The following is a 72,089-nucleotide window of genomic DNA, read 5'->3' as shown; positions in this document are numbered from 1 at the left end:
TGTGAGTGAGGGACATTTGGGGAGACTTATCCTCGCCTGTTGACACCACTAGGCTCTGCCTTTATCTCCCGGGCATTTTTCCCGCGTGTGAATCCCGCTTGAAGAATGCTTCGAGTAGGATCCCAAACGTTGTGTTTTTACATTTTAAAATAAAAAAAAGTTTTACAGGTGAAGCTCTTTAATGTCGAGGCGTGCCCATTAGTGTTGGCATTGTGTCTCCTGAGAGGGAAAGTTCAGGATTTCAGAGTGCCGCTGCAGAACAGGTACTCGGCTCTTAGTGAGGAAACCAACCTTAGCGTAGATACAATGAATGATAATCTGACGAGTATCATAACGGAATGTGCAGTGAAAGTTGGAGGCAGGGTAGTTAGAGAGGAAACTGGCAAGCTTTCCCAGGAAACGAAGAACCTAACTAAGAAGCGTCAAATCATGAAAGTGTCAAGTACAACAGACAAAATAGAACTGGCAGAGCTTTCGAAGTTGATTAATAGACGTAAGGTATGTGATATAAGACGGTATAACATGGAGAGAATTGAACACGCTCTGAAAAACGGAGGAAGCGTCAAAGCAGTGAAGAGGAAACTTGGGATAGGCAAAAGTCGGATGTATGCACTAAGGGACAAAGAAGGCAAAATAACTACCAATATGGATAGGATAGTTAAAATAGCGGAGGAGTTTTACAGAGACCTGTACAGTAGCCGGGACAACCACGACTTTACTACTATAAGAAATAGCAGTAACGCAGATGACACCCCACCAGTAATGATAGAATAAGTCAGAAAAGCTTTGGAGAGCATGCAAAGAGGCAAAGCTGCTGGTGAGGACCAGGTAACATCAGATCTGCTGAAAGATGGAGGACAGATTGTGTTAGAAAAACTAGCCACGCTTTTTACGAGGTGTCTCCTGACGGGAAGAGTACCAGAGTCTTGGAAAAACTCTAACATCATCTTAATACATAAGGAAGGAGATGACAAGGACTTGAAGAATTACAGGCCGATCAGCTTGCTCTCTGTAGTATACAAGCTATTTACAAAGGTAATTGCTAACAGAGTAAAGAAAACATTAGAATTCAATCAACCAAAGGAACAATCAGGATTTCGAACAGGCTAATCAACAATTGACCACATTCATACTATCAATCAGGTAATAGAGAAATGCTCAGAGTATAACCAACCACTATACATAGCCTTCATAGATTACGAGAAGGCATTTAATTCGGTAGAAATATCAGCCGTCATGCAGACACTGCGGAATCAGGGCGTAGATGAAGTATATATAAACATTCTGGAAGAAATATACAGGGGATCAACTGCTACCATAGTGCTCCATAAATTAAGCAACAGAATACCAATCAAGAAGGGTGTAAGACAGGGGGACACAATCTCCCTAATGGTATTTACCGCTTGCTTACAGGAGGTTTTCAGAAGCCTGGAATGGGAACAGTTAGGTATAAGAGTTAATGGAGAATACCTTAGTAACCTGCGCTTCGCCGATGACATTGCATTGCTGAGTAACTCAGGGGATGAATTGCAACTCATGATTACGGAGTTAGACAAGGAGAGCAGAAAGGTGGGTCTTAAAATTAATCTGCAGAAAACGAAAGTAATGTACAACAACCTCGGAAAGGAGCAGCGCTTCGAGATAGGTAATAGTGCACCTGAAGTTGTAAAAGACTATGTCTACTTAGGGCAGGTAATAACCGCAGAGCCGAACCACGAGATTGAAGTAACTAGAAGAATAAGAATGGGGTGGAGCGCATTCGGCAAGCACTCTCAAATTATGACAGGTAGATTGCCACTATCCCTCAAGAGGAAGGTATATAACAGCTGTATCTTGCCGGTACTTAGCTACGGAGCAGAAACCTGGAGACTTAAAAAGAAGGTTCAGCTTTAATTGAGGACGACGAAGCGAGAAATGGAAAGAAAAATGGTAGGTGTAACCTTAAGAGCCAAGAAGAGAGCAGAGTGGATTAGGGGACAAACGGGGGTTAAGGATATCATAGTTGAAATAAAGAAGAAAAAATGGACATGGGCCGGGCATGTAGCGCGTAGACAGGATAACCGCTGGTCATTACGGGTAACTAACTAGATCCCCAGAGAAGGGAAGCGGGCTAGGGGGAGACAGAAGGTCAGGTGGGCAGATGAGATTAAGAAGTTTGCGGGTATAAATATGCAGCAGCAAGCACAGGACCGGGTTAACTGGCGGAACATGGGAGAGACCTTTGTCCTGCAGTGGACGTAGTCAGGCTGATGATGATGATGATGTGTGCCGTAGCCACCGCTGACGATGAGGATGAGGCTGGTCTCAATGAAGGACAAGCGCGTTCCAGACCATGCAGTCTTTTTCTGCCATAACGGACTCCGTCTCTGGCTCGGAAAGCACGTGGGCTGCGCAGCGCGCGTGTCGTGACGATCCGAAACTAATAGAACGGGGCTCAAAACTAATGGAAACTAATGGAACGGGGCACGGCACTTTTTTCGGCCCATGCTCACCCTTCTACATGTACCAGGTGCTGCTCGGATTCTTCACTGTCACGGCGAACATCGCCGGGGTGTGGAACATGGCATCACCGAATCTTGGCCGGGACATATCGCAACCTATCTACAGTCAACGAATCGTGCTTTCCGTGAGACACGTGATGATTTGCTGCAGCCTAGGTATGATCTCCGGCACATCGAGACCCATTCTGCGCATCGTGTAACGTTTCCGTTTCCGCTGCGTAGTGGCTATAAAAAGGGTCAACCTGGCCTGCAACAACTGGGGCACGACACTTTTTTTCGGCCCATGCTCACCGTTCTACATGTACCAGGTTAGTTACCCAAGGTGGAACTAAATGTTATGGCTCCATGTATCCCATGCTTTTAAGAGCGTCGTGCCCCATTAGCAAGCGACAACTTCTATGGTGTCTTAATGATTTGTGCGTGTGTTTTATTGATGCTGTGCTCTTTTTTGCTTTATGATGGATGCTTGATACTTTCTCAATTTTTGATACTTTTATATGGAGACATAGAGTTAAATGCAGGACCCATGAGTGTGGTGGAGCTTGAGCTAATAACGAACATCGAGAGGATTCTTCCAGAAATGTAATCAGGCCAGGAAACTGTGCTTGCAAAATTAACAGAAATTACAACTAAACAAAAAGAACTGAAATCTAAAATGACGAACTTAATACAGAAACAAACCTTCGGAAAGTCGCATCACTCGTGTGGAAAAAATTCAAGACAAATTATTGGGTAAAGTGGACGAATTAGCGAATAGAGCCCGTGGACAAAACTTGGTACTTTTTGGTGCGCCTGATACGGAAAAAAATGAGACTTGAGAAATGCCAGAAAACCTAATCAAAGGAAATGTAAGGATACGATGAAACTTGATGACATATCAATTGAACGAGCTCACCGCATAGGGGCTTTTAAAGAAACCAAGAACCGACCCATTGTAGCGTGCTTTTCGTAGTGAAAGGCTAGAGAACGGGTCAAACTTTGTTTATATAAAAATTGAATTATGCTTTCAAATAGAACTTTAAAAAACACGCACAGGTCCGAGCTCGAGCGATTGCATTGTTCTATAAAGTTGCTTTTTTTCCCTTTTTTGCAATTTCCACAGTTTAAACAGCTGAGGGGCATTCTACACAGGTGCGCAGTAACAGATAAAGAGTCTTTTGAATTGTTGATAGCGCTATATTTAATTCTTAGCTCAAATATATCATGTGCTCAAGTTAAATTCCAGGAGGGACACTTGCAAGAGCTGTCCTCCCCAACCCGAACAAAAGAAAATTTTGGAATCCTTTGACTCTCCCTTGCCCCATGGTTTACACCAATGATGCTACTATACGTCTTGTATACAAGCTGCATACTAGAATATGGCATTTCGAATGATAAATATAAATATTTCTTAGATGCCTAAGTGATGTTTTAGACTTCAATAGTCGTTAAGAACATCCGTTCTCTTCAAAAACACTAATAGCAACCTTAATAGAATTTTTTGCTGCCCTGAAGACATTTAGGCTTTTTCCAAAGCACAATTTTTACTGCTTCGGAACTTTTCTTCAAAAATTAAAATGTCGCTTCCATCTCTGGTATGCCTTAGATGAAATTGGCTTGATATTGTTTGGTTACTGAGGTCAGAGTTGAACTTTGCGTGATGTTATTACTGAAAAAGTCACCGCGACACTTCTTTAGCATAGTCAGAAACAGCTGGAAATTGATAGGCAAAGCTCCTGAGAACATGAGATTCAGAAATTATAGCGTAGCATCTGGCATGGAAGTCCCGCTTCTCAAAGTCATCCAGAAATTGCTCCATTGTCTCTTGGCAAATGATGCCGTAAACTGGAGTAAACAAAAATTCAAGAAAAATTTTTGGCTTTGACTGATTTAAGCGCCGTGAGCGGCATATTTACGGAGGTCACCACAGAATGGCACAATGTGCTCGCATTTGCCTGGAATAGCACCGAAACTAAATCATGACTTTGAAGGAAAAAAATTGGCCCAAATTTACTTGTTACACTGTAAATGTCATCGAAAGACGATAGTCTTGCTTCTGGAGAGAGTGAACAAAACGTTTATTTGGTGTTCTGCGTAAGAAAATCGGTGAACGGTATTGTGAAGGCACTGCGTTAGAGTGCCTCGAGCGTGTAACGGAGGCGAACAAGCGCATCTAGGCACGTTAGGCACGAGCACCATCTAGCATTTATCTTCGAAAACGAAGGCGTGCGCGACCGCGGAGAAAGATGTGCGCCAGTCACGGAGGTGACAAGGTGTAGAATGGAAAGCGACGTGTAGGTGCCACCACTTTGCCGTCGTACCAAAGCGTTGGAAACACCTTCTTGAGCATGGCGTTGCACTGTCAGCGCATCGCGTTAAACGCTGCAGTCTTTGGAGTGTTTTATGTGTGTCCTCTTCTAGTATAAAGGAAGACATGCAAAACATAGACATGTTGTTATAGCACCTCAGGTATGCGCAATATTTGCATTTTAGTTGACAATCGCACAACTATGAACGCTAAACCTTGAACAATATTGGTGGGCGCTGCGGAAGTTAGCTGTTTAATGCCATTTGAGGTATCGTTAGGGCGGACAAACTAATATACAGACAGACAGACAGACAGACAGACAGACAGACAGGCAGACAGACAGACAGACAGACAGACAGACAGACAGACAGACAGACAGACAGACAGACAGACAGACAGACAGACAGACAGACAGACAGACAGACAGACAGACAGACAGACAGACCATTTTTTCGTCGAAGGTCCCCAAGAAAGACTATCGTCTTTCAAAACACATAGTGCACAAGATCGTGATGGGCACTCATGGAGGCACTTCCCCTCTTTTCATACCCTTCTGAATAACTTTCAAGCTCACTCACTCGTACTAAATGCAAGGCGAAGTGCTTAAAGCAGTCGGAAGTTATCTGCAACCATTCTCTTGCTCAACGTATTCTCAAAATTTTGTGACAGTCATTTCGTGAAGCAATAAAATGCTTGAAATAACGTATTTGTATATGACTTGTAAAAGTGTTGCAGCACCGCTTTGATGTATGGGCTGACAGTCTAGAATTAAGGAGTTATTGATTGTGAAGTCATCCTTGATTGCTTCTTATCTAGTATTATACAAAACCTGGTAAGCTTTAATCTGTGTTACGTTTGCTACATTTTGATTATTTGCCATGACATACTTCTGCATTCAACTAATTTTATTGGTTGTTGAGCTCTGCTTTCTGCCTGAAAAGTGCCCTCAAGACCTATTGAGTGACGAAGCGGTTTATTATTATTATTAGCTATTTAATAATTTCCTGAGAACTTTAACATTACGCACATTGCAGCCATATGGTCATAAGGGTGAATAAGAAAATGCTTGTGTACTTAGGCTTTTATGTGTGCTTTGAAAAGATTTCGAGTAGTAAAAAGGTGCCTCCTAACCAAGACGTTCTTGTTTGTAATAATTAGTGAAGTAATTTTATCTTCGTTAGGTTTCTTTATTAGACTAAAGAAATTAAAACGATTTCCACGCCTGTGCAATTTGAGTAAACAGTGGAGATGGCAAAAGGTAAACACAGATTGAGGTATTTCCTCTTCTCCTTTCTTGTTTTTTTCTTCCTTTCTTGTTTCTTTCTATCTTTTTCTTCAGCTCCATTTTTCTTCTTTGCCTCTTTCCGTATCTCCTTCTATGTCGCCCTCTTTTTCCTCCTCTTAACCCTCACATCACTTTGTGTGCTGCTCAGTTCCCTTTCCCATTTCTCGCTATGCTGCGCTGTACACGGTTATGCCACTATCATTCCCTCTCCCTTCCTGTTGTTAAACCTCAATATGTGTGGTTGTGCTATGCTCGAGGATGCTTGACACATACTTTATTTCTGTGGAGCTGGTCACATAAACTGGCACAGAGAAACACCTAAAGAGCTCTGCTGTTGAAAGCGATTCCAAATTTAGCTGCCTTAATTTTTTTTTTTTTGCAGCACAGGTGTGCGACATTACTTTCCAGCACTGTTGGAGACAGTGACTGCAGTGCCACGGTGAGTCATGCCGTGAACTAATACGAGTGGCCGCGCCCTAGGTGCTTTTCTGGTGACCGTGCGTTGCCTAGGACACAACCTTCTATATATATAGAAGGCCGTGGCCTAGGCAGCCAAATCGCGCGAACATTCATAGGCGCTTTAGTCCCCTGCGGTGCGCCGACGTCGACTGTCAGCGCGTCCTCTAGTTTAGTCGAGGTTGATTTTGGTGCTGTGCGGCGGTGTGTATGGATTGCGGTATTATTCCTTGCGAATTTGGTGATGTGGCAGTGATTCTGGGCCGACCGATCCTTCAGAGGGTGGAGATCGAGCGCCGTGGGTATTTCGTGCAAGCGGTAGCGTTGAATGAACAACATCCCGCGTTGATGTGATATGCTCAAGTGCTGGCTGTCTTGGGTGTGCTGTGTGGTAGTTTGTTTGACAAATTTAGTTCCCTGCACATTTGATGATACTTTAGTGTTGGCTGGTTCATGCGAGCCGTAGCGCTGAACTACACCCCCGTAAGCGTGATCATGTTTGTGCAGACATACTTCCAAATGAGGTTTAGGGTCTGACACTCTGTACTGACAACACCACTGTCACACGGGTTCTTGTTTGCTAATTCGTACCCTTTTATATCGCAGTTAAATGACGACTGCACCGTATTTGATCCGATTATTTTGGACAGTTAGCGGTGACTAATACTGGTGTCACTAGAACACTTTTGATCGAGATCGACAGGTCTGTCGCTGCTGTGCCGGATCGAGTTTGGCGCAGGCGCTATAGCTGATTGCAATCAAAAGTGCCCGTGTGACACCGGTACGATCGCACGGGCGAATGCTCAAACCCTTTCTGTGCGCTCTTGTGGTCTCTAGCTTCTTGGCTGCTGGTTGCGCCAGTAGACGAACATGCAAAAAAAAAAACAGTTTACTACATATACAAAGTTATTCTATAAAAATTATGCAGAAAAGGTGCATCATACTGGGTAGCTATGTCTGTAATAATGCGACGTCCACAAATAAGCACATGTACACAGAAGGACTGAAAGCTGGACCAGTTGGTGACAGTATTTTAACATATTTACACACAGCGCACGACTATGCGGGCACATCGATTTGTCCCTTCTCTGGTGTCCATGTAGTCCAGCCCTGTGTTACAATGCATAGTGTGCACGTGCGTCACGCAGCGCCGATTCATCACTTCCGAAATGCGCCACCGACATGCCTGGGTACCTACAGAATCCGTGGCCGACCGCTGCCGTGTTGTTTCCTCGTGCATGCGCCCGTTCAGTTTTGCCTAACGATGCCAGTTGGAGCAATTATTAGCTGCTGGTGAGGCAAGTTGGTATAACAGTCCACGAATAGCGAGCAGAGCATCAGGGTGTTCTCTTTGCGTAAAGTTATAACCTAAAAAGGAGAACGCGCATTGCGATTTTCCTAAAAGCACCGGCATGTTTGGCTGGCACAGATTAACGAAAACGACTTGAAGAACCGGTGATATTTGCGTCTTCAGGTGTAACTTTATTACAGGTAAGTGCTATATTCAAGCACGTACCTGCAAACAGAAATAAGTACTGTATATACAAACTTGTCCGCGACCGCTGCGTGCCTAATCTGCGTGTCAGGGATGCGATTAAAATTGGGAACGCGATCGCGGGAATTCGGGTATCGCATACAAACAAACAGTGAAAATGGATGTGAAACGCTATTCGTTCACTCGCAATTTGAAGTATAGTTGATCGGTTTGAGTTGGGGGGTCAGGTTTTTTTAATATTGGTTGATCGATTCCCTATAACGGTCTGCATATTTTCAGGGACAATACTGAATATTAGCTCACAACAACAAAAGTTGTATGCAAGGTAAAAATTAAACATAACATACTCGAAAAAAAAGTGACTCGCATCAGCGCAGCACGCACCACGCGAAGTCTCTACCTTGCATAATATATTCCTTGGTTGTTTCCACAAATTCAATCAAAGACGGTCAACAGCAGCAATGTTTAAAACACTCGGGGAGCCGTACTGCCACTTTGGTGGTGTGGGCTGCAGCAATATATTAAAATTGCTATTAATAATATATCTCCTGTAAACTTGCCTAGCTCTGCACGATGTATCGTTTTCGATGGGAGCTGTGCGCTTCGCTCATCCACTTTTCAAATTGCGGCTCGAGAGACTTTGAGCTTTCACTTGTTCTTAGACCACGCAATTGGTAGTGAAAGCAAGATAATGGGCCCTAGTAGATGGTGGCGGGCAGGTGGTGTACGCGGTGGCTTCTATACGTGTCACACGTTTTGATTTTCCGGTCTTGTATCGAGTGAAGAAGCGAAGCATTCCTGACCCGATGAGCTCGTTAAAGCATGACAAAGAAAAACCGCACGGCTTCTCTTCAAACATCGCGCACAGCAACAGATGACGAGCCCTCAGCAAACCGCGCTGCAGCACGCTGACTTCTGTATGTACCCAGCGAGGTACCTGGGCATGGCGGGAGATGGCGACATCGGCGGAAGTGACATCACATGAATACTATGTATACGTTCAAGCACATGTATGCGTTCGGTCTTGCTAAATCAAGTATCACATGAAAAATTGAAGGACATTTCATTCTTTAGGAAGTACAATGTCATTTTGGGTCTTATTACTAGTTTTCCTGCGTGTTATTTTTTAATCAAAAGAATGTAATGTTTACTTCGCTATCAGATTAGCAAATTTGTCCCCGCTTAGTTGTCAGTGCACCATACAAGCTTTTGGTCTTCGTTGGTGTGTGTGCGCAATATTAAATAGCATGAAGTTACATTTCTCGGCTCCTCTATATTATTAATAACTTCATTTCTTGGGATAGGCACAATGATAAAGTAATATGGTTCTTGTATTGAACGAAATTTCTCAAAATTTTGTTGAGCCTTGTAAAAGACAAGTCCACTTTTCAAAACTTCGTCTCCAGCACCCACCCACCGTTTACTAAATTTTCATTGCTCCCCAATGTGTAATTTTTACTAATAAACACTAATAAACCTCTATCTAGCTAAACCATCTTACGAAGTTTCTAATCTAACGAAGAATTTCCATTCACCAGCAAATATCTGTAAAATGTAACGTCTTCAGACCAATTCAAAGTTTTTTTAAAACGGCTATGTAACAAAGCAGTGATCTTTTTTCATAATTTTGCTGCAACAGATTTGAGTATGCGCTCTTACACTACCAAATTGAAGCATTTATGTTCCCTCGCTTTACTTTTAGGGAGCTGCATGCCGTAAGCCTGTGCAGGAGAACAATGAATGCAGCCTTTGGCAGTGCTCTTACGTTCAGATGGTGACAGAGTTAATGGTGGTTGCTTTTGTTATTTCATGGCTTATGTGACAGAAGGCAGTGGTCACTCCTAGCCTTTTTCTAGCTTGGAATGCTCGTACAATCACTACATTCATTCTCCTTATCATTGCATATCGGTAACTTGTCATAGCCACATGTCTCCCTGGTCTGCATCACCCAGACATGGTGTCCTTCTTCTTTGTCAAATTTGCCCCTACGTATTTTCAAGACACAAACGTCAGGCTAGAAGTACTCTTTGCTTTTCTAGTCGGTACATGTTCTTGTAGAAGCCACAAAGATATGGCCGGTTTAATGACAAAGTAATGAGAAAAGGGGTCTAGGGAAGCTCAAAGTTTCGACAGTTTATTCATCATATTCTGCATCGAAAATTATAGGCACAGATGTGTGGAGTAAGCTAGGCTCACATTGAGAGCATACTAACTAATCACAACCTGTGAACTTGTTCTCTACCTGCCAGAAAGACAACGTATCACTGGTGCCTAATGAACCTCATGATTTTATACAGAATGCATCCATGCATTCTCGAGTAGTTGTGTCTCTGCTTCTGCCAATAATTCAAACCTTATCCAGGTACGGCTCAGACTTACGAGAATCGCAATGCATCAGCAAATGTGCCACATCTTTATCTTTTAACGAAAGCTCACGTTTCTGTGCATGCTCATTCACGCATATGCTTGCCCGGCCAACGTTCATCTTTTGCCGTAGGATAGTGGAAATTCATAAACGACCACGTTGACACATTGTGTGTATGATTGGTCTGCCTCTTACCGTACCCACCTTTGTTGCTTCTGAAAAAGGGTTTATTGGCGACTGTTGCGACGGTGGTCCTACGATGGAACACGATCGGGCAAGAGCAACGGTCAAGCAGATGCCGGCGATGATCAGCACGAGCCGAGCGAGAGAAGCCCAGCACCCAGTACCCAAGCGGTGGCGATGTTGCTTGCCAACGACGCGTTTTCTTCTTCACAGTTTGCCCCCGCCAAAAAGAGCCATTTTGACGACCTAAGAGTCTGGAGGCAGAGGGATATGATATGGCTTAAGGCGGGTGACGTGGACGATGTCACGTCCACGCCGGCGCATCTCGTCAGATGGGGAAAGTGGCTCGATGAGAAAATTCACCGGCGAGGTTTGCTCCAAAACGCGGTATGGGCCCTCGTAATTTGGAACGAGTTTTGAGGAAATGCCGGGGGTTTGGTAAGGAACAGCCAGCCATACAAGTGATCCCGGGGAATAGCTGGGGCTTTGTGAAGAGTCGGCGTTGTTTTCTTTCTGGCGCTGTTGTTCTTGTGACGTAAAGGTGCGTGCGAGTTCACGGCACTCTTCCGCATTTCGGGCAGCTTCGGAAACAGATGGGCATTCGGATGGGTCAGGACGGTATTGAAGGAGAGTGTCGATGGTGGGGGATGGTTCGCGTCCATAAAGAAGAAAGGTGAAAATCCAGTGGTAGATTGTGCCGCGGTGTTATATGCGAACGTGATGAATGGAAGAATGCGATTCCAGTTAGTATGATCGGATGTCACATACATGGCGAGCATATCGCCAAGGGTGCGGTTAAATCTTTCCGTGAGCCCGTTAGTCTGCGGGTGGTATGCCGTGGTCTTGCGATAAACAACATGGCATTCAGAAAGCAGAGACGTGACGACTTCTGATAGGAAGGCTCGACCTCAGTCGCTTAGTAGTTCTCGAGGTGCACCATGTCGTAGTATGAAGCGATGAAGGATGAAGGATGCTACGTCCCGCGCAGTGGCACTTGGAAGGGCGGCAGTCTCAGCGTAGCGTGTTAAATGGTCCACAGCGACTATTATCCACCGATTTTCATCTGATGTTGTCGGTAGAAGGCCATAGAGATCAATTCCGAACCGATCGAAAGGTTTGGCAGGGCACGGAAGCAGTTGAAGCGCACCGGACGAGTGGAAAGACGGTGATTTGCGGCGTTGACAGTCAGGGCAGCCCATAATGAATTTTCGAACGAAATTATACATTACGCGCCAGTAGAAGTGATGGCGAATGCGTTCGTAAGTTTGGAAAACTCCGGCATGACCACATTGGGGATCATCGTGAAAGGAGGCGCGGATTTGTAATCGCAAGCTGCGCGGGACAACCAAGAGCCACTTACGACCTTCGGGGGCGTAGTTGCGTCGGTGTAGCAGCCGATCACGAATGGCGAAATGAGCAGCTTGACGTCGGAGAGATCGTAGTACCGTAGTGGTTGACGATCCAGAGAGACAGTTGAAAAGGGAAGCGATCCACGGGTCCTTGTGTTGTTCACTGGTAAAGGAGTCGAGCTCGAGAGATGCGATGGAGTTGGTACCAGTGGTTCCACAGGCCGAGTCGGGAGGTAAAGGTGAACGCGACAGGGCGTCGCCGTCAGAATGCTTGCGTCCGCTGTGATAGATGACACGAATGTCATACTCCTGGATTTGCAGTGCCCACCGAGCTAGGCGGCCAGAAGGGTCTTTCAATGTGGTGAGCCAACAAAGTGCATTGTGGTCCGTTACCAGGTCGAATGGGCGACCGTAGAAATAAGGGCGGAACTTGCGAAGCGTCCACACTAGCGCCAAGCACTCTTTTTCAGTGATGCTGTAATGGGCCTCAGCTTTAGTAAGTGTGCGACTCGCATAAGCGACGACGTATTCAGAGTAGCCCGGCTTGCGTTGGGCGAGGACGGCGCCTAGGCCAACCCCACTAGCGTCTGTGTGAACTTCCGTTGCAGCTGTTGGGTCAAAATGCCGAAGAATTGGAGGAGATGTTAGCAGACTACGGAGCGTGGTAAACGCGACGTCGCAGTCAGAAGACCAGGATGAAAGGTCTGCGTCACCGCGTAGGAGGTTGGTCAGTGGTGACATGATCGACGCAAAATTTCGCACGAAGCGCCGGAAGTACGAGCATAGTCCGACAAAACTGCGTAATTCTTTCAGTGTAGTAGGTTTCGGGAACTCAGCGATTGCTCGCAGTTTTGCAGGGTCGGGTCGAACACCATGCTTGGACACGATGTGCCCTAAGATAGACAGCTTTCGCGCGGCGAAGCGGCACTTTTTAAGGTTCAGTTGGAGCCCAGCGTTGGTTAAACACGTCAGAACCAGTTGGAGCCGAAGCAGATGTGTAAGAAAATCGGGAGAGAAAACGACAATGTCGTCGAGGTAGCATAGACACACAGACCACTTCAGTCCACGCAGTGTGTTGTCCATGAGTCGTTAAAACGTGGCAGGAGCATTACAAAGCCCAAATGGCATTACGTTAAATTCGCACAGGCCATCTGGTGTAATGAACGCAGTTTTCTGGCGATCAGCTTCTGCCATAGGAACCTGCCAGTATCCAGATCGTAAGTCTAAAGAGGAGAAGAATTCGGCTCCTTGGAGGCTGTCAAGGGAATCGTCGATGCGCGGTAATGGATAGACGTCTTTCGGCGTCACCTTGTGTAATCGCCGGTAGTCGACGCAAAATCGAATCGATCCATCCTTCTTTCGAACTAGAATGACAGGAGATGCCAAGGACTTTGCGATGGTTGAATAACGCGACGGCGTAGCATCTCTTCGACCTGGTCGTTGATGACGTGACGTTCTGCAGCAGAGGCACGGTACGGTCTTTGACGCAATGGCTGGTGCGAACCGGTGTCAATGTAGTGGTGCACTACGGAAGTCCGACCCAATCGTGGCTGAGAAACGTCGAATGAATTCGTGAAGTACTGGAGGAGATTAAGAAGCTCGGCGCGTTCATGGGCACTTAAGGTGTTGGCGATGGAATTCGAGAAGGTGTCACTCGATGAGCATTCCAGTGGGGAAAGGGCATGAAGTTCGGTCGAGACGCTACTGCACGATTTGTCTGGCATGTTAAGGAATAAAGAGGAATCGAGGTACTCCACTCGACCGAGACATTCGCCGGCAAGTAGCGTAAGCGGTGCAGAAAGGGGGTTGTGGACGAAAATATTGCTTCGGCCCGCAGTGACGTCGAGTGTAGCGAAAGGCAAGAAAACGGCTCTGCGGCTTATGAAAATGTCGGAAGGTGTAAACATTACTGTAGCATCGTTATGGTCATCGCAGCGAACAGGGCAACGGCAAGGGAGGCTGGAGGAATTTCAGTGTCTTCACGTACGACGAGTTTTGGGGACCGCTCAAGAGTTTCGTGCAAAGGTTCGTCAGACAGGTGCGAAAGTTGAACTTCAGCGCGTGTGCAGTCGATGACGGCATGATGATGTGACAGGAAGTCCCACCCGAGGATAACGTCATGCGAGCACACCGAAAGGACGATGAACTCGACAACGTACATAGAGCCTTGGATGAAAATGCGGGCTGTACAGGTGCCGAGAGGTCGAACTGGTTGTGCGCTAGCCGTACGAAGCGATAGTCCAGAGAGCGGCGTGGTCACTTTGCGTAGGGAGCGGCAGAGCTGGGCGGCTATAACAGAAACGGCAGCACCTGTGTCGATGAGGGCAAAGGTAGAAACACCATCAACAGATATGGCGACGACTTTAGCAGGTGAAGTGCGAGGACTTGGGCATTTCGATGACGGCGCAGTTCTTGCCTCTGGAACTGTGGCGTTCAGTTTTCCCGGTTGGAGGAAGCGGGTTGCGACGCATTGGGGATAGAGATCGCCTGCGAGGAGACGGCGAGCGGGGAGAGTCAGTCGGAGCTGGGGGCTGGGGTGACTGAGACTTGGGAAGGTTAGTGTAGCCATACTGCGGTGAAGGATAGGGAGCAGGTAGGTGCGTGGGCTGCAGGTCATACGGTAACTTCCAAGTAGCGTTGTGTTGCGATTGGAAGCGACGACGACAATATCGTTCCACGTGTCCTGGAGTACCGCAGGCGTAGCAGATCCGTCGATTGTCAGCAGTGCGCCAGGAATTGCTGACTCGCGCTGCGGCCCAAGGTGTCGAAAGGGGAGTAGAGTGGGGAGCAACTGCAGGCATGGGTGGCAAAAGCTGCTGGCGGGGTCTGCTGCGTACCACCTGGGCATAAGTAAGAGGCGCGGCCACGGGCTGCATAGCCAGCGCATGGGGAACAGGCATGGCCACAGGCTGCTGGTGGGCAGCGACGAAAACAGCCTGAGCTACCTCTTCGGCAACAACGTCGCAGAGTGGTGAGGGCAGACGAGAGGACGGCGGCTGCTGCGTGAAGGCAATCAACGACAACTTCCGAGCTACTTCTTCACGCACAAAGTGTTTGATCTCTTGCAGGGTTGTTGAGTAATCGGGAACAGAAGTAAGACTAGATAGTGAGTCCCTTTCAGGATGTGTTGAATCTTCTCCGACTCGGGCATGGCGTTGTTCACACGGTTGCAAAGACCAATAATGTCTTCGATGTAACTGGTGAACGATTCAGATGGCTTCTGTGCGCGAGTCCGCAAGCGTTGTTCGGCTCTGGACTTGCGGACAGTGGGTCGGCCGAAAACGTCAGAAAACGACGTTTTGAAGATGGACCACGTCGTAATGTTGTTTTTGTGGTTATTATACCACATTTCAACTACGTCAGTGAGGTAAAAGATGACGTTAGTCAGTTTGTCCGCGTCATCCCACTTGTTGTTTAGGCTCACCAGTTCGTAGTTAGCGAACCAGTCTTCCACGTCGGTCTCATCAGCTCCGGTAAAGACTTTGGACTCTCGCAAACGAAGAACGCCGGGGTTGCTGGGGGATGGAGTGGAAGAGCCAGGTTGCGCGTTGTTGGTAGCCATGATGGGAGGTAGCGTTCGGTTGCGCAGCTCCAGGTTTAGGTGACGGCGAATGGCAGCACCCAGGTTCAGGCGACGGGGAATGTCAGACCCCTCCATCAATTGAAAATCGTTTTATTGGCGACTGTTGCGACGGTGGTCCTACGATGAAACACGATCGGGCACGAGCAATGGTCAAGCAGATGCCGGCGATGATAGCACGAGCCAAGCGAGAGAAGCCCAGCACCCAGTACCCAAGCGGTGGCGATGTTGCTTGCCAACGATGCGTTTTCTTCTTCACACTTCCATCAGATAGTATACATGAAAAAGCTGAAATGATTTTCGTGGCGCTGAAAAAAGAATCGGCATGCCATCTCTGTTTACGACCATTTTTATGTCGTGTGCAGCTCAGTGCATACACGGTACAACCTCAGGTGTTGCTGTTCTGCGCTCTTGCTCTACCTCAGTACCGTGGTGTTCTCTCTTGATAGTCTGGTGGAGCAACCCAGCTATAGCTGAGCCTTCACATGCTCCTTAACGCTGTATACAGCGTTAAGGAGCATGTGAAGGAAACAAACCACAGACAACCTGTCCAATTGGTTTAGAAAAGTGTTTTGCATAACGTTTCAGAATGACCCTGCACATGCATACTCTGGGCATTGTTCAGCAATGGCCCTTTTCACAGTTTTGGAATGCGTCAACTCGTATGTAAGGAATTTTTCAGCACACCTAGAAAAAAAAAAGCAAACAGCCGCGACGACTCTGCAAGGTGATGCGCTAAGCCAAGAACTGAAAAAAACCACAAATCTTCAACTCATGAGTAATCACTAATCCTTTTTCAGTCTGGGAAAGCCTGCTAGAACATTGTTAACAATGCGCTAATATGTTACGGTGGTCAGTTGATTTGAAAAAATAAAATTATCCTCATACGTAAGAACTTCCAAAACCTCCCACTAATTAAAATCTTAGTGGAACATAATGAAAGTGGTTACGGTCAAACACAAGAAATTGCATTACACAGGAGCAACCTACGAGCTACCTTTAACATAAAAACTTGAGAAGGGCCATAAAAGCTTATACTGCCATGCCCGTGGCATTCCTGAAAGCAACCACACCACTCTCGTCTGGGCAACTTCTTATGTAGAAAAACAATTCACCGTGCAGGACAGAATAAAATAAGTCTTCAACATCTACCAAGAACAACTGCCCAACGAAGGATTCTTTGAAGAAAGCGGATGATACATAGGAAATTCCCAGTTTAATATGGGTCTCTCATGACAGCTGAGTCTAGCCGCTTCATTAAAACTGACTAATCATGTCCTGCCAGATACGTCAATCAGTCACCATTGTCCTGAATGAAACACCCGGCTTATGCGTCTTGGCCGTAAAAAACACAGAAAGAGTGTTCTTTTTGCTAGCTGCAGTATGCAATATACTCTGCTAGTAGTGCAAGTTCAAAGTCTTTACTCAGAGCCACTGCCTTGCTTTTCAAAACTCTTGTTTTGATTATTTTAACTTGACAAAGTTCATGTATACTGCTTGTATTGAAGTTACAAAAATCTACATACATTACTACGCAGCCACTACTTTTATCCCCTTGAAATGGGCCCACATTGTTGCACTTGAAGAATGACAACACCCACCAACGTATCCTCCTGACGAAGAGGGTTTTTCCCCTGTTCTTGCTAGAGCTGAGACATTGTCTTGTAAGCAATAGTCCCTATCTTCTACTTTTGCCGCAACTCGTCGGTGCAATGCCAGTAATTAGTGAGCCAGCAACAGAGGTTCATGGCTAAATGTTGGGCATTTGTTGAGTACATAGCGTACACTTTCTGCAATGTGAACATTTCCCAGCCCAGTGAGGCTTTCCCAGGTCGTGCGAGCAGGCTTCTTCAGTACGAAACAGCGGGCATGCCTCATCTTCAGGTTCCAGTTTGCCTCAGTGATGTGGGCTGCTGAATGCTTGGCATCGCGAAACTTCTTCAGAGCCAGGCACTCCAGGTCCAAGCTGAAGCAAAGTGAACGAAGCAGGTAAAGAAACGACACCTGAAATCATGATTTCACATACATTCGTAACATGACTAAATGAAGGTGTGACTTCCTCAAAAAGAGCACTCACTTCTTGTAGACCATGGCCTTTCAGAAAAGTCATGCCTTCATTTGGTTGTGTTAGATCATATGTAAGATTTTAAAATCCGAATTGTGCTGGCAGGCGCGCTTATTTATTTACCTCCTTTGTGCAATGTGCTTTAGTTTGAAACTGGAGTGGTTGGTGCTAAAGAAGTTTTGCAACGCCAACCGTATCATACTTGACCAGGCACAACAATAAGTGCCTTGTCAGGCATGTGTTATCAGTCGAAACTCGTCATCTTTGCATTCACGTGCTGAAGGTGCCCTGAGGAACCATGCATCTACGGTTAAACAAGCACACCTTTCAACATGGTCACACTTGTGCAAAGCAGCCCTGCATGTCTATTAGGTCACGCGTGCTCCTGGGAACACCACGTCAGAGCCCACAACTTCCGCAAGGTATCACGAATTAAGCCTGGCTGCAGATGCACTATACAGAGCCGGGGACATGGCTGTACATGGTTCTGCTAAATGTTCCAGATATGTTTCAACGTTGCTAGAAACATGTCGAAAAGCAGGTGGTAGTACAACTACAACACGTAAGCAGTAGCACTGCGATGTGAGTTGAATAACCTGTTCACATTGAAACCAACCTGCGATGTGCAACAGCTCAATAACACATGCTCTTTTTGTATATCAACCTTTTTTATGTGCAATGCTATACAAAGGCTTCTAGCAGTTACCTATAATTTTCCCAACCCTGTGCAAGCTTAATCAATCCTATGCGCGCAAATACCATCTAGCCTTCTGCCTTTCTCAGCTATTTTTCCCATCTTGTCGTAGCCACACAATCTCTCTAACTGGTCATTTGTCTCTCCCTCACATTGCTTGACCTGCCAAGTTTCACCTTTTGTTTTCTAAATGTCAACTAGAATGTTATCTAGCCCTGTTTGTTCTCTATCGAGCTCTGCTTTTTAATATCTCTATGTTTTGCTAACCATATTCTGTTTCTATTTTGCATAGTTCGTGGTCTGTTCTGGACTTTTTTCTTTCTTTTTTTACTATCATTCAAGTTTCAGCACCATATGTTTAGTACTCGCAGCATACAACAGTTGACCACTTCCTGCTTTAGGGACAGTTGTAAATTGCCTTTTATGATTTGGGAATGTCTGCCATTGAAGCTTTAGCTCATCCATGTTGTTTGGTGAATTTCATTTTCATGAGTAGTGTCTCCTGTGAATATCTGGCTTAAATACATATATATTGTAAGGATTCTAGTGTGCCGTTGGAAACTCTTGCTCTCTTGTTTGGCCTCATAACATTAGATTCTTGTCTTTTACTTATTTATCTGTAGCCCTACTCGAACACTTTCTCGGTTTAGACCTTCAGTTCATTCTAGTTACGGCACCACTGCTAAAAGCTAAATGTCATTTGCCAAGCGTAAGTACCGAGATATTCTTTGTAAATGTTTTTTTATGTTTCTTATCTACATGGTGGCTCAAATAGTTCTGCTAAGCATGCTGTAAATATTGCTCAGATTTCGTCTCTTTGCCAGGTCCACTTCACGAATAAAATCTTTCTGCTATGCGACAGCTTCTCCCCCTTAAAAGGACTGTTCTAGTTGCCCCTCAAGACCTTAATAAAGTTCATTGTCTGTCTGTCTGCTGTGGACTCTCTGTAAATGTTGGCTAGGGTGTTCATGCATGCATTATGCACTAGCTGCTTTTAGACTGCTGGTATCTCTACCGAGCCGAATGCCTTTTATTTAGTCTCCGCAAGCTAAGTAAATGGATGTATTGTGTTTGGCAGATTTTAAAGTTTGACAGCGCATGACTGTGATCCACAGTGGGACATCTGTTGATATGTGTATAATTCTTCAAATCTTTCATCTCGTTTTTTCTGTATTTGTTTGGTATTGGCATTCTTACAGTTAGGTTGTACATTTGATTCGCCAGTACATGAGGCATTTTGCAGAAAGTGTCACAAGCTTTTAAAAATGAGATCTCCATCTTTGATTGGGTCAACAATTTCGCTGCATAATTTTTCGTTGTTCATGTCTTGTAGGGCTCTATTACATTCTCTCAGGGTAGGGTATGCAAGCAGATTCGTTCCTGGTTAGGCTTCTGATTTTTTCTTTCTTTCTAACTTTGTTTATATTGAGGCTGCTGGTTAGTTACTCTATCTGTTGGAGTGTGCATTCGTAATTAGTTTCCTGTTGTCACGCTCTGTCCTTTCTTTGAATTCTTCATCTAATTCTTTGCTTTTATAAATCCCCATGTCGGCAATATTCCTTTTGTTAATCAGCCCTTTTAGCGGAGTCAATTCAACTTTAGATCTTGAGTGGGTAGCTTTTGTAGATTCTTGTTTCTTGTTGTGATTTGGGAGAGTTTGCTTACTTCTTGCCCTAGTGCTTGAACCTAACTACAGTTGCGTTTTAGGAATCAATGTAGTTATGGTTTTCTTCATTTCCTCTAAGTCATAATTTTTTTTCTCTTTTTAAGGCCTCGCATAAGAGTGTTCGAGGGCAGGGCTGAGAATGCGTGTGACTGTGGCTCTGTTCCATTTTCAGATGAGCCATGCGATTTCTCTGCAAGTTATAATAATAATATTATTATTAAAACAATAAAAATGGCATTTTGGGTGCCTTGAAGTTCCGCACTCAATTTTCGCAGGCTTACTGATGATGATGACTATAGTATTCAAGCATGTGAAGAGACTGTTTTCGTCAAACATTTAAAATGACAGATTAAAAACGAAAACGTATTAAGCACAAATCGCCAGTCATCACTGCTGTGTCTGAGGTGGTAGCACGGCCTATAGTACTTTACTGACCTGTTCAGTGAGCGAAGCGCCAGCACGCCCTTTCTGGTACTGGTGCCTGCCGCTATGCGCTCTGTGGCGCTGCAACTTACCCCATCCGCACCGGTTCTGATGGTTGTCACCACGCATTTTTTCTTTTTTTGCGTCTGCTCGCGCTACATTGGGAGAAAAGCAGCAATGTTTACGCGTGCATACACTCTGGACGATTGAAAAAAATTGAGTGAAAGCCTCTTTTTGAATACACTTAAAAGTATAATGACGATCTTTTGCTGCCTTCTCATCATGCCGAGCTGCGATAGAAGCATGGAGGTAGGTGCAGTTTGTACCCCAGCGAAGCGAGGTTTCTTGGTGCAAATGAACCATCACGATGTTAGTGTGCTGCGTGCCTTTCTGCGAATCAAGGCAAGGGAAGACTTCTGATGTCACTTTTCATAAGTTTCCAGTGACCGAGGTTGGTGAAAAATGGGTCAACGTGATTTTTAGAAAGGGTAACTCTGCTAATTTAGGCGTTGTCAGGCATGCTGGAAACGTATTGGGTTGTAAATGACTACATGCCTTTAAAAGAGTGAGTTGCTGGGCTGGTTGGTGGTGCATGACAGGCTGAGACGTATATTAGCGCAAAAAAATAAATAAACCAACAACCTCAAGAAAGTAAATGACGACGTGCTATACTCACAAGTTTTTTATTAGCAAAAAAAAAAGAAATGATGACAAGAGTGCACGTATGGAAGCCATGTCACTACATGTGGTTATGCAACTAGGTTTTTTAACACACCCATTGTGGGAAGAAGCAGCTTCTTCGAGATTGCTTTGATAGTTTAATTGCAATACCAAAAATAGCAGAGATCGTTGCATAAGTGAATATTTATCCTGTGTCGCTTAATTTGTTCGACCTCGAACTTGCATTGATGTGCTACTGCGTCTGATATAAACGTGTTAGTATACCCGTCTACGTGCATGCATGACAAAAGGACATATACGTGAAAACTTTTCTCCTAATAAAAAGTTGTGAGTAGCGTGTGTCCTTGTCTTCTTTCTTGTGGTGATCCGTTTTATTTAGTGCTAATGTATCTCAGCCAGTTACGTGTTTGCCATGGTTAACGAGGTGAAATCATACGCTCACTTCATAACTCTGTTTTATTCACTTCGCCACCATGGTACAAACTTCTAATTGCATGATATACTCCTTAGAAAAGAACAAGAAATTTTGTATTTTATTCACAATATTTCGCTGAATGTTCATCTTCTTCCTTTCAAGGGGCTGGTAATGAAGTTTGGCTCCCAAATGACAGGTCGAAGGTGTGCAGTGTGCACTTTGCTCCATCCGACTATAAGCCGGGACTAAAGATAAAAAAGACAAAGTAGATGCTTTTCCGTCATGTTTCCACACTACCCAAAGTACATGGTGCCGCCCATGGCAAAAGTCCGCCGTACCTTGAAACGTTCAAATGTTTAGGAACATGGACCCTGCCCAAAGAAAAAAGTGACTAACAATGTTTAATGCTTGACGTCTCCCCACTGCTTTTGCATACAAATTGGACCAATGAAAACGAATTTCAAGGAAAGACGTATAAGAGAACGCAATTTTTAATGCAGGAAGAAAACAGGTTCAGCCCCGGCGCAGCAGAGCTTGACATCGAGCGACATGTCGTTGTACCATCCGCAAACACAACTGCGGGACCATCCTCAGACTTTATGCACCATCTCACCGAATTCAAACGCACAGAACCACCTGAAACTGCACCTGGCGACAAAGTAAAAAAAGACGGACGCTCCTTGACCACGCAAACAGCTATAACCAGCCAGAAGATGCGCCATGTGATGACTTCCACAAAGTTATCGCGCTGGAAATGCCAAACTATGGCAAGGAATAATGCTGAATTAAAAGCGCAAATAGCCAAGCTGAACCGTGAAGTTGCAGAGGTTAATCTGCTCCCCAAAAGAGCAAACGCTGCAGTCTTGCAGGTAAAGTTGTTTGCTGTTGCTACTGTTTCGTTTCAAAACAGTTGCAGAGTGTTTGACAGCTGCGATCTACATTTGCCAATTGAGACGAAGCTTTTTATGCGAAATATTGTCTGTATTGGGTTGTTTTCTATGCGCGCTGGATGCCGCGGCCACTGTCAAATGTCATAGTCCTTGCCCTTTCTTCTCCAGACAGTAAATTCAATCCAGCTGAGTGTGCGACAACAAGGCTACCATTGTATACACGTATAGCCGGTATCATGAGTTAAATAAACCTTTTGTGGGCCACCACTTTTTAAAACCTGTCTCTGTCATCACCCTTTCTTGTGTTGCACGCTGATACAAGTGTTTGTATCTGATGTGCAGTTCTATTTGAAAAATAATGCCCTGAAATGTCAACTAAAATACCAAAGAAGATTCTCAAAGTCACATAAAATAAAATGATTCAAGATACCCACCATATTTACTCAATGCGTGATGAAACTCTTCTGGAACTGGCGGGAACCCATGTATTTCCATGCATCCACAAGCGCTCAGCTGGGATAACTCGAGCGCTCTCCAGGTGGTGAAGTTCGGCATCCGAGCCGGCGCAGGCAGCTTTGTAGATCGCCGCCAGTTGGGCAGGTCAGGAGTACAGTAGGTCGTGGATGGTAGCTACGTTTAATTTTGCTTGCAACAACAGAGGGTTACGTTGGCTCGTTGGCACTGCGTCTGTTTACAACGCCTCCTCTAGAAAGATGCCTGAGGAATGGCTCGCGCTCCCAGCGGAGTTAGCCTGCCTTCAGTTTTAAACAAGCTCCGCACAGTGGCGCTCGCGACCGACACTATCAAGAGGAATTGTGGGGAATACTGGACACACTAGGCGTAGAAGTTGTAGTCACTAATCTTTTAAAAAATATCTATAAAGGTAACAAGGTAGTTATAAAGTGGGAAAAACAGGTATCCAAGCCTGCAGAGGTAAAACGGGAGCTTAATCAGGGGTGTCCCCTGTCACCCTTATTATTCATGATGTACCTACAAGGATTAAAGGCCAAATTAGAGGGAAGTGGACTGGGCTTCAAGCTCTCTTTCGTCAAACAAAAAAAAACTCATTGAACAGGCACTACCAGCATTGATATACGTAGATTATATAGTGCTAATGGCCGACAACAAGGAAGATTTGCAGAGATCGGTGGACATCTGCGGTAATGAGGGAGATAGGTTAGATTTCAGATTCAGTAAGGAAAAATTAGCAGTCATGGTTTTCAATGATAACGAAGGTAGTGAGCTTAGAATACAGGAAGTCACGCTAGAGATAACAGATAGATACAAATATCTGGGCGTATGGATACGCAATGGGGCCGAGTACCTAAGTGAACACGAAACATACGTGACGACTAAAGGTAACAGGAATGTAGCGCTAATGTAAAACAGGGCACTGTGGAATTATAATAGGTATGATGTTGTGAGAGGAATATGGAAAGGGGTCATGGTTCCTGGTCTGACGTTCGGCAATGCAGTCTTGTGCATGAGATCAGAAGTTTGTTAGGCAATTACATTTACTAGGGACAACTGGCGCCACCAATCGTCGTGTTGTGGAACTAATAACGGTTGAAGAGAGTGGCCGCAAGGAGGACAGGGAGAGATGGTTGGCGAGCGCGAACCGGTTCACGAGGTATCAGTTATGCAATCTTTGAATTGGTAATAAATCATTTGTTTGTTGTTCACTCAGGCGTGTCATCGTATGCATCAACCCCGGACAAGTTCAAGCAAGATTAGAAATTAAGCAACGTGGAATAGGTAGACTTGCCCTAAGAGCTCACGGGAATACATCAAATCAGGGAGTACAAGGTGATATGGAATAGACATCATTTGAGGGCACAGAGCTAGCAGCAAGATAAAATTTGAGAAGTGATTGAGAGAAATGGGGCAAGAGCGTTGGGCAAGGAAGGTTTCCAGCTACTTGTACATCAATAATTTCTATACAAAATGGAGGAAGCGAACCAGAAGATTGACTGGTAAATACTTAGAAAACAGCAGGGGGCCAAACCAAAAAGAATTATCGGTTAAGAAAAAGGTGAAGGAAGCTGAGACCGACATGTGGAGAATCGGCATGATTAAGAAGTCCGCACTAGAGTTCTTTTGAACTTTTAAGCAGGAAATCGCCAAGGAAGGAAGGAAAATAGAGAGAAAAGAAAGGCAGGAAGGTTAACCAGCCTATAGGCAGCCGGTTTGCTACCCTGCGCATGGGAGAGGAACGGGGGAGATGAAAGAGAGCAGAGAGGGAAGGGGAAACAGCACATTCGGCAGCACACGCGCGCACACTCAGTCATAGTCCAGTCTTGTCTTTCGCGGTGTGTGACCTTGCTGTTACAGTCGCTTGTTCAAGTCGGTGTCGCGTAGGAATTTCAACAGAGCTTTCGTCGCCTTCTGTTGCAATGTCTTCTCTCGGGCACTTGACAGAATAGCGTCCACAGACATTTGGCTGTTGTCTATGCGCGCAAAAGCGGATGCCATGACTTTCTCTGGATTTCATGCAACGGACTGTCACACAGGATGTGGTGTAGCGTATCTTCGCAATGACAGGCATCGCAGAGAGCGTTGTCGGCCATTCCTATGACAAAGGAATGAGATTTTGTAAGTGCCACTCTTAGCCATAAACGATGAAGAAGGGTGGCTTCGCTTCAGTTGAGTCCAGTGGGCATGCGGACAGCCATCAAAGGGGACAGGTGGTGTTGACGATTCGTATCGATGCTTGGTGGGCACCATAGTGAAAACGTCATTTCACGCCCAAGTTGTCGAAGATTACTGGCAGCATCGGTCCTCGAAAGTGGTATGGCTTCTTCTCGTTGTCACAGAACGAGCGCTCAAAAAGGGCGCGCCGCCGAATTCTCGCGTGGAAACGCCGGAATGACGCCGCAAGGCCAACGATAAAAAAAAAGAAAACAAACATCCAGACTCCCCGGGCGCGCGACTCTCCCCTCGGAAGCGTGGCTTTGCCGACGAGCCTCCTCTCCCCACAACGGCGGCAGAGCAAGCACTCGAAATTTCTAGATGGAAAGGGGCGTGGTATTGGTTGAGTCATCCGGGTTGAGTCATCCGTCGCGGACGTCCCTCGTATAATCTCGACCTTTCCCCCAGCCTTCGCTGCGCATCACGCCGACGAAATGATGAGAACTTTCTGGAATCTCGCGCGGAAGGTATTTAATCAAGCAGCCGAGACGAGAGGAGGAGAAGACGGAAGTTAGCGCCAATGCGCGTAGGGATTCCGCCGTGTAGTCGGCGAAGGTTTTGTCCGTAGAGACAAAGTAGGAGAAGAAGATGATTTCCCCCTGAGGGGTGACGACTCGAGCTACAGGCAAGAGTGTGTGTTTACCGCTATCGAGCGAAGACGCGTGGCAACAGCTCCGTGTGCGAAGCCGACGTGTTTCCGGCGAAGAAGTTTGAAGCTTGGAGAGTGGCCATTTGAAGACGCGAGGTTTCCTGGAAGAGAAACGTCGGCGAGGTTTCCTGGAAGAGAAACTTCAGGGGGCAGCGGAACGACAACAACGCTGGACTTTGAGTGAGTGATTCTCGGAAGAGTATCATTCAGACTTTTGTTCCAAGGACTTTGGACTGAATAAGTTTTCTAACTCTTTAGTCTTTAAGTGTCTTGGTTGTTCAATGCATGCGACTGCATTGTAGTGCGTATTGTTGTCTGTGTCCGTTGTTTCGAGTGTGGCTGATTGTACTGTGTAGTACGTTGTTTGATCGGTGACATATTGTACTCAGCTATTGTGGAGTGAGCATACTTGTGTATTGTTTTTTGATCTGCCATTATTGAGAATATAATTTTGTTTGTTTATCAACTCTCGGCTCTGACTTGTTCTTTGGGCCACAGCCGGCGTCCGCTGGCGCGCCAAAAAGGACCACTTCTAAATTGTCCACGCTTTCGTGGTGTGGTTCGGGGGCCGATACTTCGGCCCTTGGAATTAGCCCGGCGATCGCCTCCCTAATTAACGGGACCTGTGACACTCGTGTTCCTTCAAGGGCTGCCCGCGCGGCAGTATCGGCATGTTCGTTCCCTATGATGCCGCAGTGACTTGGCAGCCATTGAAGCGTCACATGATGCCCTTTCCTGTGTGAAGTGTGGAGAAGGCATCGAATTTCGAAAACAAGCTGTTCGTTTTGCCCATGACGCAGTGCTGAGAGCACAGATTGTAGGGCAGCCCTTGAGTCGCTGAAAATCGACCATTGTTGCAGTGGTTCCCGATTGACCACACAAAGTGCAGCGCGCAAAGCAGCTAGTTCCGCTGCTGTAGATACCGTGGAGTGGTCAGTCCTAAAGCTGGTGGTAACACCTCTTGCTGCGATAACTACTGCCCCTGACGAACACTGGTGGTTCGTGGAACCATCGGTGTATACATGTATGCTGTCTGAATATTTCTCATGCAAAAAGAAGAAGAGACAGTTATTTCAGCACGGGCGACGAAAGCTCAGATTTCCTTCGGATCTCTCGTACACTAAGATGCACTGGGGGTCGAATAAGACACCAAGGTGGTATGGATGGTTTAGATTCAGGAGTGAAGCCCGAGGGAAATTTATCGTTGTATTTCACAATCATTTTGCGAACGATGCTTGGCGCCTCTCTGAAGGCAACAGTGCAAGGTGATGGCAGGGAGCACGTGCGAAGTGTCTGATGTGCGTTCTCAGGACTTCTACAACAATGTGAGTTTGTATCGGATAGTCACCAGCAATTGCAATTGTTGCTTCCGTTGACGTACATCTGGGCAGACCATGGTACACTCTCAGCGCCAAGGAAAGAATCTATGATAATACTAGGGGTAGTTCTCTACTGTTTGATGCTAGGACGGGAGTATTGCCAACGAAGACATAACGCGCCAAATACGAAGGGGTAGACACGGTATGCAGTGCGTGTTGAGATGAAGAAGAAACTGCCAAACACTAATCTTCTGTAAAGGGATTCATCCTATAGTTCAGGATGATGGCACAGAGTTCTTCAAAGCACTGGGGTTTAAAGACAAGGAAGGCAAAATAGACTTTAAGCAGGTAGAATTAACTAGAAGAAGGTTATCTGATTTGTGGCTAAAGTCAAGGCACAAGTGAAAATTAAACCCTTCACTGCAAAGTACGAATCCTCAACCTCACTTTTCAAAAGGAAAAAAAAATAAATCTAGTTTTTGGGTTATTGAGTGTTACGGCTTGGTGGCGCTAGCCACTGCCCAATCTAAAGGGTACAACCATAGAGAAAGAAAAAGACAAGAGAGGACACTCCGCGAAACCTGGCCTCGGGAAGTGCGTCACAATACGTAACGAACTAGTGCTCTCACCAAACGTCAGAGGACGCAAGCGCAAAAAAAAACAGTTATAATCAATGCAACACAATTGTTTTTACAAAATAATAATTATACGCCCATATCTTGCATGTTCTTTATACATAAAAACAATTTATTCAACACACCTTACGCGATTACTTTTCTTCAGCCGTACTGTCATAAACACCATCCACCCAGCGACGAGCCCATGCATGACTGACAGCGGGAAGCTTTCATCGCTTTCGTCAACGTCGGCTGCGTCGGCGTTTTCGTGCGTGAGATAACAGGTGAGGCACGTTTTCAAGCGAAGCTTGATGAATGACATGTTGTTGGGCTTGTTGGGTCATTTTTTCAGAAAACGGTTGCACCTGCGCGAATAAGACACCATGCAACAAACATAGAAAGATGCACACACACACGTTGCGCTTCGTGTGTGCGAGTTTGTTTCTTACGTGGCGTCTCCTTCACGCAGTTGTAACCTTTTTCTGAAGCTTGTAAGGACGGGAAGGTTCGCTTAAAAGAAAGTTTGTGGCTCTATGCGGCGGCTAGACGGGAACATTGTGCTGCGAACGCAGCCATTTTATTTTTATATAGCTTGTGAGTGATAACGTACGATGTAGAGCCTTTGTGAAAAATAATGAGCGAAAGTGGTTTCCTTCTGCTATTTATTAGCCCTGTAATACCGCTCTCGTAGCACCAATTAAGGTCCACAATTCTGGATAAGTGATGACTACAATCTATTTTAGCTCGCAAGCGTCACAGCAACACCCAGACGCAAATCACTTGGAATCTTAAGTTTTTGATGAAGGCGACGCTTAAGAAGAGCCACAAGACCCGCCAGTGTTGTATCATAAAGTTTGTCTTTCACGTAGTGAGCAAGCTGCAAAGCCCTACCTTTTTGAGGACAAGCAGGCATCAGTCTGATTTTTTTTTTCATTTTGGACTAGCTGTTCTTAAGCACAGCCAGCACACTACACCTTTGCCTCTCTGCTATATTGTGTCGTGTGGTTTCTGCGCGCTCTTTTTTTCTATGCATTATTTCGGTTAACCCCAGGCGTGATTCGCGACTTCATTGCAGTGTATATGTCACTTCTTCCTTCTTCATCAGCGTTATGTCCTGTGTTTTTGCCATAGATTCTTACTTACCCACTGGCCCGGTGTGTCATACTTCACCAGCTTCTCAGCTTCTACCAACTCTAGCGATGTGTGCGTTGTCTGTGTTCTCTATGTATTTGTTACAATATTTGTTACAATTTATTTGTAAGGCGAGATGCATTTGTTGTCTACCTTTGTCATATTGTGCTTTTTATATTCTCAGACTCTACCTTGCCTTTGAATGAAACATTGCGGATACTCTGTTTCTTTGACTAATATGTACATTGATCACTTGTTCCAAAAGAAATACACAAGCGCGATGAATAAAACCGTAGTTACCTGCATCTCTTTTTATTATAACTTAATCGAAATAAAAACTACGTCACGACCAATTCGCACGAACCACTGCAAAAAACAAAACAGGGAATCGCTAAATCAAAACGACCCTCAAAAACTATCCATTTGGGCGATGAAAAGTGGTCTGAAATCATGAACTTTCGTCACAGCCAAACGTCGGTTACGCAAAGTAATTCAAAATTTGCGCCAGTGAAACCGAAACAGGAAGCGCACGCCACTTGCTCTCACCAACCACCAGGTGCGCTAGGGTCGATTGGGCCAATGTGGTCTATGGGAGTGTCCACTCTTAACCTTTTTTTTTATTTCTCTATGGTACAACCATATCCATCCATTCATCCATTCAATTTAAAATGAAGGAGAGAGGGGGTGTGGCTGCTGTTTTTCTTTGGCAGCGTCTTCTGCGCCGCGTGGCGCAGCAGCCATCCCCACACAAAAGTGGCATCTGCACCGCACAGAAGTGACGTAACTTTAAAAAAAAGTTAACGTAAAGCTATTAAAATGTGCAAATTATTACTTTTTAATGCAATAAACTTACAAAAGTGTCATTAAACAAGTGTGTGACGTGTTTTTTATAGTGCATAAATTAATTATTAACGCATTGTATAAAAATATTTGTTTTGTATACTGTTTTTGTAATATTAGTATATATTGCTCAGTTTAACAACCTAATAAATTATTTGTGGGTTTATAAGTATTATTAAAAGGAAAATAAGTTGATTGTTCTGTGCTCGAGGGTGCAGCGGGTTTGCCCCTGGTTTCGGTTTGGAGCTATTTTGAGCCTACGACTACCCAAATACAGTACATGTGTACAGTATTGTACACATCCAGTACACATACGTACAGTATCGCACACAATATTGTACAGTACATGTGTACGTTCTACATCGCAATGTGCCATGTCAATAGCATTCGCCGAACACCGTGTAATAAATCTGCATCGCAACGTCAACAGAGTGTTTCTTTGATAGACCGAGAGGAAATCGGTGGTCTGGTGTCAAATTAATGTGCATCCTGTCGACAGAGTGTTTCTTTGGTAGACAGAGAGGAAATCGGTGGTCTGGTGTCAAATTAATGGGCATCTTTGCCTTTCGTTCACAAAATCTATGCGTCCAGTGACGCTGTTCTGGTACCACATCTACTGCGGCGCGTTTTTCTGTCATCAGAGCTTCAATAAATAGCGCGAACAGCATTGCTTACCCAGTGGCGGAGGAAACGATGCAGTCAGTTGCATCATTTTCGCTTACGGGCCTGGAGTTTTGTGTGTCCTTGTACGTCTCGGCAAGAAAGTGCATCGATTGTTGAACAAGCGTATAAATGTCCAATTCTGCTAGGATAATCAAACATTCGAAATGAAAGGAGGCGGCATTCAGGAAGATCAGTCCAATATGTGCCTAGGAAAAACTTGTTAACTTGTGTCGCAGACAGTACATTATTGTTATTGATTTCAGCAGTGCTCTGAGGGACGAGGATCTTTCAGTGCGGTGCTAAAATCAAGAATATGATCCAACTTGCGTATGCAATTTTCAGTTTTCATGCAGCACATTATTGATCGCCTTATATGAAAAAGTTAACAAAAAAGTCATTTATGTACGTGCTATGCATGCCACGTTAAGCTTCTGTGCTAACTATACCCTTGCACTGGATGGTAAAATGTTTACATGCTTGCACTCTGAGGAAGAGATGGTCCGCTTATTTCTTTTAAACAAATCTGGAATGTTGGCCATGTTGTCGCTTGTGCCTCTATACCAGGTAGTCGTGTCTGGACCACCAAGCAAACCAGCTTGACCTCCCTCATGCCCAAGGTCACACATCTTAATTCATGCGGCTACGATGTGCTGCTGCACTTACACTAAGTACGAGTTGAATATGTTCGCAAGTAGACTGCCATATAGAGCACTTGCAGGTGCTCTTCGGTTTTGTTTTCTTTTTTAGCGCGTTATAGTGCAGCGATTGGTTCGCAGGTAGGACTTGCAAACCTTGTACGGCTATGGACAGGGCTGACTATTGCAGCTTCCTATGCATGTAGAAACCTTTTCCAAGTAGAAAAGTTATTATCATCAACATAAGAGAAAGGTATACAAGCTGTTTTCATCCAACCTTTCTTCACAAATGAGATAAAAATGACTAACCTATTACTGTTTGTATTACTAGCCATACTGTACAGGTTGCCACCAATTTATTCAATGCAACACCCAACATTAAAACCACACTAATTCATTATTTCACCGGTGACGGCAATGTTAGTACAGTCAGCATTAGGCTGGCAATCCTGGCACTGCACGAGAGCCTCTTTCAATGTTGCCTATAGCAGCTAGATTTCAAAAGCACTACAATTTTGTCGAAAAACTCACATGATCTACGAAGTCTTCACGTCTCGCTATTGAGGTGACCAGGGCATGGTTGGAAGTGCGTCAATCATATGTCTGACTAAGGAGCTGAAGTGCTTGCTTCATGTGTGATGCCTGTATTGCGTTGATTTGCTTGCATCGGATTCATGCATTCATTGTGCACGATGACCTAAACTGATACGACACATGCACCTTAATCTCTCATAACATAGACAGATTAAGAGATGCCCTTCTTGGCTACTTAGTTCATAACTGAAGCTCAACAGTGGCAGGACAAAAACATGTGGGTCTAAAGAACTGGGCAAAATCCTCCTGACCTTATATGATGGTCTACTGACAAATTTTGTCGCCTCCTCACCTACGCCAAACTTAGTGTTAGTTATAAAAGTTCGGCGATTTTAAAGTTCCAGGCTTCAGTTTTGTCACTTTATCTATCTGATCTAGTGATAAGGTGGCCCATGCCTTACTATAAAAGCTTGTTAAAACTTTCGCCTAACTCAGTTTATTACGAAGCCTATAGAAATTGTAGGTTCTGATTTTGATGAGATAAACCTTGAAACTTCTTTTTCTGGGAGACTTTTAGCTCTATGTTCTCCCCATTTTATTGAACAAAATTAGACGCCGCTCAAAACTAACCGAACTCATGATATGACACATACCTGTTACAAAAGTACGGTGTAGTAAATGTGCATTTTTGCCTTAAAGAGCCAATAAAAAGAAGAAACAAAAATGTCTGTGTAGGTCTACACTGTACCCTATTAATCCTTGGGAATTCAACAGCAAGTTATATGGATTACAGAAAAATGCTCAAAGGCTCAAGCCGTCAGTTGAGGTGCTGTCCACTATCATCATCATCATCAGCCTGACTACGTCCACTGCAGGACAAAGGCCTCTCCCATGTTCCGCCAGTTAACTCGATCCTGTGCTTGCTGCTGCCACTTTACACCCACAAACTTCTTAATCTCATCTGCCCACCTAACCTTCTGTCTACCCCTAACTCTCATGCCTTCTCTGGGAATCCAGTTAGTTGCCCTTAACGACCAGCAATTGTCCTGTCTATGCACTACATGCCCAGCCCATGTCCATTTCCTCTTCTTGATTTCAACAATGATATGCTTAACCCCGTTTTGTTCCCTGAACCACTCTGCTCTCTTCTTGTCTCTTAAAGTTACACCTACCATTTTTCTTTCCATTGCTCGCTGCGTCATCCTCTATTCAAGCTGAACCCTCTTTGTAAGTCTTCAGGTTTCTGCTCCATAGCTAAGTACTGGCAAGATACAGCTGTTATATATCTTCTTCTTGAGGGATAGTGGCAATCTACTTGTCATAATTTGAGAGTGCTTGCCAAATGTGCTCCAACCCATTCTTAATCTTCTAGTTACTTCAATCCCTTGGTTCGGCTCCGTGGTTATTACCTGCACTAAGTAGACATAGTCTTTTACTAAAAACTCGCGCTCAGCTTGACGACTTAACTCATCGCCACAGAACTGCCCGCCTTTCGCTTCTCCACAAACTCTATCATCACCCATACGTTCACTGCATTTTCGAAGTACCAACAGTCATCTTTCCACGCACAGACCATATCTTCTAGATAAAATGTATAATTTGTCGCTCAGCTCATTACGCTAATTCCTGCATTCCCCGAACAATAGTTGCATGGAATACCTTGCCATCCCACATTGCCACTCAAGCAGATTTCACAACATTTAACGAACTTTTACTCAACATTTCCGACTAGATATCCACCGCGCGTACTCTCTTTAAGCTTCTTCATATGTACATCAGTGTTTAATTTTCTTGTTATCATGTGTTAATGTTTTTCACGACCATTGTACACGCTTGATTTGTAATATTTATGTGTTAATTGCGAACTTTTGTATCTTAAGATCATGCCATCATTTTAGTTTTTTTCCTTGTATAGTGTATTTGTTAGTGCCCTTAATTTATGTTTCCAGTATTCAATATTTCATCTCTACTTAATTTTTCTTTTTTTCATAGTATCTGATTTTGGTTGTTGTTGTTGCTTTTTGTATTTAGCTCGCTTTCATTATTTTGTATAAACTTGTTTTTGGATTGTATATGCGTACAAAAATTTGTTTCATGTGTCCGTTCCCCTATGTAATACCCCTTCGGGGGCCTTTAGGGGTATTATGAAATAAAAATAAATAAACAACTTGAAGTGCACTATTATCTATCTTGAAGCACTGCTCTCTTCCGAGGTTGTTGTATATTACTTTCGTTTTCTGCAGATTATTTCTAAGACCCACCTTTCTGCTCTCCTTGTCTAATTCTTTAATCATGAGTTGGAATTAGTCCCCTGAGTTACTCAGCAAGAAAATGTCATCGGCAAAGAGCAGGTTACTAAGGTATTCTCTATTAACTCTTATCCCTAGCTGTTCCCATTCTAGGCCTCTGAAAACCTCCTGTAAGCACGTGGTAACCAGCATTGGAGAGATTTTATCCCCCTGCCTTAAACCCTTCTTTATTGGTATTCGGTTGCTTTCTTTATGAAGCATTAGGACAGCAGTTGATCCCCTGTAGACGTATTCCAGGATATTTGTATATGCTTCATCGACGCTCTGATTCCGCAGTGTCTGCATGACTGATGATATTTCTATTATATAAAACGCCTTCTCGTAATCTATGAAGGGTATGAATAGTAGTTGGTTATGTTCTGAGCATTTCTCTATTATTTGATTGATAGTATGAATGTGGTCGATTGTTGAGTACCCTGTTCGAAATCCTGCTTGTTCCTTTGGTTGATCGAATTCTAATGTTTTAATAACTCTGTTTCAAGTACCTTTGTAAATAACTTGTATACTACGGAGAGCAACCTGGTCGGCCTGTAATTCTTTTAGTCCTTGTCATCTCCTTTCTTATGTATTAGGGTGATGTTAGCATTTCTCCAAGACTCTGGTACCCTTCCCGTCAAGAGACACCTCGTAAATAGGGTGGCTAGTTTTTCTAACACAATTTATTCTCCATCTTTCAGTAGATCTGATGTTACCTAATCCTCACCAGAAGCTTTGCCTCTTTGCATGCTCTCCAAAGCTTTTCTGACTCCTTCTATCATTACTGGTGGGGTGTCATCTGGGTTACTGCAAGTTCTTATAGTAGTAAGGTCGTGGTTGTCCTGGCTACTGTACAGATCTCTGTAAAACTCCCCCGTTAATTTAACTATCCTATCAATATTGGTAGTTATTTGCCTTCTTTGTTCCTTAGTGCATATATTTAATTTTTTCCTATTCCAAGTTTCCTCTTCACTGTTCTGACGCTTCCTCCATTTTTCAGAACATGTTCAATTCTCTCCATGTTATACCTTCTTACATCGAATACCTTACGCCTATTAATACTTCAGAAGTTCTGCCAGTTCTATTTTGTCTGTTGTACTTGAGACTTTCATGCTATGACGCTATTTAATGAGGTTATTCGTCTCATTGGACAGCTTGGCAGTGTCCTGTCTAAGTACCGTACCTCCAACTTCCACTGCACACTCCATAATGATACTCTTCAGAGTGTTATTCATTGCGTCAACGCTAAGGCTGGTTTCCTCGATAAGAGCCGAGCACCTGTTCTGAAGGGAGACTCTCAATTCCTCTACTTTCCCTCGCAGTGCTAGCTAATTGATTGGCTTCTTGCGTATCAGTTTCTGTCGTTCCTTCTTCAAGTCTAGGTGAAATCGAGACCGTACCATTCTATGGTCACTGCATCACACCCTGCTAACCACTTCCACATCCTGCACGATGCCTGGGTGTTCACTCATTATGAAGTCTATTCCGTTCTTACTTTCCCTATTAGGGCTCCTCCATGTCCACTTACGGTTTCCTCGTTTTCGGTAGAAGGTATTCAAAATCCGTAAATTATTGCGTTCTGCAAATTCTACTAGTAGCTCTCCTTCGGCATTTCTAGTACCGATGCCATGATCTCCTACTGCGTGGTCTCCAGCCTATGTTTGCATTAAAGTCTGCCATCAGTATAGTATAGTGTGTTTTTACCTTACTCATTGCTGATTCCACGTCCGTCTTCATAAAAGCTTTCAACTGAGGCGTCATCATGGCTGGATGTAGGTGCGTAAGGTTGTATCCTTCATCTTGTATCTCTTATTGAGTTTAATTACGATACCTACCACCTTTTCATTAATGCTATAGTATTCCTATATGTTGCCAGCTATGTTTCCGTGAATTAGGAACCCCACTCCCAGTTCTCTTCTGTCAGCCAAGCCTCGATAGCAAAGGACGTGCCCATTCTATAGCACCGTATAGGCCTCATCTGTCCTCCTACCTCACTGAGTTTTATTATATCCTATTTAACACCCTCTAGCTCCTCGAGTAGTACAGCTAGGCTTCCCTCACTAGATAAGGTTCTAGTGTTGAACGTTGCCAAGTTCAGGTTCTAATGGCGGTCTGTCTGGATCCAGAGATTCTTAGCACCCTCTGCTGCATTGCAGATCTGACCGCCGCCGGGGTCAGTTGCTTCGCAGCTGCTGGGGAATGAGGGCCGTGAGTTATTTCACGTATGCATGTGGGAGGTGGTGGCCAGATACTGCACCAGGGTGGCCAATCCATCTCTGGTGAGAACTTCGCCCCCTTAGCTCGGGTCCGTGGTGTCACTACACACCAAACGCCTGCTTACGCAGACGCCCCTGCGTGTCCACTGTGCTATGAAATAAACCCTGGAGATCTTGAAATGTAATATAAGCCGCATTTATATCCTGACCCATCTGAACATTGACTAGCTGAATGGCGTCTATTCTGCCTATCTTATTATAAAAGCGTTCTCATCTGTTTTCACTCTTGAAATGGTTACTCCTTTTCGAATCTTTAGTTCATTTCTTGATTTCTCTATTCTATGCAATAAATTTGTAGTCGGCAGTAAAGATGGTACTTTTTCTTTATTTACAAACAATAAAAATGCTGCAAGTATAGATCTCCTTGTTTTTAGCCACGATATATTAAAATATATTTTGAAGCATTTTTGAAGCCTTTACTGCACTTTTTTATTGGTCATTATCCTTTTGCTGCATTCCTCATCGCTGGTGTGAAGCCAAGTTATGCAATATTCTAATCAGGCACCTGCCCTGATTCTCTAAACTACAAACCCATTCCTTTCACTTACACCTTTTCCAAGGTCCTCGAAGGCATCATTGAAACTCAAATAAAAGATTATTTCAAAGAATACATCATGTTTAAATAGCGCAGTTTCTGTAAGGAATTTCCTTGTGATCATCAGCTGACGTAATTTACTCAAGGCTTAATAATAGACACTGGCTTTCAAGTTGAAACCTTGTGTCCCAGTTTTTTCGATGCACTGATTGGGTCTCCGACCATAGGCCTGTATTCACTAACCATCCTCGGTGTTACCTCAAGTTTTTGTTATCGGTTGTAAGCCTTTATTGCGCTTGATGTACAAAGTTGGCCAGTATTCGTGAACCAGTCTTGTTGTAGTTTTTTACCTCCTTGCCATTTCTGTGCCTTTATACCACAAGTAGAGGGTACAAAAGCTTGAGGAGAACTCGAAGAAAGGCCAAGGTTGGTTTGTGAATACGGGCCGTAGACTCTGTAGTTAACACAACTGAGCATTCACACACACATCTTAGTATACAAGGGTTCCTCTGATATCGCAGTCAATTCACCTCTGTTAATGGCTCTAACTCTTCGACAGCTCAAGTAACATTCGTCACTCCGCAGGGAAGTTTCCTTGGTCCCCTGTTCTTTTCTAATATTTGTTAATGATTTGCCTAAATGTATTTTTTCTCAAACTAGACTTTTTCACTGATGACCTCATTGGTAGTGTACTGAGCCACGAAAAGTAACTCTGGCTATCAGTTATTATAAAGCAACCTCTGTTCAATTACAAATTGGTGCTCATCATGGCTACATTTCTAAATAAGTGTAAGGCTAAACTTGTCACGTTTACAAAAAGTTTCATGCTGCTTTCTGAACTTCACATACTCCTAATGACATAAATGTTGATTCAGCTTGCACTGACAACTATTTAAATGTTCATTCAATGTTTGACCTGACATGGAGCCGTCATACCTATTTCGCTTTGTAGTTGCCACTACCTCTCTGCCTCTCAAATTGTAATCTACCACATGCTCCTTCACAGGTGCATAAACTCACCCACTTTACTTTAATTCATCCTAAAATATAGAGTATACTTCATAGATGTGGCACCTGGATTAGGCCTACATCATAGGTAACATCGTTCTCTCCAAAAAAATGCAACAGATTTTATTTTTTTTTCTGATTACTACCATTTCATTGGTGTGTCTGTCCTAAAGGCTTGTGCTGGTCTTGATAAACTTTACCATCATTGTACACTAGTTTGTTTACCTTTTTTTTATAAAATATACTGCCACTCATTGCTTCATTTTCTTTCCAGTCATATTTCCACTTCACCATCGTCCTTTCAAAATTAAACACATAACTTGCTGTACTTCCATCTTTGCTAAATCATTCATCCCTAAAACCATTATCGACTTGAACTGGCTCCCTCCTTATATTGCAACTAAAATATTACACTTAAATTTAATAAACCTATTAAAAATGCTACCCATTTGTAGGCTGTCTCACTAGAGCTTTTCTATTTTCAGAATTGCATTTTTGTATATTTTGTTTGTTTTGTCACACTTTTTTAGGTGCTTTTTCATGAGTATTGTTGTTCTGCTGTTTATTGATGCTACAGCCTATCTGTTTTTCTCTTCTCTTTATGTAATATATCCCTACAAGTAAGGGCCTTGAGGATTTCTTGCAAGAAAATCAATAAATGACAATTCTAATGTACCAAAGTCTCCTTCCCTTTTAAATGATACCGCTTTATGAATTTTTAGGCTGGTTAGTCATTATCAATAAAGTTTCTGAATGTCTTTTTTCTGCCATTTCTAAGCCCGAAGAAAAAAAATAGCAAGAAAATACTTTAGCCACAAAAAATCATTTTTTATTCAAGAGAAGCACTTGCATGTATAGGCTGGTGCACATGTATGCACTTATATTTTCAGAGGTGGTGCCGCTGCAGTGGCTCATACAGTACTCACCTACTCACCCAATAGATGCAGCTTTGATTAATCCAGGCACCGCGGTTGCATTTCTGTAGAAGTGAAATCCTAGAGAACCACGTCAGGTGGAATACTAGGGCACACTAATGAACCTAATGGGGTTCAAATTGTCTGGAGCCTTCCAATACACTGTCTCGAAAAGGTCGTACTACTTTGTTAAAGTCTGTAAACTTAAATTTAGAGGCAAAACTCTAAAGGAAATGATAACAGTACACTGATGAAGTCATGCAATAAAAGTTTGGACACAGCATGGTAGAGTTGACGTGTCAGAATTAATGGTGTGAAAGTATTTGAAAAGTGCAAGTAATATTGTGCAGTACCATTCAATTTGGTCTTTTGTTTGAATAACTCTAGGGGAATATTTTTTGATTGTTTAAAATTACAGCAAAATCTCAATAGTATCAAACAAAAACGAGATAAAGGTATGATAAATATAATCCAAAATGCCAGAATTTGTTAGATATAGACAGCAATCACTTATACTTTTTAAGGAGAGTCACCAGATATTTTAGGCCTATGGCAAAGTAGGTCCAGTGCGTTACATGCCACAAAAGTGCTACTGACATTCTTTTGGGCCCCAAATCTGAATGAGACATCGTAAATAGTGTAGTGCACGTGTGTGAGTGCATATGTTATGTATTTATCACTGAATATATCATAGTTATCACCCAGTATCTGGAGTAACATGGCAGGCGAAAAGCCAGACAAACATCAACAACTCTCCACTAAATTGATTCTCACTCTTACACAGCTTTTTGCAAAATCTGGCTAAAAATCACCACATTTTTTTGTGTTTAAAACTTGCTCTGCTTGCTAATTTCTGTACACAAAAATTTTCTTACCTGTTCGTGCTAGTTTATAGCTTTTCGCCGACTCCGCTAGAGAGTATCAAACAACAATTTTCATTCAAAGGATGTCTATAGGATGCACTCGATAAAATGGTGTTTATGGCAAGCTAATGAGATAATGTAACTGTAAATAAATTACTTTTTTATGTTTATAAACTCATTAAGGAATTTTGGCACGAGCCAAATTGAATAAATTTGTGAAATTCGATATTCACTGTAGAAGCATGTCAAAATAAAACGGCACAAATAATATGTCATAGCAGCCTGTTCAACATGCTATGAAGTAAAAACGATTAAGGTGCGAAATATATATTGACTGAAAAATAAATTCCAATTTCAATTTTTTTTTAGAAAAAAGCTCAGTGTTCATTGAAAGCCAACTTTGCTGGTCACTTATTGGACTAAAAGTATTCATAAATTTATATATATTAGCTAAAGATATGTGAAGGTACAGGGAAGTATTGTTTTTGGAACACGAGAAATACTTTATTTTTTTCAATTTTGTAACACTGTAAACTTTTTGACGATGTAATGCAAGAGGCAACACGCGTTCGCAACAGCAGCCTTCAGCCCAAGCCCACTTATCTGGTATGTAGGCAGTAAACTTGGCACTGTGTATGAATGAAATGGTGTTATCATTGGCGTTTCATTGCCAACAGAGGCAATACAAGCAATGTGGTCAGAGAGTGACAGCATCCCAATGAGCCATCCAGCCATTACAGATTTACGATCATAACATGCTACTTTCTTCAGAAGGTTCTGCAAATGAAATAGGTGTTTTTTTTATAGTTATATAACAATAAATTAAATAATATGCATTTAATAAGCCAGATAGAGCACTGGTGCCATTCACGCAATATACCAATAAAAGCTGACCTTTTACGATTGTTTAACTTCAAGTGCAATGCATTTCTTAGTGAACTTCTGTGACTTTTAATCAATCAATCATACAATGAAACGATCTCTCTCTCTGTCAATATATATATATATATATATATATATATATATATATATATATATATATATATATATATATATATATATATATATATATATATACCTATCTATCTAGCCGCCTACGACCTTGTGCACTCCTTAGCATATCATTAAAGGGATGTACACCCCAAAATTGGTATACACCGTTATACATTGATTGGTACACTCGCAGCCGTTTCATTACATAGATATAGGCCAAATATGATATGACGAGATATTTTTGTACAAATAACATAAATTAAGGGTGTGGTAATGGGAAAACCATGCCATGCATGTCACGAATGGACTCACATGCATGTCACGTTCATGGTGTGCTTGCGGTTATTTTGCTATTGCTTGGTTTATACCGAAATTAATATGACGTGACCATAGGTCAGCAAAACTTATGCAGCTCATACAGACTGAGGCTCAAAGCTTGATCTGAGTTTGATTGAGTCGACTCGTGGGTGAGTTCGTCAACCTATGGACGTGACTGCATGATGAACATAAAGAGCAAATGGTAACATGTAAATTATGACATACAATCATGCACCACGTGATTTACATGCCGGGCTCTTGGTGGGCTTGCGGCAATTTCGCTAGCTTAATATACAGCGAAATTTGCATTGCATACCACTGTATGATGACCATAAGGGACATTTCCTAACATGCAAATAATAATATCCACGTCTTAATTATACAGCATGGTTTCCTCCTTCCTGGCTGCTTCGCATAATGCATCGATTCCTGTATACTGTGCATGGGATCTGCCTTTTCTTTTTTTTTTCAAGAAAAGAATGTCATAAAACTAAAATATAGTCTAGCCTTATGACGCTGTTTATATTACAGTAACATGATGCACTGCGAGTGTCAAGGAAAGCTACTGTGCATGCTCCTCACAGCAGCCAACCCATGAGTGGGGCCATGTGTATATGTCAGGTTGTTAGATTGGCGTGTATGAATTGCTGTTTGAATATATATATATATATATATATATATATATATATATATATATATATATATATATATATATATATATATATATATATATATATTGTACCGCTATGTGCAGAAATTCGTTTGCTCCTGCATAGAATGTCAGCGCCGCAAAACTTCAACGCACCTGTCGCCGGTAGGTCTGCAACCTCTACCCTGCCCTGCCAGGCCGTTTGGGCGCGTTGGCATTGATTTGTATGGGCCACTTCCACTAACGTCGGCCGGTAACCGCTGGGCCATTGTTGCTGTGGACCACCTCACGCGATACGCCGAAACTGCCGCTCTCCCCGCGGCTACAGCGAGTGATGTGGCCTCCTTCCTGCTCCGACGATTCATGCTGCGACACGGTCCACCTCAGGAACTGCTCAGTGATCGAGGCCGTGTCTTCCTGTCTGAAGTCGTCGAAGCCATTCTCAAAGAGTGTAACGTTGTTCACCGCAAAACTGCTGCTTACCACGCGCAGACGAATGGCCTCACTGAACGCTTCAACCGTACGCTCGGTGACATGCTCTCCAAGTACGTCGCCGCCGATCACACAAATTGGGATTCCATTCTACCCTTCGTCACCTACGCATATAACACCGCCCCTCAGAGCACTGCTGGCTTTTCACCTTTCTTTTTATTATATGGAAGGCACCCGTCGCACACCATCGACACTATACTTCCGTACAAGCCAGATCCGTCAGAGTGGGCGCCTATTTCTGCTACAGCCAAGCTTGCTGAAGAGTGTCGAGAGCTCGCAAGGACCTTTACAGCGCATGATCAAGAGTGGCAAAAAGGCATTCGCGCTGACACCAGCACTACTGCGCCCATGTTCCTCCTTGGAGCGCTCGTCTGGCTCTCGATCCCTACCACTTCAACTGGCCTATCTTCAAAACTATTGCCCAAATACGAAGGCCCCTACCGTGTCGTCGAACGCACTTCCCCTGTAAATTACTTGATCGAACCCATCGAACCATCTTCGGACATGCGCCGTCGAGGGCGCGACATTGTCAACGTCGAGCGCCTCAAAGCCTACCACGACCCGCTCATAGTAACCAGCTGCTAGGTCGCCAGGCGGCTCCCTCTTCGTACCCGGGGTAGTTGTGGTGAAGCCTTCGAACAGTGGGTCGTCCTCTCCAGCGCCTTCTAGTGGGTTGCCCTTTTTAGCAAGAAGAAGAGCAGCTCGTGCAGAGAGTCGGTACCCGCATTGACTGTCACTGTCAAGCATCGTCGACAACCGTCCGCCAATAAACGTCTCAACAATATATATATATATATATATATATATATATATATTCTGCTGTAACAATGCTTCAGAAACAGGCGGGAACTCTGGATTAGTGTGAACCTTGTGAATTTACAGCTGATTTTGCGGGCACATTTATAAAGTACATGTAGCTATAGATCGTAGCATGCTCTATGTAAATTAACTGATACTTTTCATGTGCTGAACCGAATGGCAGCCGGTAATGTGATCTAGAGTCTGCAGTCTACATTTCTTTGGCGGAAAATCTTCGACTGCAGATTCAGCAATTTTCCTTCGTACACTGGGGCCATTTTAGATGCCAATCATGTTATGGTCGAGTTCAATGCTGTGTGCGGCGTGACCACCCTTGCTGCGCATGCGCGTCCAATCCCCGTCTCTCTTCTCTCCAACACTCCTCCCTCTCTCGACTCGCACCACCGACGCAAGCAGCATCTGATTGCGAGTTCCTTGATAAGAAAATGACTGCTAGCACTGCCCAACCGTTCACTGGCCACCCCGTATTAGGCACTGGATATTGACCTCCAAGGTAGTGCTGGTGATAGATTTCTTTTGTGCGTTGTTGAACAATGAAAATGAGCAGAGTGCGCGTTATACTTAGTTAAAAGTGTACGGAGGGTCTCTGCATTTAATAAGAGTCTTGTGTCTCTCACCCATTAGCAGTGATTGGCATGTTACAGTAAGAAACACCGGTCCATCACTGCGTGCTTAGCGCCTCGTCCCCAGGTTGATCTCCTGCGCAATGCCGCGATGAGAGCCAGCGTCAACGGCGCCGCCTGTGTAAGCGTTAGCGCCCGCTGCTTCACACGTATGCATGGTTCCCTTTAGTGGGAGAGAGCAATTTTTCTTCCACCATCAGTTTGTCTATCGGCGCAGATCGCAGCCTGCGTAGCTCGTAAGCAGGAGCCGTACATTAGAATAAGCCCTGCATGTATTACCAAACGCATCGGGTACCACGAGATTTTAAATATTTATTCCCCATCTGCAGCAGTTAACCTAAACAGCACTGCGCGCGCAATTAAAGCCACGCCACGTCAATCTATCTATATAACTCGGTGACAGCTAAGACATCATGTGCAAAGATGGCACGTGGCTAAGTTACTCAAGGACTCATGCAAATTCAACTTGCGATCAACCAGCTATAGTTCCCAAAGTGAGCAATTAAAGAAATGTAACAGCTATGATCACATCAGGGATTGCCTCTCACTCACATAATAGCCTGCCAAATGTGAGCATCTTTAATACACCAACAGGTGCGTACGATGAATAAGGCATATATCCTTTGATTGCTGCACATCATTTACTTATAGGATTTACCGCAATGCTTTCGCAATGCAGTGAAGCTTAATCATCTTTTGGTAATTGTCTTTTTGTCTGTTTGAAAAGGACTCGCCCAGATGCATATTTGGCCTGAGCAGTCGCAAATGCTTATATTTGTTTGATGCACAATTGGCCTGTGCATGCGTTCATTTCGTATCATGTAGTGCTCTTCTGCTCACGCTGGCTTTACCGCAGTGCTTTCGCGATGCAGTGAAGCTTGACCATACTTGCTTTTACGTGTATTGCGACTTATCAAAGTTTTGTAATAGCTCAACTGTTGACGCTAGAAGTGATGCATTCTATGTGAAAGTTTTATACTTAACTTAGGGGATTCATGTTTTCATAAAGTTTTCACAATATATTAGTAAGGTCGAGTTGGAAACTATGCATTCTTGGGAAACGCCCACGAACACGACGGAGACACGAGATTAGAAAGACTCAGTACTTCGCCTTTGTCTTGTGCCTCCGTCGTTTTCACGTTCATTTTCAAAGTATCTATCAAAATGCTGACAACGCTGTTTCACTGCCAGCAACCTTTGGCGTGCAAGAAAGGGAGCTAAATTTTCTCTCAGCCTGTAAACCAAGCAGTCGCGGCTACTCGATGTGCGATAGATAAAAGACTAAAATTAAGAATGACCAGCTCATATTGATAACAGGTGCTCATAGCAGCACTTTTTTGCTGTGCACATGAATTCCTGTCTTATGTAATAATATGGTCCGTGAGTACACAATGACACTACTACAACCAAGAAAAATTTTACTAACATTTATTTGTAGAATAACTGCTTCAAAATAGAATTATGATCCCCTTCTTAGTAGTTGCATAATTTAGCTGGAAGAAGACAGCATCATCCAACTTCCTGACGACTTGACAACAGGGTGAGTCCACAATGTACTGGACCTGTACAAGATGAAGAAAGCAGACGAAAAAACCAACAGATAAATCAAAGAGTTTAAAAAATGGCACCTGAAACTTTCAACTTGCCCACCACAGCAGTGAAAAGACTGCTGTTGTCATATGTATTTTCTGCCTGTTGGTCCGCGGGCACAAGTGCCAGTCTTGTTTACTTATAGAAGCTGCTTAGCATCACTTCATTGCAAGACTTTTCAATATCCACCACCCGAGAACGCGCTCTGTAGCGGTCAGGCTCCGCCTAGAGACTTGTGGTAGTGTGACGTTAATGTGGGCAATATATACACAGGCTTTGGTTGCTTAATTTGTAGCAATCTCATTGTGAGCAAACTTCATAGTTGAATTCATAAAATATTTGAATGTAATATAACACTAAATTGCTGAGGCTTTAGAACATTACAAACTCAGCCTGCCTACATTAACAATCCCAGTGCCACAGGCATGCAAGAACTGCTTGCGTAATCATGAATCAACTAAACCATTTTGATATATTGACAGGTTTTCAAAAATGACTATTTTAGAAAATTTGATATTCATATTTTTCTCCTAAAGGGCAAGTTACTGTTGCTGAAAAGGAAAAAAAACAAATCATATACAATATCTCATACTTTTTTTTGCAGTTTACAGCTGCACATGGTAAAAGGCTGCATGCATGAGTGTTTGTTGTGTGCCATTCACGGTATTATTTCCAAAATCCTTATTCAGTTAACATTTAGTGATCAGCCTATAAATTTTCTTGTTTTTTTATTTTTCATTCCGTGCATTAAATATGAATATATTTTAGTTCAGGAAAATTTGCTCAACGAAGGGAAGTTTTTCTACTTTTGGCAAAAAAACAAAACAAAGCAAGAACTAGTTCTAGAACTTTTATGAAAGAGACAGGTTTGAGGTTTGACGTGATGAGAAGTCAATAAAGAAGGAATGCCACAGAAAGGATTGCCTCAACAAAGGAATTTGGTTCGTAGGGGTAACATACCTTTGGCAATGTTTTTATGTACTTCTAGTTAACGCTCCACCACTAGCTTACAACAAGGAAGTAAAATAGGGTGGTGCATGAAGAAATTTAACTCATCACATAACGTGAAAATTTGACCCAGAACAAGAGAAGGAACAAAGACGAGTGCTCACCTCCAACAAGATTTATCTTGAAGAGCAAACATATATACTCTTGAAATGCAAAAAATAGGCAAATCATTCAAAAAGCGCACAACTGCCAATGCACGAAAACCTTACATCCTCAGGAAAGACAATTAATTTTGACAAATCCCTAGAGAGAGAGTGAGAGAAAGTACTGATGCAGTTCAGCTCTAGCTTACAAATCTTTTTCGCCACGACAATTTCTCTTGTAGTTTTTTTCCCAATGATAATGGTGTCACACAAAAGTGGTTTGGAGCCACACCTGCTGCGGTGCAAGGCCAAGAAACGATTGCGACCATTCTTGAGGTTACAAGGGTGTTCATCACAGCACGTGTGGCTGCAAAATGATTTTTAGGGACATCATTATTGCTGGAAGAAAAAACAACAAATAAAATGACTAGAGAAATTATCGAGGCAAAGAGGATTTGTAGACTAGAGCTGAACTGCATCAGCACTCTGTCTCGGGCTTTGTCAAATTGTCTTTTTTGAAAATGTAAGATATTTGCGCATGGCAGTTGTGGGCGTCTCGAATGATTTGCCTGATTTTCACATTTCAGGAGTATATATGGGTTTGCTCTTCAAGATAAATCTTCTTGGAAGTGAGCACTCGTGTTTGTTCCTTCTCTTGTCCTGGGTCAAATTTTTGTGCTATGTGATCCGTTATGCATTACCAACATGCCTAACTTCATACTTTCGATCCCTGAAGTCAGTCCTTAAAGGGCCACTCACCAGGTCCCATAACAAACTGTGGAAGTTGTGTATCTAACGAAGAGCATTATACCACAAAAAGTTTTTCAATCGGTTCATTCCGAGCTGAGAAAACAGTTTCTTCTTTTTTTAACATTAGGAAACAAGGATGAAAGGAGGCAAGCTCAAAGCTCTTGCCACTCCCCCGTGTAGCCTTCACAAGCCAAATCTCTTTCCTACCCTCTCCAGCATCCAACCAAGAGGTCACGTGCACATGACGTGCTCAAACAAGCCCAACCCTCGAGCGCGCGAGCGGTGTTTTGTTGACCAGCATTGTAATGTGTCTACTGCCTGTTTTTGCGACATTGTTTGGAAACGCTGGCTTTGATGCGGTTGAAAAGATGAGCATAATGAGTGCTCGAACGCGCAGGACCAATAATTTTTTTCCAGGACAGGAGTCTGCTTGATGCTGTAACCGCGGAGACACAAACGCAGGTGAAACGCCAGCACATTAGCTCGGCATCTCGTTGCAATTCACGGGGAAAAAATGAAAAAGACAAACACATTCTCCTATTGCGTCTCAATATGTATCCCAAGTTTTATTAATCTCTTCAAGCAACAAATCACATTAACTATGTATGTCGCATTAAATAATTTCCCCCATGTCACGTGCCACTGTTGGCAGCGTTAGTGCACAGTCGTATACATAGAGGACCAACGTCACTGCACTGCTGTGTATGTAGGGCGATTCATACGTGCACATCATAACCTCTTTTTCTGAAGGCGTGACCCAAAAAAAGGGGGAGAAGCGTTTGTTTTGAAATTTGACCCATTTCCGTGTCGCATAGAGTTGCAATGTTTGGCAGACGTAACCATAAGCTCCCGATGTACGCATTGCACTTGTCAGCTCAAAATCGCCAAACCCGGTGAGTGGCCCTTTAAAGAAAAGCAAAAATTAGAGGAGGAGACATGAAGAATGCTTAGAAATTTTGCCATATGTCTACACCAAAATGGAATGCTGTTATTAATTGAAAGAATGCATCTTTTCCTTGGCAACCAGCAAACATGACTGAGAACACACGAATACTTTTTTGTCCAAGTTAGCTGCTAAAGAGCCGAGACAAGCTCCGTGAAATCCTCTTGAACAACTTGCACAAGTAATGTCCAATACTACCCCACTATATTGTGGTTGCCGGCAGACACAATGTAACTTGTAAATACTATATCTTGGCTGTACGCGAGCAGCCATGGAGTTTATGAGGGGAAATTCTTCGATCATACCATTCTGTATGCATTGCAGCAAATATTTGCGTAGCATAACTTGGTTAAAGATCAAAGTTTCTGGTTTTCTGCCTGACGCTATATAATACATGTTGGCAATTACGAACAAGCCGCAGTCAAGTGTGTTGCACTGGTTCTGTGCCTTCGGTGTTTGAATGGTTATTGTTGGCGATTGTAATTTTAGAATATGACAGATTTGCCTAACAGCGTCTAGAGGGGTATCTTGATCAATTGAATCGTATACCGAGACTGTGTTTTTGTCCGCACCAACATTTGTTACTGTAAGCCAATGATTGGGGTTCTGAACATGCAAGATTTGAACGAAAGGGCCTTTGATTTGAGTGAATTGTAAACATCGGCCCAGTAAGACATCTTGAAAGCCAACACAAGTAGGATACTTTTTCTGAATTAAATACTGTGCGACATTGATTACGCTATCTGATATGGAGGTGCCCTGTACCAGAACATTTAAATCTGCATCTGAAAGAGAATACCGTTTGTAGACATTTAGCATGTCTACTTTAACAGTTGCAAGGCCTACCTTTTTTACTTGATTTGGGAAAAGTTTACGCTTGACAGCTCTCACTTTTTTTGGCCGCCCCCTTCTTGCTTTAACCAAAGGTACCACAAGTTTTGTACTGTTAGAATGCCCAAGATAACTTGTGGCAGTAGTTTGTGCTAACTGAGCTGGTGCCGCCTTTATGGCTGCACCAGCACCAGTTCGGTTACGAGGAAATGTGGTTAAATTTCTGAAGAAAGCATCGCAGGACGAAAGTTTTCCTATTAACTCCTTCTCACCACAATTAGATAATACGTTAGCCACGGTTTTTGACATTTCGCAAAGACTCCTATAAGCATAAGTATACTTCTCTTGTGCAGTGTCAAGCTTCACACAGGGTGGTGACTGAATGCTGCTTGTTACCACTGGTGTGGCACTAGTGGTTGTGCAGCTGTCACTCAGGAAATGATCCTTGCACCACCTTTCTGGTATGCAAGCCTTGACGAAAAGATCTTGCTTAGTAAAGTCACGCACTGCTGAAATATGTGCAGAAGGCAGAGTGTACTGGTTATAAAAAGCACATGTGCAAGAAGTCAAGCACAATGAAACACTGTACTGTGATCTTGGTGAAACTACAACATAAGAACTAGGAGTGGAAGTGACTTGATAACTTACATTTTTAAACTTCTCATACTGCTTTAGTACTTTACTTGTAGCCTCAGAAGTGCAATTACGGGACAATTCTTGCTGTAATGGGTCATTGAAATGATTTATGTGTAGGTTCAGCTTCATTTCTTTAAGTTTAGAGAACTGTAGAGATAAAGAATCATTATCAATGTAACCTACCAATGCTTCTATTGCTTGAACCAAATGCATGCTTGAAGAGAGATATTTTTTAACCTTTTGATTGTGGCAGTCAATGCGATTATTAGTATTATTACCAAATGTAGGAAAGGCTTGCCGATATGCATGTACCCACATTTCCTTACACAAGTGCCAGTTATGCATATAGTAAGAAATGAAATCTGTGCAAGTCATAGCTTGGAGGTTAGCAAGCTTATCGAAGTAGTCTTGCTCAGTGGGGGAATAAACTAATCTTTTTAAGAGAGGAAGCAACTGATCACGTTGCTGTCTAGCTTTTTCTTTAACCTTTTGCTGGAAACAATGCAACACATGCCACGTACACAAAACTATGTTAGAATTAGGAAGAATACTGGTTAAAATGCGCAGTTCATTGAGATCTTTATCAATCATCACTACTTTGCAAGCAGACACAACAAATGGGTTGAAATCTACAAACTTTGTGAACATGGGCTCAACTATTTTAGTAGTCTCATTTCGTAAGAAGGCATAACACACAGGTCTCCCACGACCACGACCATCTTGAACTATTATAGAGTAAAGAATATAACCCTCAATATTCACTTTATACGTTCCATCAAAAAATAGAATCTCTCGGTACTTTTCCAAATCTCACGCATGTGCGTAGTTTGAAGAAGTATGAATTGCAGGTTATTATTTTGATTCATTTCACAGTGAATAACCCAGTTTAGATTATTTTTTAGCAAGGTCTCTATCTTCTCTAAAACCATTTCACCATGAGCCTCCTCATTGCGGACAGGAATAGACAATCGTTGCTTGTAATTATTAATGTCCTTTGTAGTTACCTTCTTACCAGTTTTTTGCTCGACCAAGTTTTTAAAATCCTTCGCGCCAATAATACATTTAGGTAAGTCGAAGAATTCTTCTTTTTCTCCATAATTCAGGAGCCTCTTCTGAGGATACAAATCATAATATTCCGTGGGATGGTTATTCTTAGCTTGTAGTTTAGTTATCTTGTAGTGCAGAGTAGGCGATTTACATAGGCTTACCGATACTGTCATTTCACAGCCAGTACCATTGTAAGCTTGCTTTGGTCGTTTTCCTATCCCCCTGGGCTTTATTGTGCGACCGTGAATGCAGCTATATTTATTCCTAATATACTCGAAGTCCTTATCTTCTGATGTGAATGGGCTTTTATTACTCTTATTTATCATGACTACATGCCTGCCCTCCCTGCACCACTCATCAAAGCTTTTCTTAAAAGAAGGAAAGTTATCAAATGTTGCATTTAAATAAACTTTGCTACCCCCCATATAGTGTATTTACTGGGTTATTGAGGACAGTTGGGTTGGCACCAGTGTTTACACAAATAGCCTGGGCACCAGGGCTGGCAGGCCTGCTTCTGGATGTCAAAACAGCCTCAGAATACTTGTACAGCTGCAGTGCACCCAGCTTACATAGGGTCACCAGCCTCTGTACCAGGATTGCGCTCAATTCGCATGCTATCCCGAGTCAGTGCTGGTAGATGGCTTTTGCAGACAGAAAACTCGTTCACAGCGTCCTTCGTGACAGATTCACAGTGAGTCACGGAACTAACTGAGCAGTCTTTCAACTGCTTGCTAGGAACACGCTGCATCTTTTTAAAACTATCACGAATGACGTTGTGCGAGACACTGGCTCGTCCTTCAGGCTTTCTACCGAAGACAGCATAAGAAGCAGACTGAATCTGTTTCTGGCTCACAACTGCTGCCATAGGTGAAGTGGACCTGATGGACTTGGCAGCTGTCACAGCAAGAACTTTGCCTTCACCGTCTGCACACAGTTTAGAGCTCTGTTCTTGCTTGTGCAGTGCCGCAGCCTTCCGCCGGCTCTTCTTTGACTGCACCAGTTTCCACTCACTGTCGCCACACTGGCCGACAGCCTGTGGCACACCTGCTTTTCCAGCACTGGCCTCCTCTTCCCCCACAGAAGAGTGTAGAAGAGCACTCTCATGCTCCTGTGAGGCTCTCCTAATTTTCCTGTTACAAGTGGTGCTTGCACGTCGACTAGAGATCATTGGCTGAATAGGCCTCTCCCCAGTGTTTCCCATGCGTAGTACACTTGTGCCATGGAAAATGGGGGAAGGCAGGCTGTCCCAGGTCCACCAAGCCTTGCTTCCCTTGCAGCGAACGCGGACACCGCCAACGAGCGTAAAGCCAATACCATGAATGGTACTGGCCAGTTGGTCAGTGTCGTGTCTCTGCATGACAGCACTGCTGGTTTTCCAGACAGGAGCTGGTGCAGCGGAAGGTCCACCTACTGCTGGAGAATATTTAACTGCATGCATACCAAGTGCTGGAAAATCGGCTTCCAAGTTGATGGAAAAGTGCTCCTGCCGAGCCGACCCACTCCATGCCTTGGACTCCTTGTAGGACTGTTGGGTGTGTCTCCTCTCTAGATGGGTGGACAAGGCACAGGCCTCACGGTGCAGGAATTCTGCCAGCACCTTGTTGCCAAGCCGGCTGGGGTGGACACCATCCCCGCTCAGGAATCCAGGGCAGCTGTCCACAAGACTATCCAGGATAGTGAAGCCCCTCTCCAGGCAAAGCTGTGCGAGTGCGGCATTCACATTCCTGTAGTGGTCATTCAAATGACAAACATCACGCAACTGTTCTTCCCCTTGGTGGTACCAATTCTGCCCCCGAGAAAGAATGGCAGAAAAAGCTACATGCAACGTGGGATTGCTTTCGATGATTCCCTGAGCGAGCTGACGATATTTGTCCATGCACATGTTGACACTGTCAACAGTGTTGTTCGTGCCAACATGTACAATGAAAACATCAAATCTGGCCAGCTTGTCAACAATCATTGAGAGCAAGTGCTCAATCCTTATTCCTCTGTGTGCGGCAACGCTAACAGACAAGCCACGGCGCGATGGGAAATACTGGTCCACGTATTTCACCATTGAATCGCCCGCTACTAACACACGCGCCATGTTGCGCACACTTTCAATTCAGAATTACACCATAAAAAAGAAACAAGGAAGTGAATATTTAATCTAAAACACGGCTGTCAACTACGCAAATGCACTACGACACAGATACGAAGCACGTTAACACGGATGACCAAGAAAAGCGCCACGTACAGATACTGCTAAATCAGCCTATACGCAAAAAATCACAAAAATACGTATTGGAATGGATATAAACAACGTAAGTAAATATAAAATAGCAGTGAAAATGAGCGGTTAAGCTTAGATGAAGATGATGTTCGAGGCTTGCGAATATATAGCAGAAAAAGGCCTGTAGACAGCTCGCAGAAGCAGCAACCAGCCGTACTCCAGCAGCAGCAGCAGCAGCAGCAGCAGCAGCAGCAGCAGCAGCAGCAGCAGCAGCAGCAGCAGCAGGTGAGCGTCTGCTGGGCAGCTGAGCCACGTTCCGATTCGGTAAACTCGAACAACGCGCTAAATCGGAAATGACGTATGTCGTGACAATTTTTGTGACGTCACTTCTGTGCAGCGCAGGAGCCGTCCCTGTGTGGGGATGGCTGCTGCGCCGCGCGGCGCAGCAGTCTCTGCCTAATTCTTTTTGGTTTGGCCCCCTGCTGTTTTCTAAGTATTTACCAGTCAAAATAAAAAAAATTCTGGTTCGCTTCCTGCATTTTGTATCGACATTATTCATGTACAAGTAGCTGAAAACCTTCCTAGCCCAACGCTCCTGCCCGACTTCTCTCAATCACTTCTCAAATTTTATCTTGCTGCTAGCTTCCCTGTCCTCAAATGATGTCTATCCCATATCACCTTGTACTCCCTAATTTGATGTATTCCCGTGAGCTCCTAAGGCAAGCCTACCTATTCGACGTTGCTTAATTTCTAATCTTGCTTGAACTTTTAAGGGGTTGATGCATACGATGACACGACTGATTGAACGACAAACAACTGACCTATTAACGATTCAAAGATTACATAACTGATACCTCGTGAACCGCTTCGCGCTCGCCAACCATCTCTCCCCGTCCTGTGGCGGCGACTCCACAGAACACCTACCAGTTCGGCCACTCTCTCTAACCACTAGTAGTTCCACAACAACAGGATAGGCGACGCCAGTTGTCTTTAGTAGGTCCACTGGCGCTACCTTCCCGGCTTTGGAATTACAATAGGAATGATGTTGTGAGAGGAATATGGAAAGGGGTCATAGTTCCTGGGCTGACGTTCGACAATGCGGTCTTGTGCATGAGATCAGAAGTTCAAGGAAGATTAGAAATTAAGCAACGTGGAATATGTAGGCTTGCTTTAGGAGCTCACGGGAATACACCAAATCAGGGAGTACAAGGTGATATGGGATGGACATCATTTGAGGGCAGGGAAGCTAGCAGCAAGATAAAATTTGAGAAGCGATTGAGAGAAATTGGGGAGGAGCGTTGGACTAGGAAGGGTTTCAGCTACTTGTACATGAAGAATGTCGATACAAAATGGAGGAAGCGAACCAGGATATTGACTGGTAAATACTTAGAAAACAGCAGGTGGCCAAACCAAAAAGAACTATCGGTTAAGAATAAAGTGAAGGAAACGGAGACTGACATGTGGAGAATGGGCATGATTAAGAAGTCCGCACTAGAGATCTATCGAACTTTTAAGCAGGAAATTGCCAAGGAAAGGATTCATGACAATACTCGGGGTAGTTCTCTACTGTTTGAGGCCAGGACGGGAGTACTGCGAACCAAGACATTTCGGGCCAAATACGAAGGGGTAGACACAGTATGCAGTGCGTGTGGAGAGGAAGAAGAAACTGCTGAACACTTGATAATGTTCTGTAAAGGGCTTCAGCCTATAGTTCAGGATGATGGCGCTGAGTTTTTCAAAGCACTGATTTGATTGATTGATTGATATGTGAGGTTTAACGTCCCAAAACCACTATATGATTATGAGAGACGCCGTAGTGGAGGGCTCCGGAAATTTAGACCACCTGGGGTTCTTTAACGTGCACCCAAATCTGAGCACACGGGCCTACAACATTTCCGCCTCCATCGGAAATGCAGCCGCCGCAGCCGGGATGCGAACCCGCGTCCTGCGGGTCAGCAGCCGAGTACCTTAGCCAGTAGACCACCACGGCGGGGCTTTCAAAGCACTGAGGTTTAGGGACTGGGAGGGCAAAATAGACTTTAAGCGGGTAGACTTAACTAGAAGAAGGTTATCTGATTGATGGCTGAAGTCAAGGCACGAGTGAAAACTAAACCTATCACTGCAAAGTAAGAATCCTCAAACTCACTTTTTAAAATAAAAAATAAATCTAGTTTTTGGTTCATTAAGTATTATGGCTTGGTGGCGCTAGCCACCGCCCGATCTAAAGGGTACAGCCATATCCATCCATCCATCCATCCATCCATCCATCCATCCATCCATCCATCCATCCATCCATCCAGGTGTAATTGCCTAACACATTCGGTCTTCTAAGTAATGCGTCCTCGCATTATTAATCCATGACGAAATCTTGAAGCCAACGTGGTCGTTTTCTCAGTCTGCGCCGGTCATCAGTAGCTAACCGTGCTTGAGTGGATTGCACAGAGTCATCGTGCAGTTGTGTCTCGTGCTTTCTTATGAAAGCACTTTAACAGCGTTGTTTTGGCCAGCCTTGTTTCTGTGCGATTGGTCTTCGTTCTGGTGATCGTGAAAGTTTCCTTGTCGCGGTCAGTAATCGTGTATGGCCCGTCGTACCAAGGATCAAACTTCCCGGCTTTGGATTTTGTCTCGTACCAGACTTGATCACCTACTTCATAGGGTGCTGGCGGATGCTTTCGGTCATGTTTGGTTTTCATACCATTTAGGTAGGCTGTTATGTTGTCAAATGCTTTTTGCCGGACCATCTCGATGTCTTGTTGGGGCTCGTGGATGTCTACCTGCAGCTGGTTGTCAATTATCCTTCTGGGTGTGCAAATGAACAACAGTTCGAATGGTGAAATCTTGAGTCCAGCGTGGAACTGTGCGTTGACTTCGAAGGTGGTTTTGGCAAGGTATTCACTCCAGTGGTCGACGTCTCCATTAACATTTTTGCGCAACGGTGGGAAAATTCGACCGTTGGCTCTCTCAACAAGTCCGTTTGTCCGTGGTGCGTACGGCACTGTGAGCGTGTGTTCGATGTAATGATGATGTAGTCATTCGTTGTCTTCAACGTGATAGTCATTTGTTGTCACTAATTATGGTTCTTGGAACTCCGAATTTAGTGACAATCTCTTCTTCAATGAATTGGATCACATGCTCGGCACTGCCCGTGTGACAATGAACCTCTTAGGTGCGTCTGCAGCTGTTATGACATATTTGTTCTCGTCAGCTGTGTTGATTGGCCCCACATGGTTGATGGTCATTGTGTGGAAGGGTGTTTGTGGCACCTCCCTTGGGTTGAGAGTTCCAGGTTGTACACCCGTTGTGTGGTTGTGCTGCTGACACACCCAGCACTCTCTCACATACTGTGCAATGTCCTGGTTCATATTCTGCCAGTAGTAACGTTTGGATAGCTTGGACTTCGTTTGCAGGGCGTCTCCGTGACCAGCATGATCGTGATGACTTTGCATTAGAGCAGATTGTAGCGATTTGGGCACGACAAACCGTTGTATTGTCTTCCCATGTAGGTTACAATGTGCATGAGCATGCCATTAACGATCTGGTAGCTTTTGCTAGCTTTGCTTTGGTTTTTCGTTTCAGTGGCAGCTTCGATATTTTTGATAATAGCGACCAGTTTTGCATCTTTGCGCTGGACTTCACACAGACGTGAATCAATTGCCCTCAGCACAAACACTGCGTTTACCATTCTCGATAGCGTGTCTGCCACGGTATTTGTCTTGCAAGGTGTGTGACGAACAGTGAAATGGTATGTGGACAGCTCTAGGACCATGCGTGCAAATCGCCTATTGGGATTCTTTTTGGACATAATGTGCGTAACAGCCCAATTGTCTGTTATGAGCTCGAAATGTTCTAGTGCTTGCAGGTAACAGTGGAAATGTTCGGTTATGGCCCAGTGAGCTGCGATTGCCTCAAGTTCCGTCGAATGCTTGTGGCTGTCGCTGTCGGAGACCTTTTTGCTTGCATATTCCACTACCCGTATGGCGTCACCATGTGTCTGCGTAAGGACTACTCCGAGCGCTGTGTGGGAGGCGTGGACATGTACTTGTGTCGGCAGGTTTGGATCGAACGTCGCCAAAATAGGTGGCTTTGTCAGTCGTTCCTTCAGCGCGTCCATGACACCTTGACATTCAGGCGTCCACTGAACGATGGCATCTTTTTTCGTCAGAAGTGTCAGTGGTCGAGAAATTTTTGCGAAGCCTTTTATGTACTTGCGGTAATGTGATGATAGTCCAAGCAATGATCTCACTTCACTTTTTGTTTTCGGCGCCGTGTAGTTCTTTATCGCTGCAAATGCATTAAGGGTTGATCGTCACTCGTTCTTGTGATATCAGAAATCCAAGGAATTGTATCTGCTTTTCTGCAAACATACAGTTGCTATATACAACACGCAGTCCTAAGTCACGAAGAGCCTTCAGTACCTTGTCAAGCACTTCTATGTGTTCCTCAATAGTGCCAGTAAAAATGCACACATAATCGATGTAGACGATCACAAGACCACTGTCGATGAGTTCTTGAAGACCTTCCTTCATGACACTCCGCATTGTGGTGGGTGCTGTGCATGGGCCAAAAATCATTCGTAGTGGTTCGAAGTTTCAAAGTTCTGTCACGAAAGCAGCTTTAAAAATGTCTTCTTCGCGTAGTGGTATGTTCAAGAAGACTTTCTTGACATTCAGCTTTGACATATATCGTGATCCAGCCACTTTCCGAATAATGTGCCGACTTTTGGCATCGGGTAGGCTCGCTTGACCATCTTCGCGTTCAAAAATCGATAGTCCACACACAATCGTTTCGGTGTAGTCTCATGATGTGGTTGGTCGACAACGTTTACAGGAGAGGCGTAGGCGGACTTTGAAGGGCGGATGATACCTCTTCTGATCCATTCTTGTGTTTCTTCCCGGATGAATATCTTGTTGGCATCGCTTGTGCTGTAAGCCTGCATCCTGACCGGCGTTTGGTCAGAAAGCTCGATTGCATGTGCGACGTGTGTGCACAGACCCAAGTCATTGTCAGGGTAGGTGAAGACATTAATGTTGTTCAGCGGACACGCTTTCAACATTTTTGTTTGACTCTTAGCGAAATCTTCGAAAACAGGTTTACATTGAATCAACTGGGCGATTTCTTCCGTTGATAGTAGTTGGGGCACTTCACGTGTCACTGTTGTCTTCGCATCAATGGCTCCACACACTTCGATGACGTCTTTTGAGTGGACTTCTGGTTGGCTGGGCATTTTTTGGAGTATTTGATGCCTTCACACTTTACGAGGTTGTCCGTGCTTAGTTCTGTCACGAAGTTTTACAGAGACGGTTGGGTGTCCGAGTGACTGCTGGTTGATATACCGACATTTTCAGTTTCTGTATGAAGTCGATACATTCAATGCCGTTATCATAGCGTTCAGTATAGTGAAACGGAATGGCCTGTCTCCAGTCAAGGCCTACCATGAGTTCGTATGGAAGATTCTTGATCACTTTTGCTTCCATTGTATCACAGGCATCACCGATGGTGATCCTCGCTTGAGTCACACCAGTCCGCTTGCACGAGTTGCCAAATGGACCACTCATTACACAGTCCACGTCAGTAGCAACCTCGAAATCGTGCTTTTGTGCCAACTGCTCGTCGATGAGTGTTACTGCAGAGCCTGTGTCGCAAAGTGCTTGTGATGTGATATCATTTACACTGGCCTGTAGTAGTATTATCCTTCGCCCACTCGTCTCTGCGATGGCGACCCTATTGATGCCTTGTGGTGAGCTTTTCGCTTGGCGACGTCGCACATTTGCTGCTTTTTCATCTTCTGTGCGTGTGTCTGGATCAGGGCAGTCGATAGTTCTGTGTCCTTTTCTTTTGCAACGTGCGCACGTGTCGACCGGCAAGCGTGTATACTTTGGTGTCATTGTGGTCGTTGACTCAGCTGCATTTCTCTCGCTGAGCCTTGACGATTTGCTGACTGCCTTCGTTGCCGATTCCAACATCTCGTCTATCCAGCTGTTGGGCGTAATGCAAGAACTCGGTGATTGTTCCGCGTCGCAGGTCGTGAAAGGTGCTAACATAGGTTTTACGCTTCTTGACCGTACTCCCTGTATGAGCCTGTCGACCACATCATCGTCGGACAGTTTACACGAGGCTTGTCTGATGCATTAAAGGCGTGCGCACATATAGTCTGTCATAGTTTTGTTCTCTCGTTGAGCTCTTGCATCGACGTAGGCGACCCATTGACAGAACAGGAGAGGCTTGTCAAATTCAGTTTTTAATGCCGTCACCCATGATGTCCAGTCGGCGTGCAGGTGCCTGGTTGTTTGGTGTCAAGCGGCTGCGCGGCCCCTATGTCGCGAGCTTTTTGCGTTGATTGTTGCTGCCTCAGTCCATGCGCACAGCTCGCGCATTGATTCTACGGCAGTCTTCCATTGCGCGAAGTTGTCTGATTCAGTTCCCGAATAGGGCGGCAGCGTTCCCGTGAGATCTGGTGTAGTAGTTATTTGCAGCTGAGCTCTGGTGGCGTTGTCGTTCGATGTGCCTGGTGTTGTTCCCAACTGCCTTTTGAGAAGTCACGCATTCATTTGAAACGTAGTGTTGAGCATCGCGAGCTCCGTTGTTACGTTTGCGTTTTCGTTCGGCGAAGTTTGGTTTTCAATGGCGTCCGTGCGTGTCAAACGAGTTGGAGAGATGCTGTCTTCGAAAATACCTTGAGGCGTCGTAAGCTTCAGCTCGTTCGTGCCAAAAGCCGCTTCATCCGCGATCAGCGTGGAGTTTTTTACTTCGATGTGGTCGGTCTCCACATTGGTCGTTGTCGCTGGCTGCACTTGCTGTTGCTAAGCCTCGGTACGTACAGTGTTATCTTCTCGCTTTGTCTTCTGTTCTACGTCGGTCATAGGTTCGTTTATTAGTCCTCGTTGCTATGTCAAGGGTTGATGCATACGATGACGCGACTGATTGAACCACAAACAACTGGTTTATCAACGATTCAAAGAAATTACATGAATGATACCTCATAAACCGCTTCGCGCTCGCCAACCATCTCTCCTCGTCTCCCTTGCGGCCACTCTCTTTAACCGCTAGTAGTTCCACAACACGAAGATAGGTGGCACCCGTTATCCCTAGTTCAGTTCGGGCTGTCACGGTGGATGGACGTGTTTTTTGAGCGCTCCGGATCGACTGCTCAGATAAGTGTTTTTGCATGTTTTGAGCTTGTCTTTATATAATTATAAGGCAGTGCTTGAAATCTTCATAGCACTTATTTCATGGTACGGCTTTTTCGGGGCCCAGTCACCACGCATTAGTTAGTGCGGGTGTGTGTTTGAATTTTTTATTGTTTTTTGCCACCCCGTGGGGGAGGTGCGCGTACATTGAACACGCAAATTTTTGTAGTAGAGCTTAGACTTTCTTTTTTTCGTAGTGCAGGGCTCGAGTTTAGTAATTATCGAGTATAGGGACAACTGGTGTCAGAAAGACATGGCTAAAAAGACTGTAAGGTGTTCAGGTTGCGGAGTGGGGTTGAAAGTGGACCCAAGCGTAGAAGCGGATGGAAAAGAGGCTGACGCGAAGTGTAGGCAATGTGAGGTCGAGGAAAAAATGGAGAAAATGATGGTTGCCCAGAGTGAACTGCTGATGAGAATCGGCGAGCTCGAGACTGCGTTGGTGACAGAGCAAGAGAAAACGAGGGCAATGAGAGAAAGACTGAAGTCCGCCGAGGAAGCACTAGCGAAGCTGAACAAAGAAGCGGCCTACGGAGAGAACAGTAGGGCACCGGCAACCAGAAACAGGTTTAGCCGGTTCAACTGTCGGAAGGCCGAGCTTCAGCGAGGTAGTGGTGGGGCTGGGAGGGAACAAAGCAGCCAGCGTCACAGGTGCAAGTAGGCCCCAAGTGCAGGACGCTCCAGCTGAAAAGTCACAGCATGTGATAATCGCCGGGGACTCAAATTTAAATCCATGCACAGAAGCCATCAAAGAGAGGGTAAGAGGTGATAAGAGGGTCGCAGTAGGGACGTTCCCAGGACGCAAGCTTGAAGCAGTCATGAGGCAAGCGAGCGCAAAACTCAAAACGACAGCTGATAGACGAAACCTCGTGATAATTTCAGGTGGTTTAAATGATGTCTTAAATGAAAATACAGCAGGACTACCAGCCACAATGGCGAAAGGCGTCGATGAAATGCGCGCCACTTCCCCTAAGGTACAGGTAGGTATATGCACGATACCGGAGGTACCGTTGCGTGATAGCAACCTGCAAAGAGCGGTTGTCAACGCAAACCAAGAGATATGGCGGATGAGTCGAGAGAAAGGGTTTGAGGTGGTGGAAATAAACAGAGAGGTGCATAGGTGGGGTGGTTTTCAACGAGACAGAATTCACTTCGATGGGCAGCTAGGTCATGAGGTGGGTTGGCGACTTGCAGGACGCGCAGTAGCTTTTTTGGGGGCAAGCGAGCCCTTCGGGGTGCAGGATAGCTAGTAACAAGGAAAACAACCAGGGAGACTCTTCGACAGGTGTTATGGATAGATGCGGTTCCAAAGTGGCACCAATGGCTAAGATAGGTAGAGTCCGGGGCATAAATAGACGTAGCCACGAGCGCCGAGCCCATTCAGACATAGGGTATATTAACATGCAGGGTGGTAGGAACAGGCTGAAGTGGGAAGAGAAAGAAGAACAGCTAAGGGAAGAGGGGCTGATGGTATACGGTTTTGTAGAAACATATATCTCAGGGACATGGAACAACCTCCGAACAATCCGAAATACGCGTGGGAATATTGTAACAGAACAGAAGGCAGCAGAAAGGGGTGTGGTATTGGGGCATTCATTCATAAAAGTACATACTGGCAAAGGGTCAAGCAGGAGTGCAAGGAACATTTATGGCTAAAAGGGAAAGTGGCAGGTCAAATGACACTCCTTGGTTTCGTGTACTTGTGGACGGGAGCAAAGGCCAGAGAGGAAAACCAGGCAGTGGTAGAGTGTATATCAAAGGACATTCAGGAGTTAGGAAGAGAGTGCGTGACAATTATACTATGAGACATGAATGCGCACATAGAAGATATAGACGGGTATACCTATCCGACAGGCGAAATGATCATGGATATGTGTGAAAGGCTTGATTTGATCATTTGCAACAGTACCGAGAAGTGTGAAGGATAAATAACATAAGAAGTAGGAAGGCTGCAGTCAACGATAGATTATGCACTGATGTCACATAGAATGTATGATAAGCTTAGGGGAATGCACATAGATGAAGGTGGCTCCAGAAGTCTGGGTAGTGATCGCAAACGTATCAAGCTAAGTTTTGGAAGAGCAGTGAAAGTGGGAAGGAGACAAGATGAGCAACTACAGGAAAATTTTTATCCTGAAAGGCAAATTGAAATAGCCACTAAACAAATTGAGAAAGTAATCACAGGGGATTATGTGACAGTGTGGACATACACGAATCTAATTAGACTCTTTGCGCTAGAGCTTGCTAAGACGCGTGACAAGTCACCCCGGAAAAGAAGACACAAACCCAAAAGTTGGTGGGTTGAGGAAGTTAAGAGAGCCATAGCAAAACGTCAGGAAGCCTCTAGGGAACACAGACATGCCAAGCAGCGGGGTGAACCGACAGATGATGTTGAAAGAAAATGGGAAACCTTTCAAGGCTGTATAAGGAATGCATCCCTTCTGATCAATGAAAAGATTAGAAGAAAGGGAGCTCAGTGGCTGGCAGAAGAACTTAAAAATATAGAAAGGCAGCTGCGAAACTTTGGAACCATCCAAACTCCCTAAGAAATGAGACGAGCCTAGGGCAGAGTTTTATAACTACAGCCAAAGGTGCTAGGCTAGAAGGTGACGAAGCTATTGAATATACAAGAACAAAGGTTACAGAAATATTTCAACAAAGAAGTACTTTATGCACCACAATAGACAAGGACGAATCAAGTGGTGCAATGGCTCCGTTTTCACAACGAGAGTGGGAAAGGGCTGAGAAAAGGGTTCCTAGTAGTACATCAACAGGCCCAGATGGTATTCCAATTAGGCTGATAAAGACATTAGGTCCGAAGTCTAAGCAGGCTTTTAGAGAGGCAGTGAGAACAATAATAATCGATGGTAAAGCTCCCGATGGATGGAAACTTAGCAGGATGAGCATGATCTATACAGGAAAGGGGGACAAAGCTGACATAAACAACTACCGTCCTATAACAGTGACATCAGTGGTCTACAGGCTGGCGATGCAGATTATAAAGGAAAGACTGCAGGTATAGATAGAGGATGAGGGGGTGCTGGGGGAACTGCAGAGTGGGTTTCGGAAACACAGGAGGTAGGAAGATAATCTGTTCTCACTGACGCAGTGCATCGAAATAGCAGAAAAGGAACACGGGCCCCTGTGGCTAGCATTTTTGGATATCAAGGGAGCGTACGATAGCGTGATTCAAGAGGAATTGAGGGGAATACTGGACACACTAGGCGTGGAACATGTAGTCACTAATCTTTTAAAGAATATCTATAAAGGTTGTAATGTAGTTATAAAGTGGGAAAAACAGGTATCCAAGCCTGCAGAGGTAAAACGGGGGCTTAGGCAGGGGTGTCCCCTGTCACCCTTATTATTCATGATGTACCTACGAGGATTACAGGCCAAATTAGAGGGAAGTGGACTGGGCTTCAACCTCTCTATAGGCTAACAAGGATAACTCATTGATCAGGCACTACCAGCAGTGATGTACGCAGATGATATAGTGCTAATGGCCAACGACAAGGAAGATTTGCACAGATTGATGGACATCTGCGGTAATATGGGAGATAGGTTAGATTTCAGATTCAGTAAGGAAAAATCAGCAGTCATGATTTTCAATGACAACGAAGGTAGTGAGCTTAGAATACAGGAGGTCACGCTAGAGATAACAGATAAATACAAATTTCTGGGCGTATGGATAAGCAATGAGACCGAGTATCAGAGGGAACACGAAATATACATGACGACTAAAGGTAAAAGGAATGCAGCAGTCATGAAAAATAGGGCACTGCGGAATTACAGTCGGTATGATGTTGTGAGAGGAATATGGAAAAGGGTCATGGTTCCTGGGCTGACGTTCGGCAATGCCGTCTTGTGGATGAGATCAGAAGTTAAAGCAAGATTAGAAATTAAGCAACGTGGTATAGGTAGGCTTGCTTTAGGAACTCACGGGAATACACCAAATCAAGGAGTACAAGGTGATACTGGATGGACATCATTTGAGGGCAGGGAAGCTAGCAGCAAGATAAAACTTGAGAAGCGATTGAGAGAAATGAGGGAGGAGCGTTGGGCTAGGAAAGTTTTCAGCTACTTGTACATGAAGAATGTCGATACAAAATGGAGGAAGCGAACCAGGAAAATTACTGGTAAATACTTGGAAAACAGCAGGTGGCCAAATTAAAAAGAACTTTCGGTTAAGAAGAAAGTGAAGGAAACGGAGACTGACATGTGGATAATGGGCATGAATAAGAAGTCCGCACTAGAGATCTATCGAACTTTTAAGCAGGAAATTGCCAAGGCAAAAATCTATGGCAATACTCGGGGTAGTTCTCTACTGTTTGAGGCCAGGACGGGAGTACTGCGAACCAAGACATATCGGACCAAATACGAAGGGGTAGACACAGTATGCAGTGCGTGTGGAGAGGAAGAAGAAACTGCCAAACGCTTGATAATGTTCTTTAAAGGGCTTCACCCTATAGTTCAGGATGATGGCGCAGAGTTTTTCAAAGCACTGGGGTTTAGGGACAGCGAGGGCAAAATAGACTTCAAGCGGGTAGACCTAACTAGAAGGAGGTTATCTGATTGGTGGCTAAAGTCAAGGCACGAGTGAAAATTAAACCCTTCCCTGCGAAGTACGAATCCTCAGCTTCATTAGTTAAAGGAAAAAAAAGATAAATGTAATAGTTAGTTCACTAAGTATTATGGCTAGGTGGCGCTAGCCGCCGCCCGATCTAAAGGGTACAGCCACATCCATCCATCCATCCATCCAAATGTAATTGCCTAACAAACTTCTGATATCATGCACAAGACTGCATTGCCGAACGTCAGACCAGGAACCATGACCCCTTTCTATATTCCTCTCACAACATCAGACCTATTGTAATTCCACAGTGCCCTGTTTTTCATTACCGCTGCATTCCTGTTACCTATAGTCGTCACGTATGTTTCGTGTTCACTTAGGTACTCGGCCCCATTGCGTATTCATATACCCAGATATTTGTATTTATCTGTTATCTCTAGCGTGACCTCCTGTATTCTAAGCTCACTACCTTCATTGTCATTAAAAATCAGGATTGCTGATTTTTCCTTCCTGAATCTGAAATCTAACCTGTCTCCATCATTACCGCAGATGTCCACCAATCTCTGCAAATCTTCCTTGTTGTCGGCCATTAGCACTATATCATCTGCGTACATCAAGGCTGGTAGTGCCTGTTCAATGAGTTTTTTTTGTTTGACTAAAGAGAGGCTGAAGCCCAGTCCACTTCTCTTTAATATAGCCTCTAGTCCTTGTAGGTACATCATGAATAAGAAGGGTTACAGGGGACACCCCTGCCTAAGCCCCCGTTTTACCTCTGCAGGCTTGGATACCTGTTTTTACTACTTTATAACTGCCTTGTTACCTTTATAGATATACTTTAAAAGATTAGTGACTACAACTTCTACGCCTAGTGTGTCCAGTATTCCCCACAATTCCTCTTGATGGATGGATGAATGGATGGATGGATGGATGGATGGATGGATGGATGGATGGATGGATGGATGGATGGGTGGATGGATGGATGGATGAATGGATGGATGGATATGTCTGTACCCTTTAGATCGGGTGGTGGCTAGCGCCACCAAGCCGTAATACCTAATGAACCAAAAACTATATTTATTTTTTTCCCTTAAAATTGAGTTTGACGATTCGTACTTTGCAGTGAAGAGTTCAATTTTGACTCGTGACGTTCAGCAATGCAGTCTTGTGCATAAGATCAGAAGTTTGTTACGCATATACATTTGAATGGATGGATGGATGGATGGATGTGGCGGTACCCTTTAGATCGGGCAGCGGATAACGCCACCTAGCCGTAATACTTAGTGGACTAACCATTACATTTATCTTTTTTTTCCTTTAAAAAATGAAGCTGAGGATTCGTACTTCGCAGTGAAGGGTTCAATTTTCACTCGTGCCTTGACTTTAGCCACCAATCATATAACCTCCTTCTAGTTAAGTCTACCCGCTTAAAGTGTATTTTGCCCTCCTGGTCCCTAAACCCCAGTGCTTTGAAAAACTCTGCGCCATCATCCTGAACTATAGGGTGAAGCCCTTAACAGAACATTATCAAGTGTTCGGCAGTTTCTTCTTCCTCTCCACACGCACTGCATACTGTGTCTACCCCTTCGTATTTGGCCCGATATGTCTTGGTTCGCAGTACTCCCGTCTTTACCTCAAACAGTAGAGAACAACCCCGAGTATTATCATAGATCCTTTCCTTGGCAATTTCCTGCTTAAAAGTTCGATAGATCTGTAGTGCAGACTTCTTAATTATTCCCATTCTCCACATGTCAGTCTCCGTTTCCTTCACTTTCTTTTTAACCGATAGTTCTTTTTGGTTTGGCCACCTGCTGTTTTCTAAGTATTTACCAGTCAACTTCCTGGTTCGCTTCCTCCATTTTGTATCGACATTCTTCATGTACAAGTAGCTGAAAACCTTCCTAGTCCAACGCTTTTCCCCCGTTTCTCTCAATCGCTTCTCAAATTTTGTCTTGCTGCTAGCTTCCCTGCCCTCAAATGATGTCCATCCCATATCACCTTGTACTCCCTGATTTGGTGTATTCCCATGAGCTCCTGAAGCAAGCCTACCTATTCCACGTTGCTTAATTTCTAATCTTGCTTGAACTTCTGATCTCATGCACAAGGCCGCATTGCTGAACGTCAGCCCAGGAACCATGACCCCTTTCCATATTCCTCTCACAACATCATACCTATTGTAATTCCACAGTGCCCTATTTTTCATGACTGCTGCATTCCTGTTACCTTTAGCCGTCACGTATATTTCGTGTTCCCTGAGATACTCGGTCCCATTGCTTATCCATATGCCCAGATATTTGTATTTATCTGTTATCTCTAGCGTGACCTCCTGTATTCAAAGCTCACTACATTCGCTGTCATTGAAAATCATGACTGCTGATTTTTCCTTACTGAATCTAAAATCTAACCTATCTCCCATACTACCGCAGATGTCCATCAATCTGTGCAAATCTTCCTTGTCGTTGGCCATTAGCACTATATCATCTGCGTACATCAATGCTGGTAGTGCCTGATCAATGAGTTATCCTTGTTTGCCTAAAGAGAGGTTGGAGCCCAGTCCACTTCCCTCTAATTTTGCATCTAATCCTTGTAGGTACATCATGAATAATAAGGGTGACAGGGGGCACCCCTGCCTAAGCCCCCCCGTTTTACCTCTGTGGCGTCGGATATATGTTTTTTTCACTTTATAACTACCTTGTTACGTTTATAGATATCCTTTAAAGATTAGTGACTCCCTCTTCCACACCTAGTGTGTTTAGTATTCCCCACAAGTCCTCTTGAACCACGCAATTGTACGCACCCTTGATTTCCAAAAATGCGAGCCACAGGGGCCTGTGTTACTTTTTGGCTATTTCTATGCACTGCGTCAGTGAGAACAGATTGTCTTCCAACCTCCTGTGTTTCCGAAACCCATTGTACAGTTCCCCCAGCACCCCTCATCCTCTATCCACGCCTGCAGTCTTTCCTTTATAATCTGCATCGCCAGCCTGTAGACCTCTGATGTCACTGTTATAGGACGGTAGTTGTTTATGTCAGCTTTGTCCCCCTTTCCTGTATAGATCATGCTCATCCTGCTAAGTTTCCATCCATCGGGAGCTTGACCATTGATTATTATTGTTCTCACTGCCTCTCTAAAAGCCTGCTTAGACTTCGGACCTAATGTCTTTATCAGCCTAATTGGAATGCCATCTGGGCCTGTTGATGTACTACTAGGAACCCTTTTCTCAGCCCTTTCCCACTGTCGTTGTGAAAATGGAGCCATTGCACCACTTGATTCGTCCTTGTCTATTGTGGTGCATAAAGTACTTCTTTGTTGAAATATTTCTGTAACCTTTGTTCTTATATATTCAATAGCTTCGTCGCCTTCTAGCCTAGCACCTTTGGCTGTAGTGTTAAAACTCTGCTCTAGGCTCGTCTCATTTCTTAGGGAGTTTGGATGGTTCCAAAGTTTCGCAGCTGCCTTTCTATATTTTTAAGTACTTCTGCCAGCCACTGAGCTCCCATCCTTCTAATCTTTTCATTGATCAGAAGGAATGCATCAATTCTACAGCTTAGAAAGTTTGCCCATTTTCTTTCAACATCATCTGTCGTTTCACCCCGCTGCTTAGCATGTCTGTGTTCCCTAGAGGCTTCCTGACGTTTTGCTATGGCTCTCTTAACTTCCTCATTCCACCAACGTTTGGGTTTGTGTCTTTTTTTCCGGGGTGACTTGTCACGCGTCTTAGCAAGCTCTAGCTCAAAGAGTCTAATTAGATTCGTGTATGTCCACACTGTCTTATTATCCTCCGTGATTACTTTCTCAATTTGTTTAGTGGCTATTTCAATTTGCCTTTCTGGATAAAAATTTTTCTTTAGTTGCTCATCTTGTCTTCTTCCCATTTTCACTGCTCTTCTAAAACTTAGCTTGATACGTTTGTGATCACTACCCAGACTTCTGGAGCCACCTTCATCTATGTGCATTCCCCTGAGCTTATCATACATCCTATGCGACATCAGTGCATAATTTATCGTCGACTGAAGCCTTCTTACCTCCCATGTTATTTGCCCTTCACACTTCTCGGTACTGTTGCAAATGATCAAATCAAGACTTTCACACATATCCATGATCATTTTGCCTGTCGGGTCGGTATACACATCTATATCTTCTATGTGCGCATTCATGTCTCCTAGTATAAGTATCTCGCACTCTCTTCCTAACTCCTGAATGTCCTTTAATATACATTCTGCCGTTGTCTGGATTTCCTCTCTGGCCTTTGCTCCCGTCCACAAGTACACGAAACCAAGGAGTGTCATTTGACCCGCCACTTTCCCTTTTAGCCATAAATGTTCCTTGCACTCCTGCTTGACCCTTTCCAATCTGTACTTTTATGAATCAATGCCCCAATACCACCCCCCTTTCTACTGCCTTCTGTTCAATTACTATATTTCCACGCTTAGTCCGGATTGTTCGGAGGTTGTTCCATGTCCGTGAGATGTGTTTCTACAAAACCGTAAACCATAGGCCTCTCTTCCCTTAGCTGTTCTTCTATCTCTTCCCACTTCTGCCTGTTCCTACCACCCTGGATGTTAATATACCCTATGTCTGAATTGGTTCGGCGCTCGTGGCTATGTCTATTTATGCCCCCGACTCTACCTATCTTAGATATTGGTGCCACTTTGGAATCGTATCTGTCCATACCACCTGTAGAATAGTCTCTCTGGTTGTTTTCCTCGTTACTAGCTATCCTTCACACCGAAGGGCTCGATTGCCCCCCAAAAAAGCTGCTGCGCGTCCTGCAAGTCGCCAACCCACCTCATGACCTAGTGAATTCTGCCTCGTTTAAAACCACCCCACCTATGCACCTCTCTGTTTATCTCCACCACTTCAAAGCCTTTCTCTCGACTCATCCGGCTCATCTCTTGGTTTGCGTTGACGACCGCTCTTTGCAGGTTGCTATCACGCACCGGTACCTCCGGTATCGTGCATATCACTACCTGTACCTTAGGAGAAGTGGCGCGCATGTCATCGACGCCTTTCGCCAGTGTGGCTCCTAGTGCTGCTGCATCTTCATTTAGGACATTGTTTAAACCGCCTGAAATTATCACGAGGTTTTGTCTATCAGCTGTCGTTTTGAGCTTTGCGCTGGCTTGCCTCATGACTGCTTCCAGCTTGCGTCCTGGGAACGCCTCTACTGCAACCCTCTTGTCACCTCTTACCCTCTCTTTGATGGTTTCTGTGCATCGATTTAAATTTGAGTCCCCGGCGATTATCACATGTTGTGACTTTTCAGCTGGAGCATTCTGAACCTGGGGGCTACTTGCACCTGTGACGCCGGCTGCTTTAATTGTTCCCTCCCTGCCCCACCACTACCTCGCTGAAGCTGGGCCTTGCGACAGTTGAACAGGCTAAACCTGTTTTTTCCAAACTTGCTTGCTTCTCCTTCTCCACCGTTCTGGTTGCCGGTTTCCTACTGTTCTCTCGGTAGGTCGATTCTTTGTTCAGCTTCGCTAGCGCTTCCTCGGCGGACTTCAGTCTTTCTCCCATTGCCCTCGTTTTCTCTTGCTCTGTCGCCAACGCAGTCTCGAGCTCGGCGATTCTCATCAGCAGTTCACTCTGGGTAACCATCATTTTCTCCATTTTTTCCTCGTCCTCACATTGCCTACACTTCGCGTCAGCCTCTTCTCCATCCGCTTTTACGCTTGGGTCCACTTTCAAACCTACTCCACATCCTGAATATTTTACAGTCTTTTTAACCATGCCTTTCTGACACCAATTGTCCCTATACTCGATAATTACTAAACTCGAGCCCTGCACTACGAAAAAAAGAAAGTCTAAGCTCTACTACAAAAATTTTCGTGTTCAATGTACGCGCACCTCCCCCACGGGGTGGCAAAAAACAATAAAAAATTCAAACACACACCCGCACTAACTAATGCGTGGTGACTGGGCCCCGAAAATCCGTACCATGAAATAAGTGCTATGAAGATTTCAAGCACTGCCTTATAATTATATAAAGACAAGCTCAAAACATGCAAAAACACTTATCTGAGCAGTCGATCCGGAGCGCTCAAAAAACACGTCCATCCACCTTGACAGTTCGAACTGAACAAAAATACTGTCGGTCGCGAGCGCCACCGTGCGGAGCTTGTTTAAAACTGAAGGCAGGCCAACTCCGCTTGGAGCGCGAGCCATTCCTCAGGCATCTTTCTAGAGGAGGCGTTGGAAACAGACGCAGTGCCAATGAGCCAACGTAAGCTTAAGTTGTTGCAAGCAAAATTCAACGCAGCTACCACCCATGACCTATTGTACTCCTGACCTGCCCAGCTGGCGGCGGTCTACGGAGCTGCCTGCGCCGGCTGGGATGCCGAACTTCACCGCCTAGGGAGCGCTCGAGTTACCCCAACTGAGCGCTTGTGGATGCATGGAAATACATAGGTTACCGCCAGTTCGAGAAGAGTTTCATCACGCATTGACTAAATATGGCGGGTATCTTGAATCATTTTATTTTATGTGACTTTAAGAATCTTCTTTTGCATTTTAATTGACATTTCAGTGCATTATTTTTCAAATAGAACCGCAAATCAGATACAAACACATGTATCAGCGTGCAAAACAAGAAAGCATGATGATAGAGACAGGTTGTAAAAAGTGGTGGTGCACCAGATGTTTATTTAAGTCATGATACTGGTTATACGTGTATACAATGGTAGACTTGTTGTCGCACACTCAGCTGGATTGAATTTACTGTCTGGACAAGAAAGGGCAAGGACTATGACATTCGACAGTTTCAGCGACATCCTGCGCTCATAGAAAACAAACCAATACAGACAATTTTGCGCATATACCTTCGTCTCAAATGGCAAATGTAGATCGCAGGCACATGAATAATAAATAAAAAACACTCTGCAACTGTTTTGAAACGAAACAGCACCAACAGGCCCCACCGCGGTGGTCTAGTGGCTAAGGTACTCGGCTGCTGACTCGCAGATCGCGGGATTGAATCCCGGCTTCGGCGGCTGCATTTCCGATGGAGGCGGAAATGTTGTATGCCCGTGTGCTCAGATTTGGGCACACGTTGAAGAACCCAAGGTGGTCAAAATTTCCTGAGCCCTTCACTACGGCGTCTCTCATAATCATATGGTGGTTTTGAGACGTTAAACCCCACATATCAATCAACAGCACCAACAGCAAACAACTTTACCTGCAAGACTGTAGCGTTTGCTCTTTTGGGGATCATATTAACCTCTGCAACTTCATGGTTCTGCTTGGCTATTCGCGCTTTTAATTCAGCATTATTCCTTGCAATAGTTTGGCATTTCTGGCGCGATAATTTTGCGGAAGTCATCACACGGCGCATCTTCTGGCTGGTTATAGCTGTTCGCGTGGTAAAGGAGCGTCGGTCTTTTTTTTTTACTTTGTCGTCAGGTGCAGTTTCAGGTGGTTTTGTGCGTTTGAATTCGGTGAAAGGGTGCAGAAAGTCTGAGGATGGTCCCGCAGTTGTGTTTGCGGATAGTACAACGACATGTCGCTCGATGTCAAGCTCTGCTGCGCCGGGGCTGAACCTGTTTTCTTCCTGCATTAAAAATTGCGTTCTGTTATACTTCTTTCTTTGAAATTCGTTTTCATTGGTCCAATTTGTATGCAAAAGCAGTGGGGAGATGTCAAGCGTTAAACATTGTTAGTCACTTTTTTCTTTGGGCAGGGTCCACGTTCCTAAACATTTGAACGTTTCAAGGTACGGCGGACTTTTGCCACGGGCGGCACCATGTACTTTGGGTAGTGTGGAAACATGACGGCAAAGCATCTACTTTCAGTCTCTTTATCTTTAGTCCCGGCTTATAGTCGGTTGGAGCAAAGTGCACACTGCACACCTTCGACCAATCATTTGGGAGCCAAACTTCATTGCCAGCACCTTGAAAGGAAGAAGATGAACATTCAGTGAAGTATTGTGAATAAAATACAAAATTTCTTGTTGTTTTCTTAGGAGTATATTATGCAATTAGAAGTTTACACCGTGGTGGCGAAGTGAATAAAACACAGTTATAAAGTGAGCGTAAGACTTCACCTCATTAACC

The sequence above is a fragment of the Rhipicephalus microplus genome, chromosome 8, assembly GCF_043290135.1.
Source record: "Rhipicephalus microplus isolate Deutch F79 chromosome 8, USDA_Rmic, whole genome shotgun sequence".
Taxonomy (NCBI): domain Eukaryota; kingdom Metazoa; phylum Arthropoda; class Arachnida; order Ixodida; family Ixodidae; genus Rhipicephalus; species Rhipicephalus microplus.
Note: the sequence above shows the minus strand (reverse complement) of the source record.